This window comes from Salmo salar, chromosome 28 (genome assembly GCF_965601325.2).
Source record: "Salmo salar chromosome 28, fSalSal1, whole genome shotgun sequence".
In the NCBI taxonomy this organism is placed as follows: Eukaryota; Metazoa; Chordata; class Actinopteri; order Salmoniformes; family Salmonidae; genus Salmo; species Salmo salar.
Window position 1 is genome coordinate 9,512,073 of NC_138318.1, and position 71,923 is coordinate 9,583,995.

At 41.6% G+C, this 71,923-nt stretch overlaps 4 protein-coding genes across 8 annotated transcripts in view; 3 read left to right on the forward strand and 1 right to left on the reverse strand.

The window, feature by feature from the left end:
* The first annotated feature begins 3,867 nt into the window (after positions 1–3,867).
* LOC106589394 (phosphatidylcholine:ceramide cholinephosphotransferase 1) lies at positions 3,868–23,421 on the forward strand. Its single transcript, XM_014179304.3, has 6 exons — positions 3,868–4,013; positions 4,725–5,561; positions 7,533–7,650; positions 20,291–20,444; positions 20,630–20,796; positions 20,926–23,421. Exons 2-6 carry the CDS (start codon positions 4,951–4,953, stop codon positions 21,115–21,117), a joined length of 1,242 nt encoding a protein of 413 aa, XP_014034779.1. The 5' UTR covers positions 3,868–4,013; positions 4,725–4,950; the 3' UTR covers positions 21,118–23,421.
* Positions 23,422–23,572: 151 nt separating this feature from the next.
* Positions 23,573–38,557, forward strand: asah2 (N-acylsphingosine amidohydrolase 2). The gene is made up of 21 exons (XM_014179305.3): positions 23,573–23,790; positions 24,291–24,432; positions 24,665–24,771; positions 25,093–25,236; positions 25,410–25,586; positions 25,793–25,920; positions 26,062–26,139; positions 26,318–26,438; positions 28,471–28,596; positions 28,767–28,856; positions 29,208–29,312; positions 29,883–29,964; positions 30,499–30,614; positions 30,803–30,897; positions 31,206–31,245; positions 35,889–35,987; positions 36,090–36,185; positions 36,282–36,434; positions 36,555–36,611; positions 36,719–36,807; positions 37,953–38,557. The coding sequence occupies exons 2-21, from the start codon at positions 24,300–24,302 to the stop codon at positions 38,149–38,151; spliced, it is 2,235 nt and encodes a 744-aa protein (XP_014034780.1). The 5' UTR covers positions 23,573–23,790; positions 24,291–24,299; the 3' UTR covers positions 38,152–38,557.
* Positions 38,558–38,608: 51 nt separating this feature from the next.
* Positions 38,609–48,240, reverse strand: a1cf (apobec1 complementation factor). 4 transcript variants are annotated; one of them, XM_014179308.3, is made up of 12 exons: positions 48,083–48,240; positions 45,269–45,412; positions 44,618–44,752; positions 44,396–44,526; positions 43,938–44,176; positions 43,561–43,725; positions 43,345–43,442; positions 42,783–43,062; positions 41,841–42,034; positions 41,523–41,659; positions 40,485–40,621; positions 38,609–39,993 (listed from the first exon to the last, which is right to left on the reverse strand). In XM_014179308.3, the coding sequence occupies exons 2-12, from the start codon at positions 45,365–45,367 to the stop codon at positions 39,842–39,844; spliced, it is 1,767 nt and encodes a 588-aa protein (XP_014034783.1). In that variant the 5' UTR covers positions 45,368–45,412; positions 48,083–48,240; the 3' UTR covers positions 38,609–39,841. The 4 variants fall into 4 exon arrangements, with proteins under 4 accessions (XP_014034783.1, XP_014034781.1, XP_014034782.1 ...); XM_014179306.3 differs by having other exon boundaries at positions 41,841–42,058; XM_014179307.3 differs by lacking the exon at positions 48,083–48,240 and adding an exon at positions 47,887–48,076 and having other exon boundaries at positions 41,841–42,058.
* Positions 48,241–63,744: 15,504 nt separating this feature from the next.
* Positions 63,745–71,923, forward strand: part of prkg1b (protein kinase cGMP-dependent 1b) — a 160,555-nt gene continuing 152,376 nt past the window's right edge. For both annotated transcript variants that reach the window (XM_014179311.3, XM_014179313.3), the window contains exon 1: positions 63,745–64,349. In XM_014179311.3, the coding sequence (XP_014034786.1) occupies positions 64,084–64,349 (266 nt within the window). In that variant the 5' untranslated portion in view covers positions 63,745–64,083. The remainder of the gene's footprint in view (positions 64,350–71,923) is intronic.

The window sequence follows — 71,923 nt, forward strand, 5'->3', positions numbered from 1 at the left end:
CAAGCAACAAACGCTGACACTACACATCCAAGTATTTCGGACCAAATTATGAAAGACGAGCATTGTAATTTGGAATTCCATAAAGTCAGTGTGGAAGAGATAAAAAAAATGGTGTTGTCTATCAACAATGACAATCTGGATGGAAAATTACTGAGGATAATAGCAGACGATATTGCCACTCCTATTTGCCACATCTTCAATTTAAGCCTACTAGAAAGTGTAGGCCTGGAGGGAAGCAAAAGTAATTCCGCTACCTAACAATAGTAAAGTCCCCTTTACTGACTCAAATAGCTGACCAATCAGCCTGTTACCAACCCTAAGTAAACTTCTGGAATAAATTGTGTTTGACCAGATACAATGCTATTTCACAGTAAACAAATTGACAACAGACTTTCAGCACACTTATAGGGAAGGACACTCAACAAGGACAGCCTTACACAAATTATTGGCTGAGAGAAATTGATGATATAATGATTGTGGGGGCTATCTTGTTAGACTTCAGTGCAGCTTTTGACATTATTGATCATAGTCTGCTGCTGGAAAAACGTATGTGTTATGGCTTTACACCCCCTGCTATAATGTGTATAAAGAGTTACTTGTGTAACAGAACACAGAGGGTGTTCTTTAATGGAAGCCTCTCAAACATAATCCAGGTAGAATCAGGAATTCCCCAGGGTAGCTGTTTAGGCCCCTTGCTTTTTTCAATCTTTACTAACGACATGCCACTGGCTTTGAGTAAAGCCAGAGTGTCTATGTATGCGGATGACTTGACACTATACAGCTACTACAGCGACTGAAATGACTGCAACACTTAACAAAGAGTTGCAGATATTTTCAAGTTGGGTGGCAAGGAATAAGTTAGCCCTAAATATTTCTAAAACTATAAGCATTGTATTTGGGACAAATCATTCACTAAACCCTAAACCTCAACTAAATATTGTAATAAATAATGTGGAAATTGAGCATGTTGAAATGACTAAACTGCTTGGAGTAGCCCTGGATTGTAAACTCTCATGGCAAAACATATTGAAACAACAGTAGCTAAGATGGGGAGAAGTATGTCCATAATAAAGCGCTGCTCTGCCTTCTTAACAACACTATCAACAAGGCAGGTCCTACATGCAAGAAATGTTTTATCATACCTGTGGTATACAGTCTGATATACCACAGCTGTCAGCCAATCAGCATTTAGGGCTCGAACCACCCAGTTTATAATAAAGTATATATTAGGCTATCAATGAGTATGGCTAAGCTATTCTTCATAGTGCCAGTGAATTGACGTTGAAAATTGCCAAATGCATCAGTTTAATTAGGACTAAATGTGCAATAAAAAAGTATTGTTTATAGCTTATTTAATGAAACCCCAAGGATAGTGGGAGTGAACTTGGGGAGAATCGAGAATGAGGTGGGGGCGGGAACTGCAGCAACGCTATGAGCTGGTGGCTGGGGTACCGCGGGCGTTATAGTAGCCGATCAGGGGCGCCAGCCAATTGTCAAAATGCCGCCCCAAATTCAAGTGCCGCCACAGGCAGCGGCCAAATCTTGCCTAATGGGAGGGCCATCCGACCCTGCTCATGACTGAAGCCTGGAGGTTTTTATTGTAGGCGTAAATATATTTCAAAGTCATATCTAGACGATAATAGGCTACACTGATAACTCGTGCTTGGCTGCCAAATGTATAGGTCTCCCCATAATATTTAAATTGATGAAGTGTGATCCTAATCATTATTTTAGCGATCCATCCATGGTAGACATCCTTCCTAATAACAATGCCCCACATCCTGAGCTGCTTAACCGTATTTGCATTTGACTGTGTTTCTGGATGAGAAAATGAACTTGCCATTTCCAAAAAGTTTAGTGGGGATGGTGCTTTGCAATGTATTGTCTAGGACAGGGCTCTCCCTGATTTAGCGCACCTGATTCAATAATTAGCTGGTTGATAAACTGAGACAGGTTAGCTACAACTGGGGTTGGAGTGAAAACCTACTGGAAGGTAGCTCTCCAGGAACAAGGTTGGAGAGGCCTGACCTAGGACATCAACAGCCAGCCAGGTTGGGTAGGTATGGTGATGCGTGTGTTTATATGGGATTATGCAATTGTGAAACATTAATAAAAATGAATCTGCCAATTAAATGATTGTATTTTTTTAATGTTTGTGTGTGACGAAACCGAATGGTGATTACGGCAGTAGCCTAACCTAGGAAAAGGGCTAAAAGGATATCTATTGTTTGCTTTATTTTTTTTTAAACAAATACATAAAACGTATCCAGATTATATCAAGCGTTTTATAACAATGCTCAACTCGGTGATGCCAAGCGTTAAAATGCCCGCGAAAGACATGATTCCGATGCATATGGGGATATATTGATTCCTCTCTATGTCAGGCTGCAGTTTAGCTTCAGTTTATAATATTCGAGGAGATAAAAAAGGGAAGCACTTCTGTTGTTGGGTTATACAACGGAGTAAGCAGTTGAAGCTTACAATTTTCTGTGTCAGTAGAGCCTCTGTCTGGGTGGAAAGGTAACCTTTGATAGTGCCATGCTTAGATTCATAAGGATATCTAAGATGTAATTATTTTTGTCTCACCTAGGGCGGCAGAACGTCCAAGGCATTGGGGATTTTATCAATGTAATCAGATTTAAAATATTAGGCTATGTTATTGACATTGAACTGATTGTATATAGCCTACTAACCAGATGTAAAAACAATTGTTTAATTTGTAGCATAGGCCTATTAATAGTGCTGCTATTATTAAAAATGTGAATTAGAGGAGGCAGTTTGGAAAAAGTAATCATTTGTGAATCTTCCTCTCGAATAACGCACATGCTTGGATAATAATGACAAAACCATAATCTTTAGTAATGCCCGTCTGAATAAGGCTATAACATAGAAAAGAATAGGCTTATCAGCGTAGAGTGCACCGCATCATCCCATGGGATCCGTCAAGGCTGCAAACAACAGAAATATCACAGAAATATTATAGTTACTACACATCACCTTCTATATTCAAACAAAATAGGCCTTTTATAGGCAAATGTGCAGCATTATGCTCATCTCAGTCCTCTAGAACGCAAATGTAGTCTTCCAATAATGGGTAGGCCGTCATTGTAAAATAAGTATTTGTTCTTAACTGACTTGCCTAGTTAAATAAATCAAATATAATGTTTAATGAGGTGTGTATGTGTGTGCGCTTCCGTTTTGAGAGTCAAGCAAGAGTCGACTCTTACGACACAAACCACAGGAGTCTGAGACGACTCCTTTCGACTCCAACTACAGGAGTCTGAGTCAGAGTCGACTCGCCACTAAGTCGTGCACCACCAACCCTAACCACAAGAGAGCTGCTTAAATGTGAAATACCATTGTTTCCTGTGGTAACGCGCTTGAGTCGCATTAGTAGAAACGAAGACTGTTCTCAGGGCACGCCTGGTTGGAGCTAGATATGCTCGACTCGCGTCGGGGACAATTTTAGTTTACCCTAAACCTAACCTTAATCTAATTAGGCAAGTCAGTTAAAAACGAATTCTTATATCAATAACGGCCTACCCCGGCCAAACCCTAAACCGGATGACGCTGGGCCAATTGTGCGGCCCCCCTATGGGACTCTCAATCAGGTTCTGTAGTGACGCCTCGTGCACTGAGATTCAGTGCCTTAGACCGCTGCGCCACTCGGAAGCCCCCTCTTAAATTGGGGACGTCCCAAGGATTCCGGGTAGCATTACCTAGAATTAAGTCAGAAGACGCATTTATTTTATCTGAAGAAGTGGCGCCAATGTAAAGCATATGAGGTGATAGAGAGAACCCCCCCCCCCCCCCCCCCCCCCCCAAAGGCCGATTTGTAAATACAGTTGCCACACCCTGTAAGCATACCCTCCCGAGTTCTTCGAATGGCTTGCATGGAAGTTACCTCTCCCGCGCTCAACATAAAGTTGTCTCAATTTTCTTACGAGGAATAGTGTAGCGTAACTATTTTCGTATCGGGGCTCATTCGGCAACATAGACACAGTAGCAACAAGGTAAAATGTTATTTGTTTAAAATTATGCCACAGAGCGTGAAACATTTTAAACGTATTTGACTCTCATAACGGAATTTGCTTTCTCTGCTATACTGTATTGATACAAGAACAATATCAGACATGGTTGAAGTAGTTAGTCGTTGACGCTGTGTGTTTATGAAATAACTGTTGTACGTAGCTGTGGGCTACTTCCTCACCTGAATGCCCTATATTAACGGGTATTTTAACGGATAACTGTGGCTTTGACGCGGTGTGTTTATGAAATAACTGTTGTACGTGGCTGTGGGCTACTTCCTCACCTGAATGCCCTTTTAACGGGTATTTTAACGGATAATTGTGGCTTTGTCTTCCCACATAGAAGTCTCATGCCCTCCTGAACGAGAGCACGTGTATAAGTGTCAACTTTCTGTGGTCCTGTGTGTGTGCATACATTTCGAAATATGTTGAATGGGTGACGAATTTTAGTCCGCTCATTATGAATATTTTACTTTTACCATTATAAACGTTTTTTTATGTAAGAATATTATAATACTATACATTTTGTATAGTTACAATTATTTTCTTCTTTGAGTCATCACACTATTTAATAGATTACATACAGTCTAGGATAGACTTGATTGTTTGAGGGGAACATAAAGCCTAATATGTCAAAGTGATGCAAATTTATTTTGAATATTTATTCAAATGTTTTTTATTTTTCTCCCATTTTAGTACAAAAAGCCACTGCATCGAACAGCTGAAAATTCAATCCCACCGTGGGATGGATTAACCTCTAGAAAAACCTGACTGGATACTCCATTTGTCGGCAGCACCCAATGTGCTTACCACATGATGTGTGACTTCAGGAGGGCTCAGGATTTGTTAGTCGTGAACACCTCTGGACTCTCCCTCCATTGTTTCTCCCTCTTTTTGCAACGCATACGGCACAGGGTCTGACATGAAGAAAGTGGTCCATTGGTCAACGAAGGACGTGCTCCTGTGGCTGACTGATGTGGGAATGCAGGAATACTCAGAGGCCTTACGCCACCTGAACGGCAAGGGCCTCCTGCAGCTCTCTAAAGCGGACTTCCAGACTGCTCCTCTGGCCCTTGTCACCTTGGACGGAGGCAGACAGCTCCTGGACAAGATGGAGACTCTCAGGATAGACCACCACATTGAAACACATAAAAACGGGCATGCCAACGGACACACCATCTTGGCCGTCAACAGTGAGGTTAATGGGAACAAGCCCAAGAGGAACGGTGTGGTCAATGAGTTCCACAAGGAGCGGATCCAGATCCCCATGCCTGAGATCACCCGCTCTCCGTTTCCTGAGGAGTGGGGGAAGACGGGCGTGGCTTTTGTCTACGCCATGATCTGCTTCATCTTCACCACCATTATGATCTCCGTGGTCCACGAACGTGTGCCTGCCAAGGAGGCCACTCCACCCCTGCCAGACAAGTTCTTTGACTTTTTCGGGCGAGTAGACTGGGCTTTTTCTATATGCGAAATCAACGGCATGATACTGGTCGTCCTGTGGCTTCTACAGTGGGCACTGTTAAAATATAGGTAAATGACCAAGATATGCTACAGTAATTCATAACGACTTGAATTATAAAATCCATAACTTATTGAATGATCCACTCCATGTTAAAGGATGTTCTGTAATGTTTAAGGCTGTGGCGGTCATTACATTTTGTCAGACGGGTTATTGTCATGCAAATGACTGCCGGTCTCATAGTAATTACCTGTTAATTAACATCAACTCGTTTAGCATCTCCAGGCATCCACGCATAGGTCCTACAAGCCTCATACAAGTGCGCCTTTGGAACATCTACATTTATAAAAAGTTTAATAAATCAATTTGATATACACCATCACAATAAATCCATTATTTATTTTAGGCAGGTCTAAAGAAAGTTGATATGAAGACTTGTTTCTCTCCAGAAAAACAGAATATGAGTTGGCCTACTCTATGTTATCTGGCTATGCGCCAAGCCATAGGCTTTAAGCTAGTTCATTTAGCAGACAAGATATGCTTATAAGTCCCGTGCCATTATTTTACATGATATGATTTTATAGTAAGAAGAATATATTTGAACTTAGCTGAATAAAATGGAAAGGATATTTCTCCCGTTCCAGAGCGAGTGCACATATGAAGTTGCTATGTTGAGCGAATAAGTGATTATTTGAAACAGGTCCTATATGCTAGATTTTGAGTTATTTGGCAACTTGTGAATGAGACCAACCTTAAAATGTCTTAGAAATCATACGTATATGGGCTGCGTAATGTGACTTTAGGCTATTGATGATGCACACGCAGTTCTCTCATCAAGTGATTATATTTTCACCCATCAGACTATTCTCAATTTAATCTTGTCTTTACTAATATGAAAAATTAGTTTTGATTTAGGGTCAGGGGAAAAAAGACATATCATCCGTATGCACTCGAATAGCGAATGGAGGCAGCTTTCCCGCAGTTCCTTTTTCAATCATGCCGGGTAGGCTACTCTGGTTTTATAGGGGAGCATGGAGAATGTGCTTAATATTAGCAGCTGAGAAATAAATATAGTAGCAGCTGGGATCCTCCTCTTTTTAGTGGTAAAAACGAAACATTTAATTCAACTGTTGACAGCCCCTCTCTCTGTGCGCTTGAGAAAGGAGATGGAAATGCATGGTGGTGAGATTCTGTAGCTAAAGGTAATGTCAGCAGCCTATTACTAGGCTATTCAAAATCAAATACAAATTCACTATAATTGTAGGCTAACTCTGTAAGCCGCCCTACATAATCAATTAACCAACAGCATCGCCTAGGCCTATATGTTCTCTCCCAGACTTATGGATAGAACTTTTGGAGTGTACCATAAGGTAACCAGTCCATCCAGTATGCATAATAATACAGTCCACACTCAAAAAAGATTACTCGAATTTGTTTAATTTTGGAGTATAGGCTAGACCAATTATGTACCAAAGACATCTTAAGTATGCAGTAGGATATTAGGCTATGTATTGTATAATGGCACAATCCTAATTTGAATTATTCACGTTTTTTTCGGGCTTGGGCTCATATAGGCCTATGCATATTCACAAGTTCTACCTTCATAAGCATTCACCTTCGAATGCGTCGTCCATTTAGTTGTGTTAGACTTTAAAACAACATACACAACCACCATGTTTTCCACTCAGTTCCAACCTGTTGTTGAACTTCTTCAAATTGATCGATCATAGTGAGGTGAGTTTTAAAATCACGGTACTGTTTTTATTATAAGTGTTTGATGCGATTTTTGATTGCCTTCCCATTGATTTCAGAGTGGTTAGAGGGACAATAGAGCACTGAATTACATTTGGGTACTACCAACGCATGTCCAGAGAGCATAATAGGATATTGCCATGACTCAATGGTCATGTGGAATTTTACTGCGGTCATGACTCTTGACTGCCGGTGTGGCGGTAATACGGTCAACGCAACAGCCCTAGTAGTGTGCTGGTTAAGCACTCCAGCAGGTCTTGATTCTTTATGTACAACTTTCTCATCCTCAGGTCCATCGTTGGTCGGCGGTTCTTCTTCATCATTGGCACACTCTACCTCTACAGGTGTATCACCATGTACATCACCACACTCCCCGTGCCAGGGATGCATTTCAAGTGCTCTCCTAAGGTACTTACCACCTCTCCCTGGGTTCAGAAATATGCCCTATTTGTTGCGTTATTCCATTATGCAAAAACATAGCATACTAAGTTACAGGACTGTGTAGTAGCCTTATGTCTTAGAGAGAGGAACTGCACCCGTTGATTTGGCCTCAATTCTTTGGCTTGCTCCTCAGGAAATGCTTGCAGAGATGACAGAAGCCAAACGCGTGTTGGGTTGAGGATGTGGTTTAATGTGGGTGTGTCTTGGGTGTGTCCTTGCCACCACCAAGACACACCCATATGTCAGAACCTTGCCCGTATCCGTTTTCCCCCACTCAATCACAACAAACCAATCTCCTGCAGTTTGAGTTCAGTAACTACAGGTAGATGTATGGTGAGGTGCTGAATTTATGTAGATGTTCTAAACTAAGTGTTTTGATAACTTTCAAATGTAGTAATACCATAGAAGCAGTGTTTTGCTAATATATATATCAATGTGCACCTTTCATTGTCATTCCCAGCTGATACAGATACTGTGCCTATTGACATTTTGTCTGGTGGTAATGGGGCTACCTTGGCAAACATGTCAGAGTGGTCATACCTTCCTGTGTGGTGTCCTGTATACAACAGGAGTTCTCTGATCCTGGTACAGAATACTCAGGGTTTTTCCTAGGTGATATCTGACAAACAAACAGATATTATGTTGAAGTTTGAACAGGTCAGACTAAACTTACCTAATTCTGGGCATGACAGCGTAGATCAGCTCCTGGCCCATGACAGCGTAGATCAGCTCCTGGCCCATGACAGCGTAGATCAGCTCCTGGCCCATGACAGCGTAGATCAGCTCCTGGCCCATGACAGCGTAGATCAGCTCCTGGCCCATGACAGCGTAGATCAGCTCCTGGCCCATGACAGCGTAGATCAGCTCCTGGCCCATGACAGCGTAGGTCAGCTCCTGGCCCCTCATCAAAGACACTGGTCACACACACACACACACACACACACACAGAGCACTGAGTACGTTATCAATTGTGGTTATGGTTAGCATGGTGCAACCAACCTGATCGCTGAATTCACCTTTCGATTTCACTTCAGATATCATGATATGTGAAGTGGAAATAGAATTGTTAATGCAGCGATCAGGCTGGTTAGACCAGGCTAGGTTATGAAGGTGAATTGGGACAAAACTCAAAACTGTTTTGACCTTTGACTAGGTCAAATGTCACCAACCTGATTCAAGTGTCCTCCCTGTTCCATTTATAGGAATGCTCACAGAGAGGGCATGTCTGTGTAACCGATGTGAAATGGCTAGTTAGTTAGCGGTGGTGCGCGCTAATAGCGTTTCAATCGGTGACGTCACTCGCTCTGAGACTTGAAGTAGGGTTGCCCCTTGCGTTGCAAGGGCCGCGGCTTTTGTGGCGCGATGGGTAACGATGCTTCGTGGGGTGTCAGTTGTTGATGTGTGCAAGGGTCCCTGGTTCGAGCCCAGGTTGGGGCGAAGAGAGGGCTGGAACCTACACTGTTACATCTGCGTGATGCTGAGGGTCCTCTTGCTGGTCTTCTCTATGTTGCATGTTAGGCTGCAAACTGGATCTCTCCGAAACAATTACAGCAGGCAATCCTTACAAACAATGTACTTCCTCATCTTATGAGGTGGTGTGGTAAATTGCATTTTGTTATAAGAAAGGACAAAGCTTTTTGATAATCCAATTCGCATCCAAAATGATTACTACATGTATCTGCTTGGCTGGGAAATGTATTTATCAAACCGGGTATTTTTTTTACTTTTCACGGAACTCTCATTACCTTTGAAGCTGTGTGTGTCATCAAGGAAGTAACTCGGGTCAAGCTACAAAGTCATACAGGCCCCCTATTTCTAAAATGTTTCTTCTTAAAATGTGATAAACCCTAACCCTTAACCACACCGCTAACTTAATGCCTAACCTTAAATTAAGACCAAAAAGCACATTTTTGTTTAAATACATTTTTGACTTTTTAACTTTAACTAATTTAAGGTAACTAATGGAAACCCTAATGTTATGCTTGACAGATGCATTAGACTGACTGTAGCTCCAGATTGGATTAGATTAAGGCTGGCAACGCCATTACAGTTCTTGATTCTAGTTCACTGTATTAGTCAGACTCAGATATTAGTTGGCTACTACCATATCTGCATCCATTATTTTGTTTTGCCCTAGTTGGACTGGGGTGTTCAGGAGAATTTCTGTCTGTAATAAAGCCCTTTTGTAGGGAAAAACCTAATTCTGATTGGCTGGGTCTTGCTCCCCAGTGGGTCGGCCTGTCTCCCAAGTGGATGGGCCAATGCCCTCCCAGCCCAACCATGGCTGAGCCCCTGCCCAGTCATGTGAAATCCATAGATTCGGACCTAATGGATATATTTCAATTGACTGATTTCCGTATATGAATTGTAACTCAGAAAATTCTTTGAAATTGTTGCGTTTATATATTTTTTCAGTATAGTTATCTAGCTATACTGCCTCGCTATACCGCCTAACGTTAGCTAGCCTGACTTGCTTTCACAAAGATACCTAGCTACCTATATAACCAGCAATAACGTTATCTAACGTCATTAGCTAAGTTATACCAGACGTCATTATATTCCAATATCTGGTTATACTCACCTCCACTGGTCGTTACACACCGGATCCCCAATCTAAGGGCGGATTCGATTATGATGGGACCGTTCTATGGCCCGTGACGCAGTGGTATAAAGTACTTACAGTTGAAGTCGGAAGTTTACATACACTTAGGTGGAGTCATTAAAACTCGTTTTTCAACCGCTCCACAAATTTCTTGTTAACAAACTATAGTTTTGGCAAGTCGGTTAGGACATCTACTTTGTGCATGACACAAGTAATTTTTCCAACAATTGTTTACAGACAGATTATTTCACTTATAATTCACTGTATCACAATTCCAGTGGGTCAGACGTTTACATACACTAAGTTGACTGTGCCTTTAAAACCTGTTAGGGACAGACGTTCCGCTAGCCGAACGCCTCACCAATATCCAATGGTAGAGCGTGGCGCGAAATACAAATACCTCAAAAATGCTATAACTTCAATTTCTCAAACATATGACTATTATACACCATTTTAAAGACAAGACTCTCGTTAATCTAAGCACATTGTCCGATTTCAAAAAGGCTTTACAGCGAAAGCAAAACATTAGAATATGTCAGGAGAGTACCCTGCCAAAAATAATCACATAGCCATTTTCAAAGCAAGCATATATGTCACAATCAATCCCAGAACAACAGCAAAGGACCTTGTGAAGATGCTGGAGGAAACGGGTACAAAAGTATCTCTATCCACAGTAAAATGAGTCCTATATCGACATTAGAGGTCGACCGATTATGATTTTTCAATACCAATACCGATTATTGGAGGACCAAAATAAGCCGATATCGATTAATCGTCAGTTTTTTAAATTTCTATTATAATTTTTTTGTTTGTAATAATGACAATTACAACAATACTGAATGAACAGTTATTTTAACTTGATATAATACATCAATAAAATCAATTTAACCTCAATTAAATAATAAAACATGTTCAATTTGGTTTAAATAATGCAAAAACAAAGTGTTGGAGAAGAAAGTAAAAGTGCAATATGTGCCATGTAAAAAAGCTAACGTTTAAGTTCCTTGCTCAGAACATGAGAACATATGAAAGCTGGTGGTTCCTTTTAACATGAGTCTTCAATATTCCCAGGTAAGAAGTTTTAGGTTGTAGTTATTATAGGAATTATAGGACTATTTCCTCGCTATACCATTTGTATTTCATATACCTTTGACTATTGGATGTTCTTATAGGCACTATAGTATTGCCAGTGTAACAGTATAGCTTCCGTCCCTCTCCTCGCCCCTACCTGGGCTCGAACCAGGGACCCTCTGCACACATCGACAACAGCCACCCTCGAATCATCATTACCCATCGCTCCACGGCCTTTGCAGAGCAAGGGGAACAACTACTTCAAGGTCTCAGAGCGAGTGACGTCACCTATTGAAACGCTATTAGTGCGCACCCCGCTAACTAGCTAGCCATTTCACATCGGTTACACCAGCCTAATCTTGGGAGTTGATCGGCTTGAAGTCTTAAACAGCTCAATGCTTGAAGCACAGCGACGAGCTACTGGCAAATGCAGGAAAGTGCTGTTTGAATGAATGCTTACGAGCCTGCTGCTGCCTACCACCGCTCAGTCAGACTGGTTTATCAAATCATAGACTTAATTATAATATAATAACACACAGAAATACGAGCCTTAGGTCATTAATATGGTCAAATCTGGAAACTATCATTTCAAAAACAAAACGTTTATTCTTTCAGTGAAATACGGAACCGTTCCGTATTTTATATAATGGGTGGCATCCCTAAGTCTAAATATTGCTGTTAAGTTGCACAACCTTCAATGTTATGTCAAAATTATGTACAATTCTGGCAAATTAATTGTGGTCTTTGTTAGGAAGAAATGTTCTTCACACAGTTCACAACGAGCCAGGCGGCCCAAACTGCTGCATATACCCTGACTCTGCTTGCACAGAATGCACGAGAAGTGACACAATTTCCCTAGTTAAAAGAAATTCATGTTAGCAGGCAATATTAACTAAATATGCAGGTTAAAAAATATATACTTGTGTATTGATTTTAAAGAAAGGCATTGATGTTCATGGGTACACATTGGTGCAAATCATCACCCGTTTGGCGAAGTAGGCTGTGATTCGATAAGAAATTAACAGGCACCGCATCGATTATATGCAACGCAGGACAAGCTAAATAGTAATATCATCAACCATGTGTAGTTAACTAGTGATTATGTTAAGATTGATTGTTTTTTATAAGATAAGTTTAATGCTAGCTAGCAACATACCTTGGCTCATTGCTGCACTCGCGTAACAGGTAGTCAGCCTGCCACGCAGTCTCCTCGTGGAGTGAAATGTAATCGCCATGATCGGTGTCCAAAAATGCCGATTACCGATTGTTATGAAACCGTGAAATCGGCCCTAATTAATCGGCCATTCCGATTAATCGGTCAACCTCTAATCGACATAACCTGAAAGGCCTCTCAGCAAGGAAGAAGCCACTTCTCCAAAACCGCCATAAAAAAGCCAGACTACGGTTTGCAACTGCACATGGGGACAAAGATCATACTTTTTGGAGAAATGTCCTCTGGTCTGATGAAACAAAATAGAACTGTTTGGCCATAATGACCATCGTTATGCTTGGAGGAAAAAGGGGGACGCTTGCAAGCCAAAGAACACCATCCCAACCGTTAAGCACGGGGGTGGCAGCATCCTGTTGTGGGGGTGCTTTGCTGCAGGAGGGAGCACTTCACAAAATAGAGGGCATCATGAGGAAGTAAAATTATGTGTATATTGAAGCAACATCTCGACATCAGTCAGGAAGTTAAAGCTTGGTCACAAATGAGTCTTCCAAATGGACAATAACCCCAAGCATACTTCCAAAGTTGTGGCAAAATGGCTTAAGGACAACAAAGTCAAGGTATTGGAGTGGCCATCACAAAGCCCTGACCTCAATCCTATAGAAAATGTGTGGGCAGAACTGAAATAGCGTGTGCGAGCAAGGAGGCCTACAAACCTGACTCAGTTACACCAGCTCTGTCAGGAGGAATGGGCCAAAATTCACCCAACTTATTGTGGGAAGCTTGTGGAAGGCTACCTGATACGTTTGACCCAAGTTAAACAATATAAAGGCAATGCTATCAAATACTAACTGAGTGTATGTAAACCTCTGACCCACTGGGAATGTGATGAAATAAATAAAAGCTGAAATAAATAATTCTCTCTACTATTATTCTGACATTTCACATTCTTAAAATAAAGTGGTGATCCTAACTGACCTAAGACAGGCAATTTCTACTCTGATAAATGTCAAGAATTGTGAAAAACGGAGTTTAACCTCTTGACGGTTGCCTAGGATAGGGGGCGCTACAGCGATTTTTGAAAAAAAATCGTGCCCATTTTAAACGGCCTCCTACTCAAACTCAGAAGCTAGGATATGCATATAATTAATACTTGTGGATAGAAAACACCCTCAAGTTTCTAAAACTGTTTGAATGGTGTCTGTGAGTATAACAGAACTCATATGGCAGTCAAAACCCCGAGACCGATCGTAACAGGATGTGGAATTCTGAATTGCGGACTCAACTTCATCACTTTGCCTATAAATCACACCGTGAGCAATGGTTCATTGAGCACTTCCTATTGCTTCCACTAGATGTCCCCAGTCTTTACAAAGTGATTTGAGTCTCCTACTGTGAAAACTGACTGAGTGAGACGCTGTGGAAAGTGATCACATGAGGAGGGCCATCACCATTATGACGCCGGCGCCCCTGGCTACCCTCCCCTTTCGAAACGTTTTGAAAGACAATGCAATCGTCCCCCTTGAATCTTATTGGAGCTCTGGTTGAAAAAGGCCCTAAAGATTTATGTTATACAACGTTTGACATGTTTGAACGAACCTAAATTAAAAAAAAAAAAAAAGCATTTTATTGAAAGAGGAGTCCCGCAGCCGACGGAAGTTTTGGAGCATCCTTCAGAACGCGCTAACAAGAACAAGCTATTGGGACGTAAAGGATTAACTTTTTCGAACGAAAATACATTTGTTGTGGACCTGGGATTCCTGGAAGTGCTTTCTGATGAAGATAATCAAAGGTAAGGGATTATTGACAATAGTATACAAGAGTAGATTTGATATGCGATTGTTCCAAGATGGCGCTGACCTGTAACGGTAGCCTATTTTTCTGAGTATCGCATCCCCTTTTATCGCAAAGTGTGATTACTCAGTAAAGTTATTTTTAAATCTGGCATTACAGGTGCTTTCAAGAGATATTCATCTATAAATCTTAGAATGACAATATTACACTTTAAAAATGTTTTCGAATAGTAATTTAGTAAATTGTAGCGCTGTTTCACCGGATGCATTTGAGGGAAAATGGTTAGTCAACGTCACGCGCCGATGTAAAATGCTGTTTTTATATATAAATATGAACTTTATCGAACAAAAGAATGCATGTATTGTGTAACATGATGTCCTAGGAGTGTCATCTGATGAAGATTGTCAAAGGTTAGTGCTGCATTTAGCTGTTTTTTGGTTATTTGTGATGCATGTGGTTGGTCGGAAAATGGCTATGTGGCTACTTTTACGATATACTCCTCTAACATAATCTAATGTTTTGCTTTTGCTGTAAAGCCTTTTTGAAATCGGACAACGTGGTTCGATTCAGGAGAGGTGTATCTATAAAACGATATAACATAGTCCTATATTTGAAAAAATATATATAATAATTTTGTTATGCTAATGGCGATAGGATCTTTCGCTGGATGTCCGTCCCGCATACAGGACGGAGCACGACCAGGGGTTAAATGTATTTGGCTAAGGTGTATGTAAACTTCCGACTTCAACTGTAAGTAAAAATACTTTAAAGTGCTACTTAAAACCTCTTAGAGACCCCTTAACACGTGAATCCCGTTAGCGGGATCGATTTGACAACAGCCAGTGAAATAGCAGAGCGCCAAATTCAAAACAACAAAAATCTCATAATTCAAATTGCTCACACATACAAGTATTATATACCATTTTAAAGATAAGATTCTCCTTAATCCAACCACAGTGTCCGATTTCAAAAAGGCTTTACGGCGAAAGCATAGCATTAGATTATGTTAGGACAGCACCTAACAAGAAAAACCACATAGCCATTTTCCAAGCAAGGAGAGGCGTCACAAAAACCAGAAATACAGCTAAAATTAATCACTAACCTTTGATCTTCATCAGATGGCACTCATAGGACTTCATGTTACACAATACATGCATGTTTTGTTCGATAAAGTTTATATTTATATCCAAAAATCTCAGTTTACATTGGCGCGTAATGTTCAGTAGTGTTTTGCCTCCAAAACCTCCGGTGATTTTGCAGAGAGCCACATCAATTTACAGAAATACTTATCATACATTTTGACAAAATATACAGGTGTTATACACAGAAATATAGATACACTCCTCCTTAACCTCTTACATCTAGACGTTCCACTAGCGGAATACCTGCTCCAATATCCAATGATAGGCGTGGCGCGAATTACAAATTCCTCAAAAATACAAAAACTTCAATTTTTCAAACATATGACTATTTCACAGCATTTTAAAGACAAGAGTCTCCTTTATCTAACCACACTGTCCGATTTCAAAAAGGCTTTACAGCGAAAGCAAAACATTAGATTATGTCAGCAGAGTACCAAGCCAGAAATAATCAGACACCCATTTTTCAAGCTAGCATATAATGTCACAAAAACCCAGAAGACAGCTAAATGCAGCACTAACCTTTGATCTTCATCAGATGACACACCTAGGACATTATGTTATACAATACATGCATGTTTTGTTCAATCAAGTTCATATTTATATCAAAAAACAGCTTTTTACATTAGCATGTGACGTTCAGAACTAGCATACCCCCCGCAAACTTCCGGGGAATTTACTAACAATTTACTAAATTACTCACGATAAACGTTCACAAAAAGCATAACAATTATTTTAAGAATTATAGATACAGAACTCCTCTATGCACTCGACATGTCCGATTTTAAAATAGCTTTTTGGTGAAAGCACATTTTGCAATATTCTAAGTACATAGCCCAGCCATCACGGGCTAGCTATTTAGACACCCGGCAAGTTTAGCCTTCACCAAAATCAGATTTACTATTATAAAAGTTTGATTACCTTTTGTTGTCTTCGTCAGAATGCACTCCCAGGACTGCTACTTCAATAACAAATGTTGGTTTGGTCCAAAATAATCCATCGTTATATCCGAATAGCGGCGTTTTGTTCGTGCGTCCCAGACACTATCCGAAATGATAAATCAGGGTCGCGCACATGGCGCAATTCGTGACAAAAAATGTCTAAATATTCCATTACTGTACTTCGAAGCATGTCAACCGCTGTTTAAAATCAATTTTTATGCAATTTATCTCGTAAAAAAGCGATAATATTCCGACCGGGAATCTCCTTTTCGGCAAACAGAGGAAAAATCACAAAGACGGGGGCGGCCAGGGCACGCGCCTAAGCCCACATTCCTTTGATCGGCCACTTGAGAAAGGCGATAATGTGTTTCAGCCTGGGGCTGGGATGACGACATTCAGGTTTTTCCCGGGCTCTGAGCGCCCATGGAAGACGTAGGAAGTGTCACGTTAGAGCAGAGATCCTTTGTAAAAGATAGAGATGGCAAAGAAGTTCAAGAAATGGTCAGACAGGCCACTTCATGTAAAGGAATCTCTCAGGTTTTGACCTGCCATTTGAGTTCTGTTATACTCACAGACACCATTCAAACAGTTTTAGAAACTTTGGAGTGTTTTCTATCCAAAGCCAATAATTATATGCATATTCTAGTTACTGGGCAGGAGTAGTAACCAGATTAAATCGGGTACGTTTTTTATCCAGCCGTGAAAATACTGCCCCCTAGCCATAACAGGTTAATGCAACCGCTGTGTCAGATTTCGAAAAAGCTTCACGGCGAAAGCAAACTTTGCAATAATCTGAGTACGGCGCTCAGACAACAACAACAAGCCAAACAGAAACCCGCCATTTTGGAGTCAAGAAAACTCAGAAATAGTATGATAAATATTCACTTACCTTTGATCTTCATCAGAATGCACTCCCAGGAATCCCAGTTCAACAATAAATGTTCGATAAAGTTCATCTTTATGTCCAAATACCTCGCGTGTTAGGTTCACTATTCCAGGCGAGCGCTTGCTAACTCCAGACGAAAAGTCAAAGAAGTTATACTACAGTTTGTAGAATCATGTCAAACGATGTGTAGCATCAATCTTTAGGATGTTTTTTAACATAAATCTTCAATAAAATTCCAACCGGACGATTCCGTTCTCTTTAGGAATGAAGATGAAGTCAGCTCGCTCCCAAGCCTGCGCGCGTGACTGAACTCATGCCTTATCCTGGGACACCTGGTTGGAACAGCTCTTGTTGGCTCCCTACTCACAGTTAAAGCCTGAAACAACGTTCTAAAGACTGTTGACATCTAGTGGAAGCCTTAGGAAGTGCAACATGACCCCGTTAACACTACAAATTGGAAGGAAATTCACTTGAAAAACTACAAGCCTCAGATTTCCCACTTGCCTGCCATATGAGTTCTGTTATACTCACAGACATCATTCAAACAGTTTTAGAAACTTCAGAGTGTTTTCTATCCAAATCTACTAATAATATGCATATCCTACCTTCTGGGCCCGAGTAGCAGGCAGTTTAATTTGGGCATGTTTTTCATCCGGACGTGAAAATACTGCTCCCTATCCCTAAGATTAAGTAGTTTTTTTTTTCTTCAGTATCTGTACTTCACTTTACTATTTATATTTTTGACTAGTTTTACTTCACTCCATTCCTTAAGAAAATATTGTACTTTTTACAAAATTAATTTTCCTCGACACCCAAAAGTACCTGTTTCATTTTGAATGCTGAGCAGGGCAGGAAAATAGTCAAATTCACGCACTTATCAACAGAACATCCCTGGTCATTCCTACTGCCTCTGATATGGCGGACTCACTAACCTCAAATGCTTTGTTTGTAAATGATGTCTGAGGTTTGGAGTGTGTCCCTGGCTTTCCTGTAAATTAAAAAAAAACAAGAAATTGTGCTTAATATAAGGAATTAGAAATGATTTATACTTTTACTTTTGATACCTAAGTATATTTTAAACCAAATACTTTCAGACTTTTTCTCAAGTAGAATTTTACTGGTTGACTTTTACTTGAGTCATTTTCTATTAAGGTATCTTTACTTTTTCTCAAGTATGACAGTTGGGTACTTTTTCCACCACTGCCGTGACGTGAATGGGGGAAAAAGAGCTGAGGGAGGACTGCCCTCCTCAAATTGAACCGTAATCTGCGCCACTTGGTCATGTTGGCTACATGGTGAAATGTTCAGAAACAAGTTTAGAGCAAAGTTATTGGCCAATCGAAAAGGGTGGGTTTGTGGGCTTCATTGCCACAGTTATAAACTTTACATCTCAAAGAAGTCAAAGAAACTGGACATTATTGTGGCTCCAGCAGAATTTTTTGGGGGACTCAAAGATTTTGCATCTGAAGACTTGCAAGCGGTACTGGCGCCGGAAGATGGCCCACCCTCCCAGGCTCTTCTTGAGCCTGTGTAGGGATCAGATCTATTTTTAATTTTAACGGAACAGTTGTTTGGTTTATGTATTGTTTGTTTTTTTGGTAGTTTGTACATCCCACACAGTAGGTGGCGGGATGCACACTAAATTGTGCGAATGTCAATATACCATAGAATCATTCTAAGTGCCTACTGCTTGCAAAATATGTTTGTTTTTTTGCAGGACAAGGATTGTCCTGACTTTCAATAGTGCCTGAATGGCTTCACCTTGCTTTTCTGGTTGGCTGTCAAGTTTCACCTTCCAATTATTTTAGATCAATAGGAGAGCAAGTTTCACCATGGCACGACTGTAGCGACATGTTGACACATGATAATTATTAGAATATGGCAAATATTAGTCAATTATTGCATTCTATCCATGCTGGCTTTCGCAAACTACCTGAGGCATGAAACAAATAGGTTGGATGGCATAGGCTTCAGGCTGTCGACATTTTATTAGGCCTAATGCGCAATTTGCCTAAATGGGTAATGGAAACACTTCAACCACTTAATTTTTATTAGACACTGTAGGTTCGTTTTTATGTTTCTTTTGTTACATCTAGCAATTTTTATCGACACAAGCTAGTTAAATGGAAATGCACCGAAGCATGCAATTGTCGCATTTATTTTCTGTGCCCACTTTCTAAATGTCGACAACAAATTCACTGGAAAAGTTAATGGAAACATAGCTAGTGTCGGTTAAAAAAGAACTGGAGATGTTCTCACATTAAATGACAACAGACGATGTTTGCCTCTTTGGAGGGTTTATTTTTGTTTGTGGCAAAGTTGGTCACATTTTAATGGATAGTAGACAGCATTTGTCCATATGACTGTAGACCCATTTCTTCAGCAGTTTCGCCTCAGCCATGCTGTAGTAAAAGCTAATCTACTGTATGCCCTCCCATTAAGACGTCAATATATCTGCAGCCAACGTTTGGAACGGTTTCGAGACTCAACGGCTGGATTTTTTTTGGGGGACTGCACATGATGACTTCGCCTACTGTGGCTAATCTCAATGCTCCCGACCGTTAGCACGTCTGTTCAGTGATATCACGAAGCAGTGGTGAATCAGTGTGTGTTCCTCATGAGAGTTCCCCCCCTAAAGTTAGTGTGAGTCATACAGTATAGGCCTAGTGAACATGGTAGTGGTGAGTCTAACTCTAATTTCCTGTGACTCTAACTATAATTAGCGATACTGTTGAAACCGTTTGGCTAGGGGCCAGTGTCACTGACTGGAGGCCTTCTTTTAAATTAGTCTCATCGTATATGATCAGCTTCTAATCATCAAAACAGGTTTAACAGAATTAGTTCAGTTCACACTCCTAAATAGTAGGCTAACACTTCCCCTTTGGCCCCTTACACAGATACAAATGTTACTGTATTGTTGTTGAATAAGTCTGATTTCATGTGCTTATGCCTTTCTGGAGCACACGAACTTCACACACTTGTGTGATGTTTTTTTCCCTGTTATAGCTGTTTGGTGACTGGGCATCCCAAATGAGCCGAGTGATGAAGATGATTGCAGGAGGAGGCCTGACCATCACTGGCTCCCACCACATGTGTGGGGACTACCTTTACAGTGGCCACACAGTCATGCTGACACTCAGCTATCTCTTCATTAAAGAGTGTAAGTAGGCTACACAAAACTACTGCATGGCCTCTCTTAGTAAAAACCTGTCTATAATGTTTATTTTGGAGCAACAGAGACACCTGGTGGTATATTGTAAGAACGATTTAAATCTGATATCTGACTGTTGAAAAAACATGTTTGATTGGTCGCATGAAATAAAAGGTATTTTATGTTTCTCACAGATTCCTCCAAAAAGTTATGGTGGTACCACTGGATCTGCTGGCTGCTCTGTGCTGTGGGACTCTTCTGCATTCTCCTGGCTCATGACCACTACTCTATAGACGTGGCGGTGGCTTACTTCATCACCACACGCCTATTCTGGTGGTACCACACCATGGCCAACCAGCAAGTAAGTCTATATTTGGTCACACTTACTAGTGGAATAACCAATGTAATTAACCTATAATGGACTAATATCACTTGTATGTGCAACAATTATTGAATGGTGTTATTCATGAACATTTTATTTGTTTCACAGACGCTAAAGGAATCATCGCAGAGCAACTTTTTCTCAAGGGTGTGGTGGTACCGATTTTTCCAGTACCTTGAACAGAATGTCACAGGCATCGTCCCTCGGAACTTCCAGATGCCGCTGTCATGGCGACTGGCCCAGTGGAGTCAAGGGAAGTACAGCCGTATCGACACTGTGTGCTGTGACAGGAGGAATTGACCCCCCCCCCCTAGAAGGACATGGTGTTGGACTCTTAACTACACTCCTGAAAGTGCCATATCTAATCACAAGAAGATGCCCTATTAGTCAAGCTCCGTAGCTGTTCCATTTCCCTTTTGCGTTCTCCTGTAACGCACACTCCAGTCCAACTGGCTAGCTCTGTGACCAAGCATCGTTTCAGCCAAAACATTTCACATTGGAAAACAGTCGATCATCTAATCTGAAAGCTATAAGGGTTTCCAGTGAGTGGATCGCAAGCATTTTCATTGGCAGGTCCAGATCTAGTTCAGTTAACAATAGGACATGTAACTATATATGTCAACACCAATATCTCGCTCTGTAATTGTTACAGATACTCTGTTGCTGAAATTGAACAAAACAATCATGTTTGTCATGGCAATTGGGCTGTTCCAAATGTTTAGTCTTTCATGCTCAAATGTTTTACCAAGTTTTGGTTCAAAGACGTGCTGTAGCGTTGAGAACTGACCTGTCAGGATGCAGGAGGCGCTTTTTGTAGCGCAAACCATTTCCTAAGTATATAAACAACGTGGTCTCAGAGCATTTCGTATTATTCTGTATGTAAATCCAAGACACTCCGTTTAGTATGCTATTTTACGTTTCATATGGTGTGCATTCTTACGTTTCATATGGTGTGCATTCTTTCGTTTCATATGGTGTGCATTCTTTTGTGGATGTTCGTCATCCATTTCGTATTATGTTACGAATTACAATTCGTGTGATATGCTACAAATTACATTTCTTATGATATGTTACAAATTGCAATTCGTACAATATGTTACGAATTTCAATTCGTATAATATGTTACGAATTCCAATTAGTTGTGGATAACGTTAGCTAGGTGGCAAGGTTGCTAATGCTACAGTTAGCTAGCTGGCTAACGTTAGCTAGGCTAGGGGTTAAGGTTTGGGATAGGCTTAGGAGTTAGGTTAAAGGGCTAGGGGAAAGGTTAGCTAACATGCTAAGTAATTGCAAAGTAGCTAAAAAGTAGTAAGTACTTGCAAAGTTGCTAATTAGCTAGAATGCTAAAGTTGTCCGTGATGAGACTAAAACACGCAATGCTAGATGTTCACGTTAAAAGCCCATCCATCCATCCACCCCGACCAACCACCCTCCTTTCGTTTTTCCTTAAGTAACCACTAATTTCAGTGTCCCAGATTTACATTTACTATGTTACGTCTAGTCTATGAGACTAGTCTGATATAACAGATTTATTTTTCAAATTAATGCTTTAGATTTCTACAGTTGGGAGACAAAAGTGAAAAGGAGATAAGAATTAGTAACAATCTTCCTCAGTGCCTTTCTTGTTATGATTGTATAGTAAGTGTAGCAGTGTCCTCACTAATGTCACGACTTCCGCAGAAGTTGGTGCCTCTCCTTGTTCGGGTGGCGTTCGGCGGTCGACGTCACCGGCTTTCTAGCCGTCACCGATCTACGTTTCTTTTTCTATGTTGTTCTGTCTTGATTGTACACACCTGGTTCCCATTACGTTATAATTTATTCCCTATTTAACCCTCTGGTTCCCACATGGTTTTGTGCGTGTTTGTTCTTTGTTTAGTGTTCAAGACTTCTGTGAGCTGGTGTGTTTTTCCCTGCGTGGAAATCATTGTTGTTTCTTTTCGAGTAAAGTACGTCTTTTACTCAGTTATGTGTCCTGCACCTGACTCCGTCCTAACCGCTGCACACTGACATTTGACAACTAATGTATTCATGTTGAATTAAATGACCGTTTTAAAGTTATACATCAGTATTTAGACTGGAACAGATAGGACGATGCTTGAATGATCCTGATGCTGATCACCGATATAGCACACACACACTTGAACAATTATGACTCCATTACAAAGGATCATGCAATTCTTTGAATCCGGTCAGTGTCTTTCCAAGGCAATCGTGTTTGAAAAAAGAAATCCTGACTCATTTCTTATTTTCTATTGATTTATTTATTACATTGATTATTGCTCATGTTTTTCTCTGTTAGGGGAATATTAGACTCTCTATGTCATGTAACTTCTTGCCTATTATGCCAAATAGCTGCATTGTGTGTGCTGTCCTTTGACCAAATTGTAGGTCAGTGTGATGGAGAGAGAGGATAACACAGTGAGGTTTTATTGAGGGGTCATGACAATGACTCTGCTTACTGATGAAGACTGACCCAAATGCCCCTCTCCTCAAATGAAATGTATACCTCAGAACTGTCCTGTTAACCACCCAATTAGAAGAGCTGATTGTGGTGTAACCATGGGGAAAAATGTATCCGATAGGAAATAAATCATATTTAGCCGACTTAATCTGTGATTGTTGTATTTATGTACTGAAGAAGGGATCTTTCTCTGCTCAGTTTGGTCACGTGTATAATATTATTTCACTCTGTAATCAACCATATGCATCTATGACCTTTGGAATGAAAAATACTTCTAAGTGATATGTAATAGTTATGTAACAAAGCCATCCTTGGTCAAGGCTGAGATTTAATTTATTGTACTGTTGGGTTGTTTTCAATACAGGCTGTAAAAAAAGATCAGTCAAGTCATATTACCTTTGTTCCAGGACTGTACACTATAACCTTGTCGGTCTATTAGAGACAATTCCATTTGTGTTGTCTTTTTCTCCTGAAGATATTGATCTGTCGCTCAAGGAGCGTGTAAACAATATGTGAGTATGACATGCTTTTCCCATGTTTCTTTGCTACTTTGAAATGGGATTCTTATGTATGGGTAATGGCATTTTCTACTCCATGACAAACACCCGTTATGCTCTCGTGGTGTGCTATGACGTGTCATTCTGCAGTGAACTAGAAAAGATTTTGCTATTGACTGTTGTTATCTTGGAATGTCATTCAATGTTAGAAAGAATTGGAGCTTCAACAGTTGTGATTGCTTGGGGAATATTGTCAACTTAGACAGTTTCCACTTTTCTGTCCAGTTGCAAAATAAATCCATGCAAAAAACGGAATGAAATGATGCAGCATTAACAGATTTTATTACGTTTTTCAATAACCGTTTCTTCTATTTGCTATCATTTTCTAATACAAGCGTATCATTAGTGTGCTTCTGTCAAGCTTTAAGCTGAATGACTTTCGTTCATGAAGCACTTCTCACATTTCTAAGAAGTGCCTCTATTAACATTCTTACCACCATGTCTGTTATGCTTAGCGTTGGGCCATGGCTCGGGGGAAAACGGTGTGCTGTGACCTGAGCACCCTCGAAGTCACCCTCATGGTCCTGTTTGTGGTCATGACCGCAGTATCTGTGGGGCTCATCTCAGTCATGGCCGTCCACTGGGAAGACCGATTGCGTAAGAGTTCAAGTCCGCTTGTCTGCTTTTGCTCATGTGGGCAGTTTGTTATTTTAGTGCGAGATAGCAGGGGTTTATCATGTTCTTTATTTACGAATACGAGTAAACGTTCCTTGACCACATTACTGCCAAAAATGAAATCTTTATTCCTTTTATTTCTAAAAGTCTAATTCAGAAACGTGTTTATTTTTGATGGTATGAACAACTGATGTGTAATGTTTTTTGACTACAGAGGAACCAGAGCCTACAGTAAGTCCTACTGCAGGACTACATGAGAACCCATACCTCATAGGGGTGGGCAGAGCAGACTGCACAGGACCCCCTGGGGATGTCCCCCTGGTGAGTGGCAGCGGTCCTTCAGGACTCCGAAACTGAAGTTTTTTATTTATTTTTGTATTTTCTTGACTATTTCACAAAAAGTCATGCATGCTTCTTGCTTTACACTAGTGGCGTCTCTTGTATGCTCACAAATCATTTTCATGGAGATGTGGCTGAGATTGACCCACCCACATTGAGAAATACCTGATAAGAATCTGTCATAGCATTTATGATGAGACAATGAGATGAGATCTGTGATAAGGAGTCCTAATTTTCAGTTGTTTACAGTTTGCACTTACAATGCCATAAACCAGGGAAGTTAATGGTATATCTCCATTCCAGATGGGCTATGCGAACGTGGAGCAGACTGCTGCGGGTATCCACACACGCCTCTTCAGCAGGGCCTTTATTGTGGATAATGGGAGCAAGAGGGTGGTGTTTGTGACAGCTGACATCGGCATGGTCTCTCAGAGGCTACGGCTGGAGGTGAGCTACAGTATACCGAACCACACACACACACGTTAAGCTCTGTCAGCTTTCAGAATCAAGGAGGAGGCTGACGGAAATGGAGAATGAAAATGCACTATAAAACACACTCAAAAAATGCATACGTTTGAATTAGTAGTCAGTGTTGTCTCATCCAATGCAATGTGTTTTAGGTGCTGAAGGAACTTGAGGTGAAATATGGTAACCTGTACAGACAGGACAATGTGATTCTGAGCGGCACCCACACACACTCTGGTCTGGGTGGGTACTTCCAATACACCCTCTTCATGATCACTAGTAAAGGTTACATCAAACCCTCCATCAAAGCCATCGTCAATGGAATTGTCAAGGTGCCTGTCCCTATGCCACTCCTGACTGCAATATATCCATATATCTTACTGCCTCAAGTTGACTATATTGATCACGTTTTATGCATTACAGTACTTGAGTTGCATTACTTCGCTATATATGGTATCTAATACAATAAAATGGATGAACTAGTGAAAATGCTGTGGGAGTTTGCGGTTTGACAATAAAACCTTGTGTGTCCACTTAGAGCATTGATATAGCACACAGGAATATAAAACCCGGGAGAATCTACATGAGCAAAGGAGAGCTTGAGGAGAGCAACCTAAACAGAAGTCCTCACTCCTACCTCAACAACCCTGCAGAGGAGAGGAACAAGTATGTTTGTACCATTTTTTTATACTGTAGCTCACAAAGTATAAATACAGGATATAGCTTGTAGACCAGGCTTGTTCAAATGAATGAATGTTTCAGAAATTGGTTTGTATTGTAGACTCTCAATCATACAACCTTTTACAGGTATAAATCCAACACAGACAAGCAGGTCACACTTCTGAAGTTCACAGACCTGGATGGAGATGGTATGGGCATGCTCAGGTAAAAAGAAACACGTTTCCACCTCTTATGTGCATCATACAAACCCAACCTGTGGCCTGTTGGTGCCAAAATCTGGCTATAATGACTTATGAGAATGGCAGTGAGATGTCTTTGAGGCCCTCTGACCTGTTGGTTCACATTTATCAGACCCATTGACATATGGCACTGTCACTTTCAGCTGGTTCGCTGTCCATGCTGTCAGTATGAACTACACCAATCAGATGGTCAGCAGTGATAACATGGGCTATGCCTCTTACCTACTGGAGCAGGAGAAAAACATTGGCTTCTTGCCCGGAGAGGTGAGGTTTCATTATCCTTGTCCAATCAACATTTTCATATTTAGTATAATAGAGACGTGGTGGCTGTTGGCCGTTTCCCCATTGCAACTACAGAATGATTGAATGTGTGTGTTGGGAGAGTGACTCGAGTCTGTTGAGAGCCTGTGTGGAAAAAATAAATAGAGCCAATCTAAATGTTATTTTTCTGCACTTTTGGGCTAAATGTGTAATAAACTTAACTTCTGTAATTAAATCATGTTCATGCAGTTCTCCGTTATGCAAGTTGATTAAACCTTGCTCTCCACAATCACTCGAGAGCTGAGCTATGATTTCTTTCTTACTTTAACAAAATCAACACTTTCAGACTGCTTACATATGCAAAACTTGGCTTTGATAAGCTAAATTGGGGTATGAGTTCATTAGAGCTGGGAACATTTCAATTATTGATTAATAAAGTGATGTTGGAAACTTACATTCATGGGACATGAAAACAAAATAAATATGTATATGAAATATATTACGTATATCACATTGTGTAAAGTATGGAATATATAGAGTACCAGGCAAACGTTTGGACACACCTACTTATTCATTTTTACTATTTTCTACATTGTAAAAGAATAGTGAAGACATCAACACTATGAAATAACAAATATTATGGAATCATGTAGTAACCAAAAAAGTGTTAAACAAATCAAAATATATTTTAGATTTTAAATTCTTCAAAGTAGCCACCCTTTGCCTTGATGACAGCTTTGCACACTCTTGGCAGTCTTTCAACCAGCTTCATGAGGTAGTCACCTAGAATGCATTTCAATTAACAGGTGTGTCTTGTTAATTTGTGGAATTTCTTTCCTTAATGCGTTTGAACCAATCAGTTGTGTTTTGACAAAGTAGGGGTGGTATACAGAAGATAGCCCTATTTGGTAAAAGACTAAGTCGATATTATGGCAAAAACAGCTCAAATAAGCAAAGAGAAATGACAGTCCATCATTACTTCAAGACGAATGAAAGTCAGTCAATCCAGAAAATTTCAAGAACTTTGAAAGTTTCTTCAAGTGCAGTCGCAAAATCCATCAAGCGCTATGATGAAACTGGCTCTCATGAGGACTGCCACAGGAAAGGAAAAGCCAAAGTTACCTCTGCTGCAGAGGATAAGTTCATAAGAGTTACCAGCCTCAGAAAATGTAGCCCAAATAAATGCTTCACAGAGTTCAAGTAACAGACACATCTCAACATCAACTGTTCAGAGGAGACTGCGTGAATCAGGCCTTTATGGTCGAATTACTGCAAAGAAACCACTACTAAAGGACACCAATACGAAGAAGAGACTTGCTTGGGCCAAGAAACACGAGCAATGGACATTAGACCGGTGGAAATTTGTCCTTTGGTCTGGAGTCCAAATTGGAATATTTTGGTTCCAACCGCCGTGTCGTTGTGAGATGCAGAGTAGGTGAACGGAAGATCTCCGCATGTGTGGTTTCCACCGTGAAGCATGGAGGAGGAGGTGTGACGATGTGGGGATGCAACAGGAAATTGACCCAACACACTTCCAGGCTGTGTAAGGGTTATTTGACCAAGACAGAGAGTGATGGAGTGCTGCATCAGATGACCTGGCCTCCACAATTACCTGACCTCAACCCAATTGAGATGATTTGGGATGAGTTGGACCGCAGAGTGAAAGGAAAAGCAGCCAACAAGTGCTCAGCATATGTGGAAACTCCTTCAAGACTGTTGGAAAAGCATTCCAGGTGAAGCTGATTGAGAGAATGTCAAGAGTGTGCAAAGCTATCATCAAGGCAAAGGGTGGCTACTTTGAAAAATTACAAATATATTTTGATTTGTTTAACACTTTTTTGGTTACTACATGATTCCATATATGATTATTTCCTAGTTTTGATGTCTTCACTATTATTATACAATGTAAAAAATAGTAAAAAAAAAACAAAAAAAAACAAGCTTGAATGAGTAGGTGTGTCCAAACCTTTGACTGGTACTGTATGTGAAGGACTCCTTACTCCATTTGTATGTGTGACACTGTGTCTTGTTCCAGGGGCCGTTTGTGGCAGCCTTTGCCTCTTCTAACCTGGGAGACGCCAGCCCAAACATCAGAGGGCCATTCTGTGCCAACACTGGACTCCCCTGTGATTACCTCAACAGCTCCTGTCCCATCGGAGGGGTGTGTACGGCAGACACAGAACAGTAGAAGTACTCCATGGAATACTGTAGCAGACGTTTACTGAACAGCATCAGCATGTTTACGCTCTGTGCAAATTCAAAGTTTATGTTCGCATAGAATCCATAGCAAAAAAACACTACCGCTCCAACCTCTTGTGTGATGTTTTCCAGCTAAAAATGTGTGTTGCGCTGGGTCCGGCAGGATCTGACATGTTCAACAACACCAAGATCATAGGAGAAAACATTTTCAAAAGGGCAAAGGTAAGACATCTTACCGGTCACTATGAGTCATATGCCCATTTTTAAGTCCATGATCTGTGAAACAACTTTGCCTCGCTGAGAAACCAATTACGTGGATAGATGTTTGTCTTCTCCATCAAGAGATTAGTTGAGTTGATGATCCATATCTAGGTAACCTAAGGGTCAAGATCGTTGGCCAGTAACCGAAAGGTTGCTGGTTTGAATCCCCGAGCAGACTAGGCGAAACATCTGTCGATGTGCCCTTGAGCAAGGCACTTAATGCTAATTGTCCCTGTAAGTAGCTCTGGATTAGAGTGTCTGCTAAATGACTAAACTGTAAATGCCTGTTTTATTGTTGTCTGCCCCCTACAGGATCTGTATGGTAAGGCCAGACAGGAGGTTCGTGGGCCCCTCCATGCAGCCCATCAGTGGGTGAATATGACTGACGTGACCGTCCAGCTAAACTCTACACACACAGTGAGAAACCCTAACCTTAACTCTAAACCTAACCTCTGGATCTGTAAGAGCACACGGGGAGCCAAACCAAAAAGTGTGTCACAAGTAACAAAGAATGCCCTCGATTCAACTTCTCACCTCTGCCTCACTCTTTATCTTGAAACACCAAGAGTATGTTCTAGTTATTGACTTTTATGGTGCCTTGCTTTATCAACATCAGCGATAATGCTGGAAGTATTAAGGATAATATAATTCCCTGATGTTGACTGCAGTGTGATACAACTGAAAAATCTGCCGATGTGCCCTTGAGCAAGACACTTAATCCTAATTGCTCCAGGGTCGCCGTCGATTATGGCAGACACTGGCCGTGACTCCACTGTCTGAGGGTGACTCAGGAAGAGTTGGGATGTGCAAAAAAACACATGTTCAATTCACACATGCGTATTAATACACACATGTATGAAATAGGACAAATATAAGCACCCACCTCATTATTATTATAATTATTATAAACGCAGAAGTTTGACCCAGTTCATTTTGATACAGTATGTACTGAATTTTGTGATTCTGACGCTTGTCTCTCACAATCAGGGCAGAACCTGTAAACCAGCCCTGGGCCACAGCTTCGCCGCAGGGACTACAGACGGAGGAGGCGACCTCAATTTCACACAAGGTTAGAAACCTTTCTCTGCTTTTTATTGTCCATTATACACTGAGTGTACAAAACATTATTAACACATACTCTTTCCATGACATAGGTAAACATAGGTAAATCCAGGTAAATGCTATGATCCCTTATTGATGTCCACTTCAATCAGTGTAGATTGGTATTTGGTATTGGCATTTGGTATTGGTATTTAAGAGCAGTTTGAGTGTCAAGAACTGCAACACTACTGGGTTTTTCACGCTCAACAGTTTCCCGTGTGTATCAAGAATGGTCCACCACCCAAAGGACATCCAGCCAACTTGACATGACTGTGGGAAGCATTGGAGTCAACATGGGCGCAGCATCCCTGTGGAACGCTTTCGACACCTTGTAGAGTCCATGCCCCGGCGTTATTGAGGTGCAACTCAATATTTGGAAGGTGTTCCTAATGTTTTGAACACTCAATGTATATTACTGTGCTATATTAAGATAATTGTCACGTAGATAATCACTCCTCGATGTACTGAATTGTTCTGAAATGTACATGCTGTATGTATCCAGGAGCTGTTGAGGGTGACCCATTTTGGGACGGAATTAGAGATGCGCTGCTTGGAGCTCCCTCCAATGAGACACAGGACTGCCACCGACCCAAACCTATTCTCTTTAGCACTGGAGAGGTGGGCACTGTTCTCTTTCTGCCTTTTTCCATTGCGGTCCAAGTGCGGCCAGAGACTTTCCATGGGCTTGAACTGTGGCGTTACTTAGGGAAATTGTGTTTCCATAGCCAGAGCTGTGTGTCAGTGTTACTGCACATGATGTCACCATCGGTGAGATGTGACTGTAACAGTGTCGTTCTCTGCCTTAGATGACCTGGCCCCTCCCCTGGCACCCAAGCATTGTGGACGTTCAGATGATCACCATAGGACCTGTGGCCATTGTGGCTATCCCCGGAGAAATGACGTGAGTTTCCACTACAGTCTGTAGTTTTTTTTTTTTTTTTTTTTTTTTTACCCTAATAGACCCTAATTATATTTTCCTCACAATGCTGTCATGGAAAATGTGATTAAGGAACAATGAGTTAGAGTTGGACTTGAGATGGAACAGGTTGTGACTCTGTGGTTGCTGGTCACGCATTCAGGCGCACATTGAAAGAACAATGCAACCAACCTTTAGAGAGAACACACAACGCAAAACAGACAGTCCGCAGTGTTTGTTTAGCTGACGTGTTAAAAGACATTGATTGTATTATTTTTACCCATGTGTTGCAGCACGATGTCAGGAAGGAGAATAAGAGAGGCAGTCAAACAGGTGAGAATCAAATATCACACACATACAAATGTAGGACACACACGCACATGCACACCACATGCATGCACACCCACTTATTAAGGCAAATATACTGTTAGCATTCTTTATGTTTTAAATTTGAATGTATGTCATACAAATCACATTTTATCAAATCACATGCTTCGTATACAATAGGTTTGGACTGACAGTGAATTGCTTACTTAAGGCCCTCCCCAACAATGCAGAGAGAAAGAAAATAGAGAAATAATAGAAAAGTAAAACATGTAATAATAGATACACACTGAGTGACAATAACGTGGCTATACAAGCGGTACCAGTACCGGGTCCATGTGCAGGGGTACGGGGTAATTGAGGTGGATGTGTACATATACAGTGCATTTGGAAAGTATTCAGACCCCTTGACTTTTTCCACATTCTTTTTACATTACAGCCTTATTCTAAAATGTATTAAATGTTTTTTTCCTTCATCAGTCTACACACTGACAAAGGGATAACAGGTTTTTGAAAATGCATTAAAAATAAAAAACAGAAATACCTTATTTACATAAGTATTCAGATCCTTAGCTATGAGACTCGAAATTGAGCTCAGATGCATCCTGTTTCCATTGATCATCCTTGAGATGTTTCTACAACTTGATTGGAGTCCACCTGTGGTGAATTCAAATGATTGGAAAGGCACACACCTGTCTATATATAAGGTCCCACAGTTGACAGTGCATGTAAGAGCAAAAACCAAGCCAGGAAGTCAAAGGAATTGTCTGTAGAGGTCCGAGACAGGATTGTGTCAAGGCACAGATCTGGGGAAGGGTACCAAAAAATGTCTGCAGCATTGAAGGTCCCCAAGGACATATTGGACTCCATCATTCTTAAATGGAAGAAGTTTGGAACCACCAAGCCTCTTCCTAGAGCTGGCCGCCCCGGAAAAACTGAGCAATCGGGGGAGAAGGGCCTTGGTCAGGGAGGTGACCAAGAACCCGATGCTCACTCTGACAGAGCTCCAGAGTTCCTCTGTGGAGATGGGATAACCTCCAGAAGGACTACCATCTCTGCAGCACTCCACCAATCAGGCTTTATGGTAGAGTGGCCAGACGGAATCCACTCCTCAGGAAAAGGCACATGACAGCCCACTTGGAGTTAGCCAAAAAAGATTCTCTGGTCTGAAGAATCCAAGATTGAACTCTTTGGCCTGAATGCCAAGTGTCATGTCTGGGGGAAACCTGGCACCATCCCTACGGTGAAGCATGGTGTTGGCAGCATTATGCTGTGGGGATGTTTTTTAGCGGCAGGGACTTGGAGACTAGTCAGGATCGAGGGAGGAAAGTACAGAGAGATCCTTGATGAAACCTGCTCCAGAGCGCTCAGGACCTCAGACTGGGGTGACGGTTCACCTTCTAACAGGATAACGACCCTAAGCACACAGCCAAGACAATGCAGGAGTGGCTTCGGGACAAGTCTCTGAATGTCCTTGAGTGGCCCAGCCAGACCCCGGACTTGAACCCGATTGAACATCTCTGGAGAGACCTGGAAATAGCTGTGCAGCGACACTCCCCATCCAACCTGACAGAGCTTGAGAAGATCTGCAGAAAAGCATGGGAGAAACTTTCCAAATACAAGTGTGCCAAGCTTGTAGCATCATCCCAAAAAGACTCAAGGCTGTAATTGCTTCCAAAGGTGCTTCAACAAAGTACTGAGTAAAGGGTCTGAATACTTATGTAAATGTTATATTTCATTTTTTTGCTTTGCCATTATGGGATATTTTGTGTAGATTGATGAGGGGTTGGGAAATGTAATCAATTTTAGAATAAGTAACAAAGTGGAAGAAGTCAAGGGGTCTAAATATGTTCAGAATGCACTGTAACTAGGAATAAAATAACGGATAGTAAACAGCATGGGTGGACAGTGCCGTTCAAGATTTGGGAGGCCAATATTTTTTTTCTTCTAATGCAGCATATTGGATGACTCTCATTCATATTCCATTCACCCTGCTCAATGTAACATCGATAGGTTTAGGCTACTACATGATACTCTAATTTTCCCTTTTCCCAATCATGAGGTTTCTACAACCTAGCATATGAATGAAAGTTTGCAACACACAGTTGAAGTCGGAAGTTTACATACACTTAGGTTGGAGTCATTAAAACTAGTTTTTCAACCACTCCACAAATTTCTGGTTAACAAACTATAGTTTTGGCAAGTCGGTTAGGACATCTACTTTGCGCATGTCACACATCATTTTTCCAACAATTGTTTACAGACAGATTATTTCACTTATAATTCACTGTATCACAATTCCAGTTTACATACACTAAGTTGACTGTGCCTTCAAACAGCTTGGAAAATTCCAGAAAATTATGTCATGGCTTTAGAAGCTTCTGATAGGCTAATTGACATAATTTGAGTCAATTGGAGGTGTACCTGTGGATGTATTTCAAGGCCTACCTTCAAACTCAGTGCCTCTTTGCTTGACATCATGGGACAATCAAAAGAAATCAGCCAAGACCTCCGAAAAAAAATTGGATACCTCTACAAGTCTGGTTCATCCTTGGGAGCAATTTCCAAACGCCTGAAGGTACCACATTCATCTGTACAAACAATAGCACGCAAGTATAAACACCATGGGACCATGCAGCCGTCATACCGCTCAGGAAGTAGACGCATTCTGTCTCCTAGAGATGAACGTACTTTGGTGCGAAAAGTGCAAATCAATCCCAGAACAACAGCAAAGAACCTTGTGAAGATGCTGGAGGAAACAATTACAAAAGTATCTATATCCACAGTAAAACGAGTCCTATATCGACATAACCTGAAAGGCCGCTCAGCAAGGAAGAAGCCACTGCCCCAAATCCGCCATAAAAAATACAGACTATGGTTTGCAACTGCACATGGGGACAAAGATCGTACTTTTTGGAGAAATGTCCTCTGTCTGATGAAACAAAAATAGAACAGTTTGGTCATAATGACCATTGTTATGTTTGGAGGAAAAAGGGGGACGCTTGCAAGCTGAAAAACACCATCCCAACCGTGAAGCATGGGGTTGGCAGCATCATGTTGTGGGGGTGCTTTTCTGCAGGAGGTACTGGTGCACTTCACAAAGGTGGCTTCATGAGAAAGCAAAATGATTTGGATATATTGAAGCAGCATCTCAAGACATCAGTCAGGAAGTTAAAGCTTGGTCACAAATGGGTCTTCCAAATGGACAATGACCCCAAGCATACTTCCAAAGTTGTGGCAAAATGGCTTAAGGACAACAAAGTCAAGGTATTGGAGTGGCCATCACAAAGCCTTGTCCTCAATCCTATAGAAAATGTGTGGGCAGAACTGAAAAAGTGTGTGCGAGCAAGGAGGCCTACAACCTGACTCAGTTACACCAGGTCTGTCAGGAGTAATGGGCCAAAATTCACCCAACTTATTGTGGGAAGCTTGTGGAAGGTTACCCGAAATGTTTGACCCAAGTTAAACAATTTAAAGGCAATGCTACCAAATATTAATTGAGTGTATGTAAACTTCTGACCCACTGGGAATGTGATGAAAGAAATAAAAGCTGAAATAAATCATTCTCTACTATTATTCTGACATTTCACATTCTTAAAATAAAGTGGTGATCCTAACTGATTAAATGTCAAGAATTGTGAAAAACCAAGTTTAAATGTACTTGGCTAAGGTGTATGTAAACTTACGACTTCAAATGTCAGAATAATAGTAGAGAGACTGATTCTTTTCAGCTTTTAGATACAGCTACTGTAGCTTATGCTTTCTGTACTAGATTCATTTTCTGATACTTTGATTGGGTGGACAACATGTCAGTTCATGCTGCAAGAGCTCTGATAGGTTGGAGGACGTCCTCTGGAAGTTGTCATAATTACTGTGTAAGTCTATGGAATGGGGTGAGAACAATGTGTCTCCTAAGTTTTGTATTGAAGCCAATGTACCCAGAGGAGGACGGAAGCTAGCTGTCCTCCGCCTACACCATGGTGCTACCCTACAGAGTGCTGTTGAGGCTACTGTATACCATTGCAAAACAGTGTGTTTTAATCAATTATTTGTGACGTGAATATATTTACTATAGTTTTATCTAAAAAGGTTAACTTTTTAAAATGTTTTTAATAATTTTAATTTGGATTAAAATCACTGAGGAGTATGGTCCTCCCCTTGCTTCTCTGAGTAGCCTCCACTGGTAAACAGTAGCAGCAGTGTATGTGACACTGATGAGTCCAAAAAGTTAGTGCAAAAGGATCAATGCAGATAGTCCGAGTATCTATTTGATCAACTATTTAACTTACTATTTAACAGTCTTATGGCTTGGGGGTAGAAGCTGTTCAGGGTCCTGTTGGTACTGCTTGCCATGCGGTAGCAGACAGAACAGTCTATGACTTGGATGGCTGGAGTCTTTGACAATTTTTAGGGCCATACTCTGACACCGCCTGGTATAGAGGTCCTAAAGATCGGAGGGCCCTTGCCAAATCTTTTCAGCCTCCTGAGGCGGAGAGGCGTTGTCGTACCCTCTTCACAATTGTGTTGGTGTGTTTGGACCATGTTAAATCCTTCGTGATGTGGACACCGAGGAACTTGAAGCTCTCGACCTACTCCACTTCAGCCCCATCGTTGTGAATGACATGATGCTTGTGTATGTGCTTGTTGATCAGGAATTGGAGGCCCAGGGAACATTCAGTAACGCAGAGGTGGTCGTCGCTGGCCTGTGCAACATCTACACTCATTACATCACCACCTATGAGGAGTACCAGGTACGAGAGAACAAGCGATTTTGAGTGGTATCAAATCACTGCTCCTGATCTGATCTGATCACAAAAGGGCCCATAGTCACTGATGGGTATTGCTTTCTACAGATCCAGCGTTATGAAGGAGCTTCCACCATCTACGGGCCTCATACACTTTCTGCATACATTCAGAAGTTTAGGGGCCTGGCCAAGGCCATTGCAGAGGTGAGGACCACATACTGTACAGTACATGTACCGGCTGCTGTTACAGTGAATGTCCTTTTCCAGCTGACTGCATTTCAACTTCTCCTATGCTCACAGGGTAAAGAGCAGGAGCTGCCCAAGGGTCCTGAGCCCCCTTTCTTCAAGGACAGCCAGCTGTTCAGCTTGCTTCCTGCTGCGGCTGTAGACAAAAAGCCAATCAACACCACGTTTGGAGAGGTTTTAGAGCAAGTGGACCCAGAGTACACGGTCGTAAGTCTGACTTGGTCAAAATGCTATGAGCTAATGTTTTTTTTAACTTGTTTACAACATCAATACTGAATCTCCTCAGCATATGAATGCAGTTCAAGGGATGTTAATGTATTCCTGTAGGGGGATGTTGCTTCTGTCACATTTGTTGCAGGGAATCCAAGACACTCAGGAGACATGGTGAGGCTGCAATCTTACACTTAACTAGTATCATTGATGGTATTATGCTTCTTTAGATACCTTGGTTGTATAGTATGTAGCACATCACTGATACCATGTCATTTCAGAGGGACAAGACTTTTGTCACTGTGGAAAAGTATCATAACAGCACAGCATACTGGGACGTCGTTCACACAGATGCATCTTGGGAGACAAGGTAGAGCACTGTTCATTCAAATTCCTTATTTCATAAACACTCTATCAGACCCAATCCATTTTGTTAGAGCTTGATATCATTTTAATGGCCTCTGTAATAACTAGCGGCACCTGGAAAACTATCTGTTCGGTTTGATTATTTTATCTGACAAGCACAGAATGCTTATTGGGCATTATTCACATCGGGCCTTATCTTTCAAGGACAACTCGTTGATAATGTTGTGCTGATCAGCACCTTGTATCTGATTATCACCACAGCTTAACACACAGGCTGCTTGCTATAAAAGGGATATTGTGAGATTCTGGCATTTTAAGCCATTATTCTACTTACCCAGTCAGATGAACTTGTGCAGTATGAAGGAAGTTAGCGGTAGTTTCCGAGCCAATGCTAACTAGCGTTAGCGCAACGACTGGAAGTCTACTGGTACGCTGGCATTGCTACTGTACCTGTAGACTTCCAGTCATTGTGCTAATACTAGTTAGCGTTGGCTTAGTTGTCTCGCGAAACTACCACTAACTTCCTTCATACTGCACTCGGAGACATAAAAATGGTATCTACCAGTTCATCTGACTCTGGGTAATCTCGTAGTATCCCTTTAAACACAGGCTCAAATCCAGGTTCACAATGACGCACAAGATGCGTCTAAAGAAATCATAAGAATGTAGACAGTGTATTTGAATTGACTGAGATTATTGATGGCTGAGTAGGTCGTTCATTGGCAGAGTTCGGCTGCGACGTTAATTGCAAGCATAACAGGTATTTTTGAGAGGAGCATTGGTAGGTTGGGCAGGATGATTGCTTGGGGGTGGTCTTTAGAGGTGGTATAGCCCAATTAGGGTTAGATTCAACCCCCGTTCAATGGGGTCAGCATTGGTCCACTGACCTCTCCATGGTGTGGTCATGATGAGTCTAAAGCCTGATATATCTGTGTGACAGTAACGAGGTCACAGTCTCTTTGATCAGCTCAATCAACATCATCCGGACGACATCAGGGGTGAAGGTGGGAGGGAGGGTTCTAATGGAGGGTGACACTGACCCCTCATGTCCCTTGTGTTCTTGTTTTCTCTTCTCTCTCTTCTCTTGTCTTCTCTTCTCTCCTCTCCTCTTGTCTCCTCTCCTCTCCTCTTGTCTCCTTTCCCTAATAGGTTTCACTGGGTGAAGAATGGAGCGGAGAGCAATGCTACCATTGAGTGGCACATCCCTCTGTCAGCCCAGGCTGGCTCCTACAGGATCCGACACTTTGGACACTACAAACAGCGGAAGGGATTCCTAGAGACTGTGATCTTGGCGTATGAGGGTGTGTCGGATGTCTTCAGAGTCTCCAAAATAACGTATAATTACTAACCACTGATCATTTGAATACGACAAGACCAGCAGTGGAAATAAGGCAGACGATAGTGTACACTTCTAGTGGCCCTGATATGATAAAGATTGTATGTTCTCCATTTCAATGTAATACAATGCACGTACAGTACTAAAGCATTAAACAAGACCCATGCTTCACAAAACAAAACCGGCCTTTGGGTTGACGTGCAAGAAGCCCATGTGCCAAATGGGGACTACATTCAACAAGGTGTGAAGGGTAAATACGTGTGGTTTTGAATGAGAGCAGCTTCAGTGCTAGTCTATATTTCATCTCCCATGGAAGTTAAGATCATTTGTTTATGATCAGTTGATTCACATGTTTTTACTATGTAATTATGTGCAGTCCTAATTCTTTTATAGAATTAAATGATTTGAAGTATTGTGACACATTTCTTAGTTATATGTAGAAAGAGTTGTAGTAAAGTGAAGGAAGCAGTTCTCAAAATGCAATTGATTTATTCATCATGGGCAATTGCAGTTCATGACACATTCTAATTACCCAAGCAATACCACATGTAGTTTCACAAAAATGTACCCATTTCTCCTTAAATTTCAGATTTGTATTTATTTCAACCCTTTATCATTTGCTTTCATGGGATTTCAGATAAATTATTGAGGCACAGAGAATTTGAAGTATCCAAAAACAATATAACTATACAAATAGTGTTGGATTTCTGGTATAAAAATACGTTCTAAGTGCTATACACACTTTAATACTGTCACTGCTTAGGCATTATCATATTTATCAGTGTCGTTTCGTGCCCTGATAAGTGTGTTAACACTTCCAATGTCCATGTTCACAAGCCTAGGTCGGGTGTAAGGTAATAAGGGAAATAAGCAAAACAGAATGACATCGATCTCTGTTCAAGATAATTGTCCATAGCTAACACTCCAATGTAAAATCAGACATTTTGACAATAAATATCCCATGGCTAAAACACATTTGCACAGACTTCCATAGACAACAAAACCTTAAAATATTAAAATAGGCAGTTCAGCTTCACAGCTTTGTGGATGGTTTTCATTTTCTGCACACTATAACATCGGAAAAGAGAGGGAAACACATTCTGTGTATGCATTTGTAACTACTGAGACACAAATAGCAGGAAAGAAACCCCTTTTTCACACATCTCACCATCAAAAGTGACTGAACTACGCCAGTGTTTTCAGTCTAACAATGTACAACTGTGCAACAACATCAAAATGCACCTGCAGCAGATTTAGGTAGAAAGTAAAGGTCACCATTGAAACTATGGCAGAAATGGTATCCCTGACATTTGCAAACTCTACTTCTATCAATGATTTATGAGGAAATATAAAGACTTTTAGGGACAATTGAACAAACTTGAAAGGGACACTACAACCTCTATTGGGTCAAAGGAAGTCACTAGTCCGTCGCTATGAACCAGCAGCTGTGTGATAAAAAAAGATGATTTGGGGAAAAAATAATTGGCCGTCAAAATAATGATAAAATACATCATAAACAATCTACTTCTGACAATTTGCTAACTCCACAACATCTAATTGTGGTCCTCTACCACTAAATAGATCAACACAATCAAATGAAATTGACATAATGGATACTTCATAAGTTTTACACAAACTGAGAATGTATAAACTAAGAAAGAATGCTGGTGACTGAGATGAGGTTCCAGGATGGCCCTAGAATTTAGAACACTCCATAACCGTCTCCACGGGTTGCCACGGCGAAGGTCGGATAGCCCTCGTAGGTGGCGTATGCTGTCAGGTCCTGGCCCAGGGTGACAGCCTGTTTGAGCTGGGAGGCAGCTACTGAGGCTGAGGTGTTCGCTATTGTGTAACCTGGAGATCAGGAGAAATGACGTACATTTAAGTTGTTTAATCTCATATCTTGCTGTTATCGTGTCTGTATGATACGTTTTTTTTTCTAGAACCTATCACAAGCTAGCACTTGCCAGAATATGTCAGTAATGAGGTTCCAGGATGGCACTAGAACTTAGAACACTCCATAACCGTTTCCACGGCGAAGGCCGGATAGCCTTTTGGTTTGGTTAGTATTTGTAGTTTATACCATTATGTGGTTCTAGGTTAGCGACCTACTCTACAGAGAGGGTTGGATGATGGTTAGTCTTATTGACCTTTGTGTTGGGCCTGTAACCGAAAGGTTGCTAGATGGAATCCCCGAGCTGCCAAGGTAAAAATTGGTCGTTCTGCCCCTGAACAAGGCAGTTATCCCACTGTTCCTACGCCGTCATTGTAAATAAGAATTTGTTCTTATTAACTGACTTGGCTTGTTAAATAAAGGTTAAATAAATAAATAAATTACAACATACCTGGGAATGCAGCTACTGCTGCAGAGGAGGCCTCAGCGCCCTCTGTCTGCAGCCCCAGGGTCTGCAGGGCATGCTCCGCAGCATGAACCTTGGCCTCATCCACAGCTGTACACAGCTTGGCTGGGGTGAACGGATGCCTGGAGGAAAGAAGGGAGAGAAGGTTAAAGAAGTTGATGTTGTATGTATGTAATAGAAGAGCCCAGACACTTGCTCTTTTTGCGATTTCACTTGGCTTTAGAAATCGACCCCACTAGCGATAGACTTCCTCATGCTTATTCAGCGGTTGTGTCGTTACCAACTTTATCCACAACGTTATATTCCATGTCGTGTGACTCGAGCTATAGCAGGGGTGGGCAATTCCAGTCCTTCGAGGGCCTGATTTGGTGTCACAGTTTTGCCCCAGCTCCAGCTAACACACCTGACTCCAATAATCACCTAATCATGATCTTCAGTTTAGAATGCAATCTGATTAATCAGCTGTGTTTGTTAGGGATGGAGAAAAAGTGTGACACCAATCAGGCCCTGGAGGACTGGAGTTGCCCACCCAGGAGCTAGAGCCTACCTTTCTGTGTGCGCATGCGCGAGCAACACGGAAGAAGTATCGCTCGAGTCGCACGCACCACATGTCTGACATGGAATATAACGTTGCGGATAAAGTTGGGATTGACACCATTTCATGTGTACGACATCTAAAGACCTGCATCGCTATACTGAGAGCGTTGCCGTTTCTAAAATGACAATGTTTGGGTGTTTTTGGAGTCTTTGTTCATGTTTTATCTGTGCCCTTGCAACTTCTTAACGAGCATGAAGAGTTTATTGCTGGTGGATTACGTTTCTCAAAACCAAGTGGAATTGCAAATAAAGTGTTTGGGCACTTCTGTAAGATGCCATTTACATCCAAAACAGAGATTTGGTTAAAAAAAAGCGAACTTCTTTAAAAGGTTATGTTATCCAAAGGGGTCCTTCGATATAGGAAGCCACTACAGAAAACATAACTGATGTGTACAGTAGACTCTAAAGTATGCCTGTGTTTCTTACACATTAGGGTATTGGGTGGCCAGAGCCGGAATGGTGACTTTGTAGAGGAACAGTTGCCTTTGATCAAGTCCGATGGCAGAGTGAAGCTGGTAAACTGGCTGCCCCCAGTTGTTCTTCTGACACACATCCTCCAAGATCTGGAAGATGGTATACGAATCAATACATATCCATAGATCAATCAATGATATGACATTGTTTTTCTGCAACATTCAGAATTCTGAATGCCTTATTTAGGGCTAATATGAAAGTGTGTGGGTGCGTGTGTGTGTGTGTGTTTGTTGTTCCTCATCATGCACTTCTCGTCCGGGAGGTTTGTACCTGTGGCGCATGTTTGATACCGGGAGGCTTCATAGACACAGGGTTCATGGGCGTGAGCTCCATGCCCGGCAGCAGGTCAAAGAGCTTGTCGTCGGGGTGCTTGTCTGTCTTTAGTTGGTAGGTGGCACAGCCTCGACCTACACCTGCGTAGGCAAGGTATCCGCGACCACCCATTCCGCGCACCCCCGCTGCCCCTACAGGTACATTCATGTAAATTTCTAGGAATGCAAGAAGGCATTAAATCCAATCAAAATCACCAGAAATCACCTGGGGGCCATCAAGACGATGTAAACACTGATTATGGTGTCATCCAGGCCGGCACAGTACAGCGATTCTCATTTTCACCGCTTAAAGCTGTGGCGTTATTTCGAAAGAAATTTAGGGTCGTCATTCATTTCAATGATTCCATTTTCAACATGTTCAATTCCCCCCAAATCCAACTTAATTGAATGATCGCACTTGTCATACTAGACTGTAATATGCAGCCATGGAGAGCACATTTTGAATGACTATCAGACATTCAAATCTCTTACTACTATAAATAAAGCAGTACAGCATAGTGCTAAATGCATGAAAATGGGTAACTTATCTCTATTAGGAGATCAAACATAGACATAAATGAAAGAAAATATACTGTATCATTGCAAAATGTATATTTGGTTCCAGCCTTGTTTAACATTTGAATGAAGTATTTTAGAACATGCTGTGATTAAAACCATTCATTGCAATTTAGACCAAAGTCATTTCAGTTTAATCTTTCAGTGAAGTGCTGGTGTTGGAATCTACCCATCGAGGCTGGTTGGATTTGGATCTCTCAAGTGATTATAGCAGATACCATTGATCAAGTCAGGTGCTCAAAGACAAAGATTGGTAGATAAATTACCATATATATTTGTGTCTCACTGATTGTCTGTGGAGAGGAAGCAGAGAGAGGGTACCCACCTCGAACCGAAGGCGTGCGCACCAGGCCACGGCCACCCACATGCCCCTTGGCACTGGGGAAACGGAACTGATTAGGAATAGCAGCATATGCCTGTGGGGTGTAGAACACTGGGGCACCCAGGTAGGCTGCTGAGGGATCATACACCTGGCCCAGTGTGTAGGTGTACTCCCCCTGGAGCAGGGCCCCACCTCGGCCACCTGTACCCCGGGTGTAGCGCACATAGTTGTCCTTATCCACCGGCTTGGCCAGGGTCACCTCCACGGGAGAGCCATCCACCAGCTAGGGAAGGAGTTGACATTTAGGAACAGTTCAGTGTAGAGGATGGTTGTGTGGCTGGATCGTGCATTGTTGTGTGATATTGCTTGGTTCTGGTGGCTGAGTGGCTGGAGCCTGATTCTGATGTGAGTTTGATTCCCACATGAGTTGAATGTATTGATATTGCGTGTATGGTTAACTGGGAGTCACTTTAGATAAAAGCACGTGTCGTCATAACATTACATGTCCTGGGATAGATCGGTGCGAGAGAGAGGCCCTTGAGAGAGAAAGTGTTTGAGATTATACCTTTCCGTTCACTGCGTCCATGGCGCTTATCGCGTCCTCCCTCTGGGTGAAATGGACAAAGGCGTAGTCTCTGATCTTCTTCACTCTCTCCACAGCACCTGTGGATCGTTAACATGCATCCGCTTATCAACCCCATTACAACACAAGGTCACGTACAGAACCTCGTTGTTGAACCCAAACGTGACACACTATCCGCTGTACTGTAACTGAACCTGCCTGGTTTGATACTGTTGAACTCCTTCTCGATGGTCTCTTCTGTAGTAGCCAGCATCAAGTTCCTCACATAGAGAATCTTCACCGTTGCCATGGTGTCCTCGTCCACTTCCACTTCAGGCTCCGCCCAGTCCACGGCGATGGCGTGTCCCCACAGCTGGATCCTCCCTGGGGAAGAAGATCAGGAAGTTCAACATTTCAGCCAATCAGCCCACCCAAAGACCCATATTGGTTTTCATAGTCAAAAGTCTCAAAGTCATCATGATCCAATATGATATACTATATCCTTCCATAGGATTATGTTACAATGATGCTGTTTTTTGACTGACTGTGATTCTCAGTACTATGACTGTTAATAGTATAAAATAAGGGTCCAGTACCTGGCAGTAGTTTCCTCCTGGCCATTGCTGCAGCGCGGTGACTGTCGTACTCCACAAAGGCGAAGCCCCTGTTCTTGGTCTTGTCCGCAGCACTGGGGTAAACAATCACCTCCAACACCCCATCTGTCACTTTCTTCATCTCCATCAGGATCTCCTCTCTCTTCTTGGATTTGGGGATACCCCCCACAAACAGACGACAGTTGTCCACACTGGCACACACTCCTAGGAGTCTTCCGTTCCTGGAGAGTAAAACAGATTGAATTGAATGGGAAGATTGATGTAGTTTGTCAACAATGTTCACAATGAAATCCGATATCGTTGCTGTATGCTGATGAAGAGAGTATCCGTAGTCCTACTATGAGTTTTCCATGACTCAGGCATATGTTTCTGGTAGCTGACCATTAGACTCCACGGGGCTTTTTCTCCATTTAATTTCCTTGTGTCATGTGATTGCTTACCTGATTTCATAATTATTGAGCTGTTTCATGGCGGTCTTAGCTTCATTTTTGGTGGTGAAGGTAACAAAAGCATATCCTCTATTATTGCCGTTGAAGTCCATCATCATCCGGACCTCATAGATCTTCCCAAACTGTGAATAGAAAGGGGATTTACTTTGAAAACAAGGACATACAACAAGGTTACACTTTGGCAACCGTTTTAAGTCGGCAAACATCTCTTACTTTCTCACAGAGGGGGACCAGCTCATCCTCGAAGAGGTCCCTGGGTAGCTTCCCCACAAAGATCTCACTGCCCCTCTCTGGGGGAGGGCCTTCCCAGCCTGGAGGGGGCCCGCCGTACCTCCTCTGACCATTCTCCTGTGGACACAACTGGAATGAGTAACCAGTAGCACAGGGTTTGTAAGGATTTCCTACCACTTCAAAGCCCTTTTGTAATGCAGGTTTAATTCCGAATGAGAGATTTGAGCATTCATATAGAAATCTCCCTGATATCTTCATTTGGTATGATCTTGTAGTTGTGCACAAATTACCCAGACAATCCACATAGCAATAAAGTATGAGCTGTAGAATCACCAATCAAATGAAATTGCCAGGGGCCAGACTGCAGCGATAACGGTCAAAGGGATCCAGTCGTTTGTCTCTTCCACCACAGGGTGGTGCCCCATTATCACTTGTCATGACCGAGGCCAAGCGAAAATAGGTTTGAAACTGATGGATAGGCGTTGGATTTTATCAGAGCCCCACTTCCTCGCATTACACACAAACTCCATAAAGAAGGATGACTTTTGTGCGGGGGCCAAATGATAGGATCCAACACTGTGCATTGGTCATGTACTGGGTGAAAGCCCTAAATGATTGGGGTCTGGTTCCTACCTGCAATAATTGATATCCTGTGCGCTGAATGAGCGCACGCAGCGACACCTCTTTCTGCGTGCCCGTCAGTCCATCCCCGGATTTTTGATTAGATTCCATTGAGAGCGATTGTCAGCAATAAATCAGCAAAATTAGGGGTGCTCACTGAAATTCAATCACAATTCAGAACACATCAGTGACATCGCTGAACAACCCATACAATTACCTGACTGAACTGGAGCTCAACAGGTCACCAAATCACACTGTTACCATGCCTAAGCCTTCTTTTGTGACTATTTTCACTTTTTAGGCATAAACTCTTGAACTGGTTCAGACCTTCAGTAATGTATCACACATATTGCAAGACAATTGTGCTCTGTATTGTGAGATGCATTTGCTCATAAGTACACTTTAGCCTTTACAGAATGATTGCCTTTACAGAATGATTGCCTTTACAGAATGATTACCTTTACATAATGATTGCCTTTACAGAATGATTACCTTTACATAATGATTACCTTTACAGAATGATTACCTTTACAGAATGATCAGGTATGATTTTGGCTAAATAGCACCTCCAACATGTACTCAGTTGTTATGCACTAATGCCATTGCTCCATGTTATGATGACATGTAGAGGGAAGCCTATTTCATTCAGTTCCCTGTCAAGGACAGCTATGTAATTATTAACGAAACTCAGCCAACCACAGGAACAGCAGACCACCACTGAGGCCCCTTTTGTCTCAATCTATTCCACCCCACTCTCTCACACTCATGTACTGTCACATAAGACATACATGAAGCATTTATGCAACAGCTTTGAATAAGGGTCCCATAATCAAGCCTTTTGATTTTCAATGGCCAATCACAAGACACAAGATGCCCAACACTAGCACACTATAGGCTACTTCAAGAGAATCCCCTTTTGTTGGTAAGAGGTTGATTAAATCATCAGGAAGATACAGTAAACAGGCAACTCTGAGTGATGCAATCATTTCCATCCTGATTGAGAGGCCTGTCTCTGTTTCTTTCTACACATATTGATCAAAGAGAGGCCTGATAGTGACGAGAAGGCTCCACTCAGAAGGGGTCAAAGGGTACGTGAGGGGTGACGGCCACTCAAACGATCTTCAAACGTTCTCAAGTGCCAATCATGACGGAAATGATGATATCATGCACACACTGTCTTTTTCACCTTGAAATGTTTCCAAATACAGTCAAACCAATCTCTCCTTTAAGAAAGTGAATTCTGCCAACACACACAAGCCCACAGATGGCTTTGTTTTCACAGTTCTCTCCTCATCACTCTCCTCAAAGGCTGCCTGGAAGGCTTTGTTGTAAATGTCAAGACACCAGGCAAAATATGAAATACTGGAGTAGACCTGCACTCGGGTCGAGCACCATCCTTCACGACAGTCAAGCCAGAGGTGATATGGTTTCACTCTCTCATTTCAGATTGTTTGTTCACAGTGTCGTCAGTAACAATACTGGGACCCAGGTCATGTATTTTCATCTGTGAATTCAGTATTAGCTGCCATTATGATACTCTCCAGGCCTGTGTCTAGAGAGATGAGTTATTGCCTAATCATTCACTAGCAGAACATTAGCGTAGGCAGCCAGCCCTGGCAACATCACTCTTCTATTCCCTGACCAAGAAACACCCTCAATGAATCTCTACTGTCAAATATGAGGTATTGGGTTACGCGGGTGCCACTTCAAGCCTAGGTAAACACCTGGGGAGGAAAACGGTCTTTAGGTTCTCTTTCTGTTCTGGGTGGCTCGGAGAGAAGGCGCTGTTATGAGGGTAGGCCCTGAGTGGACATAATACTACAGAACTCCATTACACTCTCTCTCTCTCTCTCTCTCTTATTCTCACTCTGTCTGGGGCTCTCTTCACGATAGCCTGGTTACCGTTTGCGTAAACAAGATAACTAGACGGAGGCTTATCTGGCAGTGATCAGTACCTGCTTTTAGGAGCTTTGTTGACTGAGGCTAAATACACACTGAGCTGAAGGCCACTGGGTTGCCCGCTGTTGCTGCTGGAAACATTCGTCCGAAAAGATTCATAATACAAATGATATCAAATAGTTCAGACTTATATCCCTTTCGGAGTCATTAGTCACACGTTTTATGAATTATCTTTCCTTTTGAGAAAAGCCCCTTTAATGTATACTGGGTTATTGTGTATTTTTTCCACTGGACTTCAAAGTTAAAATGGAGCTATGACTAAGGTTCCATATGTTCATTGGCATCTGGCCTACATACCATACCTTACGGTATGTATGTGGTAGGTAGTGGTAGGCGTATTTAATAGGATTACATTTCAGTTGAAAGAGCTACTGTTAATCAGTTTGTCTTATATTAAACTGTAAGCACCCTACTGTGAATACTATGCCCTTACTGTCATAGGACCAACAATTGACAAATAAAAATGATAGACTGGCTACAAAAGTATAAACGACCGAATTAAAATGACTATTTCAAACATGGCTTTTCCCCGCCAGGCATGTCACGCCTGTGACACCTTCAACATCAACACGATTAACAGAAAATGACACCCCACTGGTTGAATCAAAGTTGTTTCCAAACATCGACATGAAACCATCTAACCGTGCTTCCCTCTCCCTCTGCTTTCTTACCTTGACCGTGTCCTCAGAACCATACGAGTCACCCAACACAACATTTGACCACAGGTGAACAGTTAGATCTGTCACATGAAAAACATCCTCAGTGCTAAGAGAGCAGATCTCCAAGGGGAGCTTTTGATTAATTTTTTTACACAAGACTCCAAAGCAGCAGACACACAACAAGGAAGAGTTAGGGAGCTAAGCTTACCTGAGCAATTCCAGAGATCAACACCCGGAAGACTCAGTCCTTCATTCTGGGGAATTTAGCAACGTGTCACTGGGGTGATTCTGTCATCATATCAAACTCCAAAGGTTCACTGTCCCCCAGCTGCTTTATGAGCCTGCAGGGTTAAACTTTAACCAGCCCTATCTCTCTCTCTCTCTGCCTCTGCCTGCAGAGAGAGGAGCCCTTTGACCAGGGACAACACGATCACGATGCTCTCAGCCAGACACAGGCTCACTGCTCACTTAACTAAAGCACCACATTATATACTCTCAAGTCAATATGACTATTTTTAGTAATATTAAATCACGGTATTAACCATAACTTTTGACTCAAGAATACAGTAGCAGTCAAAAGTTTAGACACGCCTACTCATTCAAGGGTTTTACTTTATTTGTACTATTTTCTACATTGTATAATAATAGCGAAGACATACATCTAAATGATGAAATAACACATATTATGGAATCGTTTAATAACCAAAAAAAGATTTAAACAAATCAAAATATATTTTATATTTGAGATTCTTCAAAGTAGCCACCCTTTGCCTTGATGACAACTTTGCACACTCTTGGCATTCTCTCAACCAGCTTCACCTGGAATGCTTTTCCAACAGTCTTGAAGGAGTTCCCACATATGCTGAGCACTTGTTGGCTGCTTTTTCTTCACTCTGCGGTCCAACTCATCCCAAACCATCTCAATTGGGTTAAAGTTGGGTGATTGTGGAGAACAGGTCATCTGATGCAGCACTCCATCACTCTCCTTCTTGGTCAAATAGCAATTACATAGCCTGGAGGTGTGCTGGGTCATTGTCATGTTGAAAAACAAATGATAGTCCCACTAAGCGCAAACCAGATGGGATGGTATATCGTTGCAGAATGCTGTGTTAGTCATGCTGGTTAAGTGTGCCTTGAATTCTCAATAAATCACTGACAGTGTCACCAGCAAAGCACCATCACACCTCCTCCTCCATGCTTCATGGTGGGAACCACATATGCAGAGATCATCCGTTCACCTACTCTAAGTCTCACAAAGACACGTTGGTTGGAATCAAAAATCTCAAATTTGGACTCATCAGACCAAAGGACAGATTTCCACCGGTCTAATGTCCATTGCTCGTGTTTCTTGGCCCAAGCAAGTCTCTTCTTATTGGTGTCCTTTAGTAGTGGTTTCTTTGCAGCAATTCAACCATGTAGGCCTGATTCACGCTGTCTCCTCTAAACAGTTGATGTTGTGATGTGTCTGTTACTTGAACTTATTTCTGAGGCTGGTAACTGTGGTGGTCCTCATGAAAGCCAGTTTCACGATAGCGCTTGATGGTTATTGCGACCGCACTTGAAGAAACTTTCAAAGTGATTTTTTTCCCGTATTGACTGACCATGTCTTAAAGTAATGATGGACTGTCATTTCTCTTTGCTTATTTGAGCTGTTCTTGCCATAATATCGACTTGGTCTTTTATCAAATAGGGCTATCTTCTGTATACCACCCCTAGCTTGTCACAACACAACTTATTGGCTCAAATGCATTAAGGAAAGAAATTCCACAAATTAGCTTTTAACAAGGCACCCCTGTTAATTGAAATGCATTCCAGGTGACTACCCAAGAGTGTGCAAAGCTGTCATCAAGGCAAAGGGTCGCTACTTTGAAGAATCTCAAATATAAAATATATTTTGATTTGTTTAAAACTTTTTTTGTTCCTACATGATTCCATAATGTCTTATTTCATAGTTTTGATTTCTTCACTATTATTCTACAATGTAGAAAATTGTAAAAATGAAGAAAAACCCTTGAATGAGTAGGTGTCCAAACTTTTGTCTGCTACTGTATGTGTTTTTCTGTTTAAGAGATAGGGCCACAATTACATGGGTATGAAGTAAATTAAATGACTGTGTAGTACTTTGATAGTGAGAGCTATATATTCTGTTAATCTATTCAGCAAAAATAATAACACCAAAGTTGTAGTGTGACACATTATCCACCATTTGTCAGTGATAGACTGCAGGTAAACATGCCGTGTTGTCGTGCCACGGTGTTTGCTGTTTCGTCTTGTTTGTTTGAGTGACATATCACCTAGATTACATAGGCAGGCAGAGTCTCCCTGCTTAGTACGCTTTTACCCTCTCAGGGTTTTTACCAGGTGTTTCTCTGTCTAGCTGTTCACATCCACACCACCAATCAGAGTTGGCCTCCTAGCTGGGATGAATAAGAGGTAGGTGAGACCGGGGATAGTTGTAACACTCTCAAAATCTCCAATCAGTAACTAGCTAAAATCACGTGACTTACTGCACATGCTCAGTTTAGTCCGCAACCCTCATGTGACAAAGCAATACCCTGTGATAAACTCTGCAAATTTGATTGACAAAAATCACATTTTGAAGTAACAAAGTATTTTTTTTTTGTGATTGCATCACCTGCTTTGTAGTTAGATTCACCAAACTTATTTCAGGTATACAACAAGTTTGTGTAGATATACTTGGCGTAAGTTAGCAATGCTAAAGTTCGAACAGATCAAATGATTATTTCTGCCACACAAAATGTTTAACATGGCAATGTTGTTCTCATGTTCTCAATAAAGGCTTTCAATATCTTGCTGCATGTCATGATTCAAGCATTTTTTTTCAAAGTGTTACATTTCACCCCAAGCCCTGTTACAATTTAACTCTCCTTGCATTTGAGACAAAGTCACACCTTATCTGTTGGATTTAGTGATAATACCAATACCAATTTGTAGCAGACAGCTGGAAGTTGTTCCTATCACATTTTGAATGAAGTAGCTCAAACAATCTCTGAGAAATTGACAAAAATTGTGTTGCATCCATCCCCGGTCTCCCCTAATATCATGTCACATAACCGAGGTTTTGGTAAACAATATGTAATTATAAGAAAACTAGTATTCGTGCCAAACATTGGTATCCATATTTGGCCTCAACAATTGAGAATTTAATGAAACATTGGCAGTGTCTTTGATCTATGTTTTGTGCATAATTGCTTTTGCCCATTTCTTTCCACTGGCAGACATTTTTCAAATTTTTCATTTCCGCACAAGTAATTGGTTTGTGTCTCCCAAGGCTGTGGGCCACTCATTCCATTACTGATACATTAAATAAAGTGTGCATGTCACATTGTTTGTCCAGACCTCCAGCAGTCTGTCACGTCTTATTGACTCTCTAGCGCCCCCGTGCGGTTGAACAGATACGCCCATAAGTAGTGAGTGGTGGTCCCTTTACTGGTGGCTCACTTGAACCAAAAAGTGAGAAAACGGCCTTAAACATTTCCTCAGCATTACCTCATTAATCTGAATGACGTAATAATGAGGCAGCCTTGCGAGAAATTCGGCCCCTTCTGTAGAACCCTGATCCCATCTGTCCTTTGGAGTGTCTGTTGTTTTCCACTTGGTGTTACTGAGCATTTGTCTCTATAGGGTTGTGGCATTATTACTCTGGGTGACCTCCTCTGGCGCCATGCTCATTCAAACAGAAAACCACCACAAGGACATCCCTGACCAGGCATTGTTTATCAACTCAACCATGTAGTTAGACATATAACATCCATGAATGCTGTGTACATCTCAACATTTCATACACTTAGGAAAACATCGACATTGAGATACTATGAATTCTGCATACAGTAATTGTTAAAGTCCTCAGAAAAAAAGGCCATGTGTGTTTAATCCATATTTTTGTTTGATGTTACATATATACCAAAATGGACCCATCCATTACAGAGCAGAGCTGATATCAAAAGGAAGTGGCATGGGAGGAAGTCAACAGGATGTTAGATGACAGCTTCCTGTTTATTAAGGTACTGTGTGACAGATGGCTATAATGGTTCCCTCCTGGCCTGTCACAATACATCAGAACACTTCGTGTCTGTATGTCCCAGTAAAGCAAATCTTCTGGGCATCTCGGCTCTGACACACATGGAAAATGCTAAAGAAACAAATCAGTCATTCCAGAGTGTCCCTACCTTGGAAAATGTTTTCCTGCATATGAACATTATAGATAAGAAACCGGGTTGGCTTGCAGTGTGACTCTCTGGCGGTCATAGCCAATCACTTATCTGATGGACACTTAATCACTGTTATCTGATTTAGGGTGTGAGGAACCCAGGTCACATTAATCAACCTGAGAGGAAACTCTGAGACTAACAAGGGTAAGGTGTATTTAATAAAGTTTGTCCAGCATGTGATCAGACCTTCGTTTTTTTTTTTAAACTTCCATTCATCACTTATCTCGTAACATAAAGCACTGCTGTGTTGTTGCACTTTGTGCGACAGTTAAATGTATTTTGACATTTTGCATTCATAAGGTTAACCATTTGTGGTGTCCAGTCTGAGGGGGTTGTTGTAGGGTGTCCCTTGACTGGTCTCAGCTGCTCTGGGTGATAGCTGGAATGACAACCTCGCACTAAAACACTGACATGGAGAAATCCACTGTGGCCGAATGGAGCAATTTGCTACATTCTCTCAGTCAGCTCTTTCCTCTTTGGCCAAAGACCACTTGTTTAATGAGGTTTTGAAAGCCAAGCCCATGCTGTGTGGAACATACTGATGACTTTGGGTCAGAAAGCAGACCGACGGGATTAATTAACTCAGGATGAACCGCTTTACTGTAATTTGGTAAAATAATGAGGTTAGTTGGAGACAATTACATTCGTTTGAACCCAAAGGTAGAGCGGATTTGTATTTGTATTTATTAGGGATAACCATTAGCTGCTACCAAGGCAGCAGCTACTCTTCCTGGGGTCCAAACACATTAAGGCACTTACAGTACATCACACATAAAACAAAAGATAAAACAGTACATCGTATAACATAATTACACCACAACATATCTACAATACAACATGTATAATGCCACTATACAGCAATATTACAATGTACATGGGTGTAGCGTGCGTGTACTATGGTTTATGTGTGTATGCGTGTGTCTGTACAGAGCAGATGTAATCAAGACTTACACTTATTTTTCAGCTTTCATACAAAGTTTCAATCTCATGGACATGCATTATAATCTTGCTGCCTATTTATGTTAAAGAATGCCTACAAAACAACTAGAATTGTATTCAAAATGTAACAGAGTGCCATGCTTGGTACAGTGCTTCAAGCGTAGGTTCAAGGCATCAAATGTCACAACAACCAATCCGTCCTCTGTTGTGCTCAGCAATACAGGGACACTGAGGTAGCTTTCCTTTATTGATCTTCTTCCGGGTCTTTCTATTTCTGCTCCTTGAGGCATCTCTGAATATTAATGTGCTCTTCTGAAAAGGCAATGAGAGGAAGGCTGGTCTTTTATCTGATGTTTATTGACTGGAGGAGGCCCCTGTAGCGATGTGAAACAGTTCTCCTCTCCCTCACTCTCTCTGTCATCCCTGTCCTCTGAGAAAGAGGAGACAAGCATACTGTAAGCTACAAAACAACTCTTGATTTATTGGGGTGAATCTGCCAAAGGAAACTTCATGTCATATGCCTGCCTCCCAGAGTGAGTCAGTGAAATAGGAGGATGATGAAATGCGTTTGATGCCTTAGGCAGTATCTCACTGGTGAGCAGCTGAAGCAGTGGTATAGGAGAGGAGAGGATGGTTGCTAATTGCACTAGAAGTCTGGTTCTCAATTACTGCAGTAAAACAGCATGGGTATTAATGGGTCATAGGTGATAGTGTGTGAGTACATTGCACACCAGAAGGGCTGTCATTTAAGTAAATAAATTATACATGACATAATGGCTGGCTGCTACTTATCCTATAATGGTTCTTCGATGGGGGTGAGACAAACTGTGTGCTTGGAAATCTGTCTAACTCTATTGATATTATCATACCTACTGGTAGAGAGCTCTACGCAGACATGAGATATTATCTAATCATAAGGTATTATCTACAAACACTAATATTTTGTACTGAAGACCTATCAATGCAGTTCAAACCAATAACCCAAAACAAGTGACTCAAAAGCAGACTGAAAAAAGCAGCATGATCAAAAATATAGAACGCAAGGTAGTAGCCTATAAGTAGTATGATAAAAGTGTTGAGCATCTCTCCTCAAAAAGCCTTAGTACAAACTATGGGGTTGTTCTTTCTTGATGCACTTCTCAGACAAAAGTCAATTGTAGGCTGAGTAGGGTCGTAATGACTTCAAAGTAGCTGCAGCGCTGTTGAATGGGCAGTAGTGGAATAGATCACACGGCAGGCCGCCCATCCCTTCCTCTCAATAGAGCGTGTGGCGAGTATATTATAGGAAGGCGAGACAGGGTGGCACCATTATTGAGCTCAGCCTGACTGAACACTGTGATGTGAGTCTGGGCTCAGGGTGGCACACCCTTCTTTATCACACACACACAGATGGACAAGGTATTACTGTATGTAACAATGCAAATACAGTATGTATTGCACATATTGTTTCAGTTTTGTGATTCATGTCTTCCCGTTGATAATTCAACAGGGACGCCTTACATAATATAGAATAGAGCTTAATCTTCATAAGGTTGGTGGGTGCTAAAATGAAAGTCATAATAATAATTTATGCATACAATTATGATTACCAATATGAAAGGGAAAACATGACTCTGCATAATAACACTGTATTACATGAATCAGCAAGGATATCAGTAACCTGTATTCAAGTATTCAATATGTAAATCTTTGTTTATTATCTTTAAAAAATCTGAAAACACTCCTGATTCAGCAGCTTCTCCAAGTGTTGTTCTCTATTTTTCAAGCGATAATCATTTCTCCCTCTGAATTTCTCCAAATTCATCTTACATTTTATGGCTGCCGGCCCACTATTCTTCTTTTATTCGCCCCCCCCCCCCCCCTCCCTCTCTCCTTGAGAGCTACACACTGCAGCTTATCCTCCTTGACAGTTTCTTACTGCCACATCTAAAATAATATGATACAAGTGCTCTGACCTTTTCAGCTGTGCCCTACTCCTTACACGCAGACAGAAAGAGTGAGAGGGACAAAGAAAAGAGAGTGTGAGAGAGACAGGGACACAGAAAGAGGGAGAGAGAATAAGAGACAGAGAGAGGAGCGAGAGTGAGAAGGGGATAAGACACAAGAAAGAGAAAGATAGAGGGTGAGAGAGATAAGAGCCAGATAAGGAAGAGAAAAATAAACAGAGATAGAGAAATTGAAGCAGAAAGACAGTGGTAGATGGAGAAGGAGAACTAAGGGAGGGAGGATATAATTTGATCCAAAAACCCATCATCGGGATAGGTTGCTGATGGTTCAGGCACAGTTTGTCATCAAAAACGTGATTTTCCTGTGTTTAAGATATATTTCCACATTGCGAGGTTGGAATAATACTGTGAAAATGTGAAAATTATGATAATTTTGCCCTTCTAGTGCAAGAGCTGTTTGAAAAGTCTGCCTGAAATTTTTGCCTGTTTTGGTGCGATGGAGTATTGGCCTGCCTGGTGACATCATCAGACGGTAAATTAGTAAATTGACCAATAAGAAAGAGAGTTCCAAACCTCTCTGCCAATACCAACTCGTCTTCAGTTTTCCCCTCCTCACTCAGACCACTCGCAGACAGTCATAGCAAAATTCTTGCTTGAGAAATGGCTCTTTGCTCAGAAGCTATCGTTGCTCATTTTTTACCATTTTAATTGAAAACAATCCCAGTAAGGTACTTAATTGTTACCCAGAACTGATTTGATAAAAATGGCTGCATTGGACCTTTAAGCATTTGCCTTGAGAGATCTCCTTCAGTGACCATCTGGAAAAGTGCCCATCAGTCACTGCACAGCGCTGACAGAGAATAATTCCTCTCATAATCTAAAGAAGGTCTAGCTACTCTAACAGTTATGCTTTAAATGCCTAGAAAAATGTTTAGTAATGTGCGCCAAGTTTAGTTAAAAAGGCATTAGAGCCACATTTCAGTAATCTGGACAATGTCTGGCTGTGGCTTTGAATCTCCAGGCTTCTGTCTCTACTCTCTTCAAAGCCTTGTGAGAATAGCAGACATCCAGGCATGAATAACATCAAGTTTTTCAAGAGCTTTAGCAATATGGGGAGCTATGATGAAGAGGCATCTGTTTCATCCCCTGGTACAGTAATTATACCAGGTAAATCTGTTACAGCTCAGAAGACAAAGTGAGAGAACATTCCTAAAATAAACACCTTCCAATAACCTCTGACCAATTTCCTCAAAATGTGTAAAGTGAATTGTGTATGTACCGATAATATGTGGGTTATTCCACATAGTGCCTTTTGCGTCCCTTTGACCACTATGTCTGCAAGTTTTCAGCATCATTGTAAAGCCCTAATTATGCTATTGCTTTAACATAGTCATTTCTGGAGATTTCTATTTATGTGATACATTTTTGTCTGTCCCTCATTTTAAGGTCAACCCTGTACCTGAACTGAACTCTTGTTTGAATATGGTGAAACTATTCCCATGTTACAAGGGGATTTATGGCTGATTTAAGATGAAATCGTCAACCTTGTTAGGGTCAACCCTGTTACTTAATTGGTGCTTAATTAGCAGATAGACACATGTTTTTATGAAGTTGATGTCATAGGCGTCGTAACGATTGGACCAAAACGCAGCGGGTATAGTGCTCATCTTCTTTATTTAGTTTAAAGTGAACACTTAAACAAAATGACTAACAAACGACCCCGACTGCACCTCCAAAACAAAAAAAAACACAAAACCAACCCCAAACCTAAAGGGAGGGAAGGGAGGGTGGCCACCGTCAACGACGGTTCCTGTGCTACACCCCCCCTTCGCCAATCCTCCCACAACGGAGGTGGCTCTGGGCGTAGCTCCCATTCAGACAACTCTGGGCTGAGAGGCGTCGCTGGAGGCCCCGAGCTGAGAGGCGTCGCTGGAGGCTCCGGGCTGGGGAGCGTCGCTGGAGGCTCCGGGCTGGGGAGCGTCGCTGGAGGCTCCGGGCTGAGGAGCGTCGCTGGAGGCTCCTGACTGGGGAGCGTCGCTGGAGGCTCCGGGCTGAGGAGCGTCGCTGGAGGCTCCGGGCTGAGGAGCGTCGCTGAAGGCTCCGGGCTGAGGACACACACTTTCAGGCTAATGCGGGGAGCAGGAACAGGACGTACTGGGCTCTGGTGATGCACTGGAGGTCTGCTACGTAGGGCTGGCATAGAAGGCGCCAGGCTAGTACCAGATACCTTCGGGCTAGTGCGGGGAGCAGGAACAGGGCGTACTGGGCTATGGTGGCGCACTGGAGGTAGAGTGCGCGGAGCAGGCACAGGGCGTACTGGGTCTTGGAGGCGCACTGGAGGTCTCGAGCGTACGGCCTGCACAACCCGCCCTGGCTGGATACTCCACTCCGCTCGATCACTGCGGGGTGCGAGCACAGTTCGCACCGGCCTTTGTATGCGCCCTGACGACACAGTGCGCGTCACCGCAAAATACGGTGTCTGCTCCCTCACTTGCTCCTCATAGTAAGCCCGGGAAGTTGTCTCCGGACTCCATCCTGACCCTGCCCAACACCCCTTGTGCCCCCCCCTACATTTTATGGGGGGGCTGCCTCTCCGTCTTGCCTCTCGGTGCATTTCGAGCCTCCTCTCGTTGCCGCTCTGCCCTTGCTGCCTCCACTTCTTCCCATGGACAGCGATTCAATCCCTTCTGGATCTCCTCCCATGTCCAGGATCCCTTGCCGTCCAATATTTGCTCCCATGTCCATTCCTCCTGCTGCTCCTTCTTCCACTGCTTGGTCCTCTTTCGGTGGGTGGTTCTGTCATAGGCGTCGTAAGGATTGGACCAAAACGCAGCGGGTATAGTGCTCATCTTCTTTATTTAGATTAAAGTGAACACTTAAACAAAATGACTAACAAACGACAAAACGACAGTTCCGTAAGGTACAAAGACTATAACGGAAAACAACCACCCACAAACCCAAAGGAAAAAGCAGGCCGCCTAAGTATGGCTTCCAATCAGAGACAACGAGAAACACCTGTCTCTGATTGGAAACCATACTCTGCCAAACATGGAAAAAGAAACATAAAAATAGAAACCTAGAACCAAAATCCCCTAGAACCAAAAACCACAAAACAAACACCCCCTGCCATGCCCTGACCATACTACAATTACAAATGACCCCTTTACTGACAGTTGAACATGTGCTCTTTATGACAGAATGTAAACATTTTCTGAAATAAAAAAATAAATAATTACACTTCCCAAAAGGCACTTTATTGGTGGGATGATCCATGTGTGTCCATCACTTTACTTTATTGTCTCTGTATGTACTGTATTGGTGTCCATTGCTTTGTCCTGTATTGTGTGCGTACTTTATTTTTGTCCTCTCCATTGCTCCCTTAAAACAATTGACCTGTACCACAACTTTAACCTCTTTGCCCCATTGTCTGTCTAACAGTATGGGGCCTTGGCGTGAGTGCTCTGCTCTGCTCTGCAGTCCATCGGTCCATAATTTCTGCTGGCCAGGCAATTGAGGCAAACAATATTGATTTTGAAACATCCTGTGTTCCCTTAGAGACCCTCTCTGGTTTCAATGAGAGAATCTGTATGCATTACAGGAAGGAGGTGACTAATGTCTGCCCTGCCTGACTCCTCTGAAACACAATACTCCCAGTGGAGATAAGGATGGACCAGATGATCTATTCTGGAGTGATAACTGCCTTATGCTCCCATTTTGTCAATCATAGTAGGATCCCCTTTGTTAGATGTGCTGAATGACAAAGTCAGGTTGACCAGTGAATGAAATTTTATTTAGCAGGATACCCAGAGGCAAAGTAATTATTATCCTTCAGGTGATTGTTCGAGCCTTATTGGGTGTGGCATCCTTCTGAGCACTTCAAAACACAAAACAATGACAGACTATTTCTCTCCCCTCAGATCTAAAACCAGTAGTAACCACCAACTTCAATGCCAGTTATCTTAAAATGAAAAGACATATAATATTCCCGCACCCCAATAACATTGTTGCAGAGGAGGGTTTGTTAGCTAGCTACAGGAATCTAGGTGCCTCAGACGTTTTCTTATAAAACAGCTCAGCTAGCAATGCTAGCTAGCGTTAGCTAGACTGTGTCTAGATTCGGAGGCTCATGGGCACATACATACATGTCACATAGGCTTCAGGGGCCAGCTGGTTAGATACATTTCCACCATAGGCAACAACAATTGGCTACTAGTTTGTTTTTACCTAAATATTTTCAACTCATAGCTAGTTTATCCAGTGACCACCGCATTATTTAGAAAGATAGCTACTGACTGAAATGTAGCTAGCTAGCATGCTGTCTCACACTGGCCAGGCAGTAGCCAACTAGCAAGCTAACAGTTAGCTAATTGTGGACTCTAAATGGTGCTGCTAGCTAGACTCTGGGCAAAAATAGCCATGGGCAACAATAACTGGCAACTAGTTCATTTTCAGACAAATATGTTCAACTAATAGTTAGTTTATCCACTGACCACCACATTTAGAAGGCTAGCTAAATTACTTAAATGTAGCTTCATAGCTTACTGGCTAGGCAGTGGCCATGACTCGTGCTGCATGATTAACCAAAATGTGTTTTTTTTAGAAACAACTAATTGACCGACGTCGGTTCAATTATTTGAATTCCATTTCGTTCATTTTCTTCTGAGCTCAATGCGCAGTTTCTCTAGAGATAAATCAGATCAAACCCAAATTGTGCAATGTTTTAGGGATATTTAGTTTAGCACAGAAAAAGCGGTAATTAACTACAATGACCATAATCCATTGCTCACCTACAGTGGGGGAAAAAAGTATTTGATCCCTGCTGATTTTGTATGTTTGCCCACTGACAAAGAAAGGATCAGTCTATAATTTTAATGGTGGGTTTATTTGAAAAGTGAGAGACAGAATAACAACATAAATATCCAAAAAAACGCATGTCATAAATGTTATAAATTGATTTGCATTTTAATGAGGGAAATAAGTATTTGACCCCCTCTCAATCAGAAAGATTTCTGGCTCCCAGGTGTCTTTTCTACAGGTAACGAGCTGAGATTAGGAGCACACTCTTAAAGGCAGTGCTCCTAACCGCAGCTTGTTACCTGTAAAAAAGACACCTGTCCACAGAAGCAATCAATCAATCAGATTACAAACTCTCCACCATGGCCGAGACCAAAGAGCTCTCCAAGGATGTCAGGGACAAGATTGTAGACCTACACAAGGCTGGAATGGGCTACAAGACCATCGCCAAGCAGCTTGGTGAGAAGGTGACAACATTTGGTGCGATTATTCGCAAATGGAAGAAACACAAAAGAACTGTCAATCTCCCTCTGCCTAGGGCTCCATGCAAGATCTCACCTCGTGGAGTTGCAATGATCATGAGAACGGTGAGGAATCAGCCCAGAACTACACGGGAGGATCTTGTCAATAATCTCAAGGCAGCTGGGACCATAGTCTCCAAGAAAACAATTGGTAACACACTACGCCGTGAAGGACTGAAATCCTGCAGCGCCCGCAAGCTCCCCCTGCTCAAGAATACATATACATGCCCGACTGAAGTTTGCCAATGAACATCTTAATGACTCAGAGGACAACTGGTGAAAGTGTTGTGGTCAGATGAGACCAAAATGGAGCTCTTTGACATCAACTCAACTCGCCGTGTTTGGAGGAGGAGGAATGCTGCCTATGACCCCAAGAACACCATCTCCACCGTCAAACATGGAGATGGAAAAATAATGCTTTGGGAGTGTTTTTCTGCTAAGGGGACAAGACAACTTCACCGCATCAAAGGGACGATGGACGGGGCCATGTACCGTCAAATCTTGGGTGAGAACCTCCTTCCCTCAGCCAGGGCATTGAAAATGTGTCGTGGATGGGTATTCCAGCATGACAATGACCCAAAACACACGGCCAAGGCAACAAATGAGTGGCTCAAGAAGAAGCACATTAAGGTCCTGGAGTGGCCTAGCCAGTCTCCAGACCATAATCCCATAGAAAATCTGTGGAGGGAGCTGAAGGTTCAAGTTGCTAAACGTCAGCCTCGAAACCTTAATGACTTGGAGAAGATCTGCAAAGAGGAGTGGGACAAAATCCCTCCTGAGATGTGTGCAAACCTGGTGGCCAAATACAAGAAACGTCTGACCTCTGTGATTGCCAACAGGGGTTTTGCGGCACGGATGCACGTGAGAACAACTCTGATATAAAGTAAAACATTTGAAGTTGCCAAAATGCCATGTGTGTCCACTTATATCAGTGCATTCGTAACAACCTAACTACTATGAAACTTCTATTAGATCAAATATGCCTCATGTAGCAAATTAGCCATTCCATTTTTTTGTTCACCAAATTCAACACGCTCTCATTGACCTCCATACAAAAATTCCTTACTTCGTGGTCTTATTTTGTGGACAGATTTTGGGTGGAGTAAATAAACCCTCTCGCTTCGCCTTTTCCTGTCCGATTAAGCTGAAGCTGGGTTTCCCAAGTCGTTCCGTGCTTACTGCTCATGCCAGCGAGGAAGCTAAACAGACGGCTGTGCAGCACATCTGTCTGATGTCACATACCCAAAAAGGCTCAACCAATCACCCAATGTAACTCATGAATATTAATGACTTTGCCTCCGGATATCCTATGAAAGGACATTTTGCGACCGGTAATGGCACTGTTAGCAGTGGATATTTACAGTTGAGCAATGTGTGTTCAAACCTGGGTTCCAATATACTGAACAAAAATATAAACGCAAACATGTAAAGTGTTGGTCTCATGTTTAATGAGCTGAAATAAAAGATTACAGAAATGTTCCATACGCACAAAAAGCTTATTTCTCTCAGATTATTCGCACAAATTTGTTAGTAAGCATTTCTCCTTTGCCAAGATAATCCATCCACCTGACAGGTGTGGCATATCAACAAGCTGATTAAATGGCATGACCATTACACAGGTGCACCTTGTGCTGGGGACAATAAAAGGCCACTCTAAAATGTGCAGTTTTGTCACACAACACAATCCCACAGATGTCTCAAGTTTTGATGGAGCATGCAATTGGCATGCAAACTGCAGGAATGTCGATCAGACCAACGTCATTTTAGAGAATTTGGCAGTACATCCAACCGGCTTCACAACCTCAGACCACATGTAACCACGCCAGCCCACGACCTCCTCATCCGGCTTCTTCACCTCGGAGATCGTCTGAGACCAGCCACCCGGACAGCTGATGAAACTGAGGTGTATTTCTGTCTGTAATAAAGCCCTTTTGTGAGGAAAAACTCATTCTGATTGGCTGGGCCTGGCTCCCCAGTGGGTGCAGCTATGCCCTTCCAGGCCCACCCATGGCTGTGCCCCTGCCCAGTCATGTGAGATCCATATATTAGGGCCTAATGAATTTATTACAATTGACTGATTTCCTTCTATGAACTGTAACTCTGTAAAGTCCTTTAAATTGTTGCATGTTGCATTTATATTTTTGCTCTTTATACATGTGTATTTGGATATTTCTATTTGAAATACTTATTTTCTGTGTATGTGAGTATTTTAAAATAATTTGTCAGAATCCACTACTTCTATTTAAAGTACAGGAAAGTATTTTCAAACAATTTACTATAAATATTGCCTACTATTTGACACTATTTTCAAATAGTTTTTTCCAAAAACATTATTTCAAATACCCCTTGGACCAAGCAGACCTGGGTTCAAATGCATGGAATATTTAATTACTTGTATTTAAAAATACACTTTTGTGTATTTGAGTATTTTCAAATACATGCTAATACTTCAAGTGTATTTCCAAATCCATTTCAATGTTCAACCACTTGTATTTTCAAAGAAACAATATCCAAATACTTACTTGTAAATGTCTTTGAAAGTAAATTAAATACCCTAAATAGCCTTTGAACTCAGGTTGGGTGTGTGTGTGCGTGCATCCGTGCACACACCTCTTTATATATAGTAGGCCTATACAAAGTTTTACGGATCACTATGTGTTACAAAATGCTACAGGCTCTGCATCTGTTGTTTTGCAAATAAAATATGAACTTTTGCAAATTAAATATGAACTTCTGGTCATGCTGAGATGCTACTGGACATTCCTGCATATTCAAAAGGTGCCTCTAAGTGAAATTGTCTGGTGGTGAAATTTTACAGAAAACAGTGACATTTATGTCCTTTGATAAATAACAACACAAGGTGATAATTGATAGAAGTGATAGATCAATAAACCATAAACACAGCTGGGTAGAAAAATAATCACTACCCTGTGTGTGGTGACTCACCACCCATATCACATGACACCTCCCTTTTTTTGCAATTATTTTGGCTCCACAGTACGTGGATTGGAATATATTAAATATAAGTGCATTTTAAAGAGAGTAAAACGATTGAATCATTTCAGCAAATGGAGTTTGAGCAATAACGTCACTGATCCAATGACCAAAATTATTTTGATCAGTTCATCTCTCTCTAATTCTCTCCCCTCTCTCTCCACACACACACACACACACACACTGGGGCTACTTACATTGGCTCAAGGGTTTCATTGATGAGCAAGCAGTCAATCAGACTGAGGGGTAACTAATAGCCTCAGACAATTTTGCATATAAGATCTCCAGGAAACATAACTTATTGCACTGCTCTATTGTTTTCAAGTGCTGGATCAAGTTACATGAAACTACGTCATCCACCGGCTCATATGGTAATTTATGCTATTTAGGGCAAATAGTTTAGGGTTGAGTGTGAGCATGATTTTAGAAATATTGTCCTGTGTTTAGTTGCTGTTGTTCAACGTTGGACGGCTGTTTCCTCTGCATACCGCGAACTCTCTGGAGAGAAACGGCAGCAGACCCTAATTGGTTTCTCAATGAAACATAACCATTAGTCCCACCACGGGAGGGACTGAGGAAAAGCAGCACCCAGCATTCCCAATCACCGTTACTCAACTGTCCACCATCTACTGTGAACAGAACCTTTTGGAGTGCCAAGGAGCCTCGACACGATTTCATCTCCATATTTCTACCGAATAATTTTTTTCGTTTTAGTAGCGGACCGCATTGGACCGTAATAGCATCTTTCACTCCCGCCTAGAGAAAGTTTGTGCCGATTCAAACATGAGTGATTTGGAAGAAGACTTCAAAAATATCCTATTGATAAAAGAGGAGAGAATTAAGGACATGGAGAGGCGTCTCGTCGAGAAGGAAGATGAGATCCACGAATTAAAACGAAAACTGCACAAATGTCAATCCGTTCTTCCCAGCGCGCAGATAATTGGACCTAGAACCAGGCGTGCTCAAGGCATCTCAGCAGAACCTCAAGCTTACCGAACCTTCCAGGAGTTGAACAGTGAAGCATTTCGGAAACATTCCAAGTCTGACAGGTACCCACATAGCTTATTATTGTTAACTCAAAATAATTCGTGTATTTCCTGTTCCTTCATTTCCTGTTTCCAATTACTGTTTATCCACTGGGCACCAGGGTTGGGTAGGTTATTTTACGTTACTCCTAAATGTAATCCGTTAGTTACCTGTCGAAAAATGTTATCAGCAACGCAACTTTTGGATTACCCAAACTCAGTAACGTAATCTGATTACATTCCGTTACTTTTAGATTACTTTCCCCTAAAGAGGCATTAGAAGACAAAAATGTATGTCACCAATAGAACGACATCTATTGCAGGATAAATCAATGTTAAAGTTTACGTAGCTGGCCATATATGGATGTAAAATGTTACGTTATGGGTTGGTCATGTAGGCTTCTTCCAAACCATCGCTTTCGACTACATATAATAATATGATTAAATTATATCTTTACATTAAAAACCAAAGTCTATCAGAATTCCAGTCATTCCAATACGTTATACCCCTTGATCTTCAAGAATAGGATTTAGAAATATGGAAGTATAGATTAGCCAAATTGTTTTACCTGAGCATGACCCCAAAACTAAGGACTTATTAGCCAGCCCTACTCTGTTGTTTATGATTTGTTGTCATGGAGGACTGATTTGGCTCATTGATTCGAGTAAAAAAAATAAAATGCTGTGCTCATGGAATGGCATGCTTTGAGCACTCATGAAAAGTGCTAAATGCATGTGAAAAATGAATGCCATATACTGCATTTGCAATAGGCCTATTGTTTACCTTTTTGTTGGCAACACTTTGATATCTTGATATCAAACATGATATGCAGCTGTTTAAAGGGCAAGTACACAGATGAAACAATAACAAAATGGTTGCCTCTGTTTTGGTAAAAAGCTGAGGGATGGGTCTGAAGAAATGTAACCACTCTCAGATTAATAGACAGAGCTATGGATGCAAGGACTGACTATCCATGATATCAAAATTATAGTTTTAGCCATGTTATGAGGCTATACAGTGTTTGTTTACATTTACAATGTTTACAAACATTGGAGAAAAACAAGCTTATATTTTGAGTGTGACAGTTGAACTAAGCTCATGAGGCATTTATAAGTTATATTCTTTAAGAATCAATGGATATACAGTACCAGTCAAAAGTTTGGACAAACCTACTCATTCCAGAGTTTGTCTTTATTTTTACTATTTTCTACATTGTAGAATAATAGTGAAGACATCAAAACTATGAAATAGCACATATGGAACCATGTAGTAACCAAAAAAGATTTAAACAAATCAAAATATATTTTATATTTGAGATTCTTCAACGTAGCCACCCTTTGCCTTGATGACATCTTTGCACACTCTGGGCAAAGCTTCATGAGGAATGCTTTTCCGACAGTCTTGAAGGAGTTCCCACATATGCTGAGCACTTGTGGGCTGCTTTTCCTTCACTCTGCGGTCCAACTCATCCCAAACCATCTCAATTGGGTTGAGGTCGGGTGATTGTGTTACTATTTGTGTTATTATTTATTTGTGTTATTACTATTTGTGTTAACCATATTTTTCAGAGACATTGTCACTTCCAGTATACAATAAATCCCAAGCTCTTTTCTGCTGTTGCTTTGAAGAACTCCCTTCCCAGTAAACACAAACACCTTTGGCCGACATATCAAAATGTGTTGGGAATATGTAGTGTGGAGAGCGTTAGCACGTTGGAAGATGTCGCCGAGACATCAGAATAGAATGCTGATGCCTGGCCGACGTATAAACGATGTAGAACTGTAGCATTTAGAATAGGTATTCCTAACACCTCTGTAAGACGTCTGGCCAATCAGCAAACAATGTCTAAACTGCATCTTCCCGACGCATCATGTATGCATCCGTTGGACAGAGGTATCTGGGTTTATTGCCTCTCTCTCACACATTTTTTCGGTCACACACCCACACATGTACGTGTGTGTGTGTGTGTGTGTGTGTGTGTGTGTGTGTGTGTGTGTGTGTGTGTGTGTGTGTGTGTGTGTGTGTGTGTGTGTGCAAACACGAGCACATGCGAAAATGTACTCAAAATGTCAGTGTTGTTTTTAAGGCATAAAATGCTGAATTTTGTTACGAATATTGTTCAATCAATAAAAAGCGTGGCTATTTCTAAGACTCTGTATGCTATTAGGGCCGGGACGATACCAGTGTCGCGAAGCAAATTTAACTTCTTTAGCACACAATATTTTACATATTGAGGTTTTTAAAGGACCAAAGAGTTTGGTCTGCTTGTGTTTTCATTTTTGCCATGGAAACAATATTGCGATACTGGTATTGTCCCGGCCCTACACACTTAGAATAAAATGTATCATCTAGAACCTTAAACGGTTCTTTGGTTGTCCCCATAGGAGAACCCTTAGAAGAAACCTTTTTGGTTCCAGGTAGACCCATTTTGGATTCCATGTAAAACCCGTTTCACAGAGGGTTCTACCTGGAACCAAAAAGGGTTCACCTATGGGGACACTCGAAGAACCATTTCGGAACACTTTTTTCTAAAAGTGTATATGCCATATTGCTTAATTTAGTTTTACAAAAGGAATAAGCTACTATCAAACATTGTGACAACCAACCCTGCATTGGGGCTAGTTGTTACAAGATGGCTTATGACTCCATGTCGGAATAAGATATGAGGATACAAATGTGCCCTATTTCAACCCAACACCTTGGTCTTTATATATCTTGTAAGATATACTGGTGCTGAGAAATAGTAAAAAGTGTGACAAAAAAAACCCAGTCTCCCCTACGGTTAGCCTAACAAATAATGCATTTGGTAAACTAATTCTATTGTGCGTAATTCCTGGATGTGGGATAAGCCAATAAACCAAACATCCAAAAAATAAAGAAGGATGTGGTCACCAATCAATTAGCAATTTCATCATGGAGGGATGTGGCAACTTTTAGATGGAAGGACAGCAGTCTAGTGATTTTAATTGATTGGCTCCATCTTCAAAGTCCTAGGGGGAATTACACAAAAGGATGTCCATAACACCAGCAGATTTTTTTTAATGCAAAGAGTCCAATGCATAGGCCTATTTATGCATATTTAGCCAAATACAGGCTACTCCATAAAACATCTAATCTGTGCTTTGCTTTTCAGATGTCACTTTTCATGTCCCTCAATTGCTTCAGAGCAATTTCCACTGGGTACTGCTAATAGCCCGTTACTGTAGCCTCATTCAGGGCTGTTCAGCTAAAAGCTGTGGTTGTCATTATATGCAGACAGTCACCATGGGGATGTAACCTGGAGAGAACTGAGGGGATACTGTTATGTCTGTTGTGATCAGTAACTTATTCATTAGACATGTTCACCTAACTCTGTTGTGCAACAATGAGTGGCCCCTATGATTGGTTTACTCATGGAATTTTTGTTACAGTTTGTAAACACTGCATATTTATATACTGGATTCTTATTTATATAATGGATTATATTCCGGATTCTTATTCATATACTGTATTCTTCACATAGCTCTTTTGAATATATTGACTACTGCATTGCATTGCATTTTTGTTGCACTGTTTATATTCACCGCCTGTATGTACACTACCATTCAAAAGTTAGGGGTCACTTAGAAATGTCCTTGTTTTTGAAAGAAAAGCACATTTTCTGTCCATTAAAATAACATGAAATTGATCAGAAATACAGTGTAGACATTGTTAATGTTGTTAATGGAATATCTACATTGGCGAACAGAGGCCCATTATCAGCAACCATCACTCCTGTGTTCCAATGGCACGTTGTGTTAGCTAATCCAAGTTTATCATTTTAAAGGGCTAATTGATCATTGGAAAACCCTTTTGCAATTATGTTAGCACAGCTGAAAACTGTTTAAAGAAGTAGCTGTGCTGATTAAAGAAGAAATAAAACTGGCCTTCTTTAGACTAGTTGAGTATCTGGAGCATCAGCATTTGTGGGTTCGATTACAGGCTCAAAATGGCCAGAAACAAATAACTTTCTTATGAAACTCGTTAGTCTATTCTTGTTCTGAGAAATGAAGGCTATTCCATGTGAGAAAGTGCCAAGAAACTGAAGATCTCGTACAACGCTGTGTACTACTCCCTTCACAGAACAGAGGAAACAGGCCCTAACCAGAATAGAAAGAGGAGTGGGAGGCCCCGGTGTACAACTGAGCAAGAGGACAAGTACATTAGTGTCTAGTTTCAGAAACAGACGCCTCACAGGTCCTCAACTGGCAGCTTCATTAAATAGTACCCGCAAAACACCAGTCTCAACGTCAACAGTGAAGAGGCGACTCCGGGAGGCAGAGTTCCTCTATCCAGTATTTGTGTTCTTTTGCCCATCTTAATCATTTATTTTTATTGGCCAGCCTGAGATATGGCTTTCTCTTTATCACTCTGCCTAGAAGGCCAGCATCCCAGAGTCGCCTCTTCACTGTTGACACAGGAGTGATGGTTGCTGATAATGGGCCTCTGTACACCAATATAGTTATTCCATAAAAAAATCTGCCGTTTCCAGCTACAATAGTCATTTACAACATTAACAATGTCTGCACTGTATTTCTGATCAATTTGATGTTATTTTAATTGACAAAAAATGTGCTTTTCTTTAAAAAACAAGAACATTTCTAAGTGACCCCAAACTTTTGAACGGTAGTGTATATACTGGAACATCTCATTCCAAAATCATTGTCATTTAATATGGAGCTGGTCCCCCCTTTGATGCTATAACAACCTTCACTATTCTGGGAAGGCTTTCCACTAGATGTTGGAACATTGCTGCGGGGACTTGCTTCCATTCAGCCACAAGAACATTAGTGAGGTCGGGTACTGATGTTGGGCGATTAGGCCTGGCTCGCAGTCGGCATTTCAATTCATCCCAAAGGTGTTCGATGGGGTTAAGGTCAGGGCTCTGTGCAGGCCAGTCAAGTTCTTCCACACCGGTCTCGACAAACAATTTCTGTATGGACCTTGCTTTGTGCATGGGGGTATTGTCATGCTGAAACAGGAAAGGGCTTTCCCCAAACTCTTGCCACAAAGTTGGAAGCGTAGAATCGTCTAGAATGTCATTGTATGCTATTGCGTTAAGAATTCCCTTCACTGGAACTAAGGGGCCTAGCCCGAACCATGAAAAACAGCCCCAAACTATTATTTCTCCTCCACCAAACTTTACAGTTGGCACTATGCATTCGGGCAGGTAGCGTTCTCTTGGAATGTGCCAAATCCAGATTTATCCGTTGGACTGCCAGATGGTAAAGCGGGGTCCATCACTCCAGAGAACCCATTTCCACTTCTCCAGAGTCCAATGGCAGCGAGCTTTACACCACTCTAGCCAAAACTTGGCATTGCGCATGGTGATCTAAGGCTTGTGTGAGGCTGCTCGGCCATGGAAACCCATTTCATGAAGCTCCCGACGAACAGTTCTTGTGCGGATGTTGCTTCCGGAGGCAGTTTGGAACTTGGTAGTTGCAACCGAGGACAGACGCGTTTTAGCACTCGGCGGTCCCGTTCTGTGAGCTGGTGTGGCCTACCACTTCGCGGCTGAGCTGTTGTTGCACTTAGACATTTCCAATTCACAATAACAGAACTTACAGTTGACTGGGGCAGCTCTAGTAGAGCAGAAATTTGATGAACTGACTTGTTGGAAAGGTTGCATCCTATGACGGTGCCACATTGAAAGTCACTGAGATGTTCAGTATGGGCCATTCTACTGCCAATGTTCGTATAAGGAGATTGCATGGCTGCGTGCTTGATTTTATACACTTGTCGCTGAAATAGCCAAATCCACTAATTTGAAGGGGTGTCCACATACTTTTTCTTAGTAAATATACGCATAGATTGCTTTTGGATTACTGATAGTGTTATTTGGCTAGTTAACTGGATACGTTCCTGACCTTTATGATTTCTTGTTTTTGAACTTGTTTGACATTTGTACGGCATTGTTAGGAGATAGTGACACAAGCATTTTCGTTGCAGCCGCTATTACATCTGCTAAACTGTGATTTGATTTGATAGAATGTGCTCCAGAAAAGAATTGGAACGGTTTAAGTTGCTTTTACAGTTAAAGTCGGAAGTTTACATACACCTTAGCCAAATACATTTAAACTCAGGTTTTCACAATTCCTGACTTTTAATCCTAGTAAAAATTCCCTGTTTTAGGTCAGTTAGGATCACCACTTTAGTTTAAGAATTTGAAATGTCAGAATAATAGTAGAGTGATTTATTTCAGCTTTTATTTATTTAATCACATTCCCAGTGGGTCAGAAGTTTACATACACTCAATTAGTATTTGGTAGCATTGCCTTTAAATTGTTTAACTTGGGTCAAACGTTTCAGGAAGCCTTCCACAAGCTTCCAACAATAAGTTGGGTGAATTCTGTCCCATTCCTCTTGACAGAGCTGGTTTAACTGAGTCAGGTTTGTAGGCCTCCTTGCTCGCACACACTTTTTCAGTTCTGCCCACAAATGTTCTATTGGATTGAGGTCAGGACTTTGTGATGGCCACTCCAATAACTTGACTTTGTTGTCCTTAAGCCATTTTGCCACAACTTTGGAAGTATGCTTTGGGTCATTGTCCATTTGGAAGACCCATTTGTGACCAAGCTTTAACTTCCTGACTGATGTCTTGAGATGTTGCTTCAATATATCCACATAATTTTTCTTCCTCGTGATGCCATCTTTTTGAAGTGCACCAGTCCCTCCTGCAGCAAAGCACAACATGATGCTGCCGCCCCCATGCTTCACGGTTGAGATGGTGTTCTTCGGCTTGCAAGCTTCCCCCTTTTTTCTCCAAACATGATGGTCATTATGGCCAGAACAGTTCTATTTTTGTTTCATCAGACCAGAGGACATTTCTCCAAAAAGTAAGATCTTTGTCCCCATGTGCAGTTGCAAACCATAGTCTGGCTTTTTTATGGCGGTTTTGGAGCAGTGGCTTCTTCCTTGCTGAGCGGCCTTTCAGGTTACGTCGATATAGGACCCGTTTTACTGTGGATATACATACTTTTGTACCCGTTTCCTCCAGCATCTTCACAAGTTCCTTTGCTGTTGTTCTGGGATTGATTTGCACTTTTCGCACCAAAGTACGTTCATCTCTAGGAGACAGAACGCGGCTCCTTCCTGAGCAGTATGATGGCTGCGTGGTCCCATGGTGTTTATACTTGCATACTATTGTTTGTACAGATGAACGTGGTACCTTCAGGCGTTTGGAAATTGCTCCCAAGGGTGAACCAGACTTGTGGAGGTCTACAATTATTTTTCTGAAGTCTTGGCTGATTTCTTTTGATTTTCCCATATTGTCAAGCAAAGAGGCACTGAGTTTGAAGGTAGGCCTTGAAATACATCAACAGGTACATCTCCAATTGACTCAAATGATGTCAATGATGTCAATTAGCCTATCAGAAGCTTCTAAAGCCATTACATCTTTTTCGGGAATTTTCCAAGCTGTTTGAAGGCACAGTCAACTTAGTGTATGTAAACTTCTGACCCACTGGAATTGTGATACAGTGAATAATAAGTGAAATAATCTTTCTGTAAACAATTGTTGGAAAAATGTCTTGTGTCATGCACAAAGTAGATGTCCTAACCAACTTGCCAATACTATAGT

What these genes read in the sequence shown, in the direction of transcription:
- LOC106589394 (XM_014179304.3), top strand. Translation starts at nt 4,951, where the DNA reads ATGAAGAAAGTGGTCCATTGGTCAACGAAGGACGTGCTCCTGTGGCTG. An exon ending in ATTTCAAGTGCTCTCCTAAG is followed by an intron (nt 7,651 to 20,290) that starts GTACTTACCACC and finishes TCCCTGTTATAG; the next exon opens with CTGTTTGGTGACTGGGCATC. An exon ending in ACACCATGGCCAACCAGCAA is followed by an intron (nt 20,797 to 20,925) that starts GTAAGTCTATAT and finishes TTTGTTTCACAG; the next exon opens with ACGCTAAAGGAATCATCGCA.
- asah2 (XM_014179305.3), top strand. Translation starts at nt 24,300, where the DNA reads ATGGCTCGGGGGAAAACGGTGTGCTGTGACCTGAGCACCCTCGAAGTC. An exon ending in TCGTCAATGGAATTGTCAAG is followed by an intron (nt 25,587 to 25,792) that starts GTGCCTGTCCCT and finishes GTGTCCACTTAG; the next exon opens with AGCATTGATATAGCACACAG. An exon ending in GCTCCTGTCCCATCGGAGGG is followed by an intron (nt 28,597 to 28,766) that starts GTGTGTACGGCA and finishes GATGTTTTCCAG; the next exon opens with CTAAAAATGTGTGTTGCGCT.
- a1cf (XM_014179306.3), bottom strand. Translation starts at nt 45,367, where the DNA reads ATGGAATCTAATCAAAAATCCGGGGATGGACTGACGGGCACGCAGAAA. An exon ending in CAGGATATCAATTATTGCAG is followed by an intron (nt 44,753 to 45,268) that starts GTAGGAACCAGA and finishes TTGTGTCCACAG; the next exon opens with GAGAATGGTCAGAGGAGGTA. An exon ending in GCCACCCAATACCCTAATGT is followed by an intron (nt 40,622 to 41,522) that starts GTAAGAAACACA and finishes TCTTTCCTCCAG; the next exon opens with GCATCCGTTCACCCCAGCCA.